General features: G+C 41.4%; 3 protein-coding genes across 4 annotated transcripts in view; all 3 read right to left on the bottom strand.

Annotated features, from left to right (window-relative positions):
* Positions 1-1,339: 1,339 nt before the first annotated feature.
* On the bottom strand, positions 1,340-7,958 carry anxa14 (annexin A14). The gene is made up of 13 exons (XM_071545912.1): positions 7,844-7,958; positions 7,413-7,452; positions 6,310-6,406; positions 5,978-6,066; positions 4,476-4,589; positions 4,106-4,196; positions 3,898-3,977; positions 3,555-3,593; positions 3,037-3,127; positions 2,721-2,816; positions 2,553-2,608; positions 2,043-2,150; positions 1,340-1,795 (listed from the first exon to the last, which is right to left on the bottom strand). The coding sequence occupies exons 2-13, from the start codon at positions 7,437-7,439 to the stop codon at positions 1,736-1,738; spliced, it is 948 nt and encodes a 315-aa protein (XP_071402013.1). The 5' UTR covers positions 7,440-7,452; positions 7,844-7,958; the 3' UTR covers positions 1,340-1,735.
* Positions 7,959-9,166: 1,208 nt separating this feature from the next.
* On the bottom strand, positions 9,167-57,442 carry crybg2 (crystallin beta-gamma domain containing 2). Its single transcript, XM_071545921.1, has 25 exons — positions 57,153-57,442; positions 49,278-49,383; positions 43,391-43,546; positions 42,921-43,166; positions 40,198-41,912; positions 30,705-31,863; positions 29,549-30,307; positions 22,776-22,823; positions 20,501-20,619; positions 18,306-18,549; positions 17,121-17,260; positions 16,772-16,898; positions 16,593-16,628; positions 16,303-16,442; positions 15,836-15,962; positions 14,889-15,043; positions 14,666-14,792; positions 14,540-14,572; positions 14,203-14,315; positions 13,600-13,729; positions 13,314-13,453; positions 12,794-12,917; positions 12,170-12,328; positions 11,536-11,695; positions 9,167-11,068 (listed from the first exon to the last, which is right to left on the bottom strand). Exons 1-25 carry the CDS (start codon positions 57,359-57,361, stop codon positions 10,980-10,982), a joined length of 6,561 nt encoding a protein of 2,186 aa, XP_071402022.1. The 5' UTR covers positions 57,362-57,442; the 3' UTR covers positions 9,167-10,979.
* Positions 57,443-64,193: 6,751 nt separating this feature from the next.
* prdm1b (PR domain containing 1b, with ZNF domain) overlaps positions 64,194-72,089 on the bottom strand; it is a 12,309-nt gene continuing 4,413 nt past the window's right edge. Inside the window, exons 2-6 of one of the 2 annotated variants that reach the window (XM_071545955.1) lie at positions 71,664-71,783; positions 69,734-69,974; positions 67,172-68,112; positions 66,743-66,871; positions 64,194-66,137 (exon numbers count right to left, since the gene is read on the bottom strand). In XM_071545955.1, coding sequence (XP_071402056.1) covers positions 65,559-66,137; positions 66,743-66,871; positions 67,172-68,112; positions 69,734-69,974; positions 71,664-71,783 — 2,010 coding nt within the window. In that variant the 3' untranslated portion in view covers positions 64,194-65,558. Of the gene's footprint in view, positions 66,138-66,742; positions 66,872-67,171; positions 68,113-69,733; positions 69,975-70,351; positions 70,466-71,663; positions 71,784-72,089 lie in introns of those variants that run through there. The other variant, XM_071545964.1, reaches the window with a different exon arrangement.

Raw genomic sequence — 72,089 nt, forward strand, 5'->3', positions numbered from 1 at the left:
TCAACCACTATTACAACCGTTGCCCCAACCAATGCTACAACTGTCGCACCAACCAATGCTACAACCGTCCCTTCAACCACTATTACAACCGTCGCCCCAACCAATGCTACAACTGTCGGCCCAACAAATGCTACAACCGTCGCCCCGACCAATGCTACCACCGCCCCTTCAACCACTATTACAACAATCACCCCAACCAATGTTACAACCGTCGCCCCAACCAATGCTACAACTGTTGCACCAACCAATGCTACAACCGTCCCTTCAACCACTATTACAACCGTTGCCCCAACCAATGCTACAACTGTCGCACCAACCAATGCTACAACCGTCCCTTCAACCACTATTACAACCGTTGCCCCAACCAATGCTACAACTGTCGCACCAACCAATGCTACAACCGTCCCTTCAACCACTATTACAACCGTCGCCCCAACCAATGCTACAACTGTCGCCCCAACAAATGCTACAACCGTCGCCCCGACCAATGCTACCACCGCCCCTTCAACCACTATTACAACAATCACCCCAACCAATGCTACAACCGTTGCCCCAACCAATGCTACAACCATTGCACCAACCAATGCTACAACCGTCCCTTCAACCACTATTACAACCGTTGCCCCAACCAATGCTACAACCGTCGGCCCAACAAATGCTACAACCGTTGCCCCAACCAATGCTACAACTGTTGCCCCAACCAATGCTACAACCGTCGGCCCAACAAATGCTACAACCGTTGCCCCAACCAATGCTACAACCGTCACCCCAACCAATGCTACAACCGTCGCACCAACCAATGCTACAACCATCCCTTCAACCACTATTACAACCGTCGCCCCAACAAATGCTACAACTGTCACCCCAACCAATGCTTCAACCATCCCTTCAACCACTATTACAACTGTCACTCCAACCAATGCTACAACCATCTCTACAACCCTCCCTCCAACTACAGCAACCACCATCACTCCATCCACCCCAAAACCCTCTACAACTCAACCTTCACCTGATCCTCCAACAACTGCAGCCCCAACAACGATGGTAACATCCACTCAATCCACCACTACGCCCAGTGGGAGCTCAGGAGTCAGAGCTTCTCTACTGAGTTGTGTGGGGCCATTGCTGCTGTACGTACTGTGCAGCTGAGCAATAAATGGACATGCAGGTGTACTCCAATGGTTAAAATGAATTCATGGAGTAAACGTGAAGGGACTGAATGGTGCAAATGTGCAGCATAATATGTATTGGCATGCATTTTTCTACATAGTAAAAACTAGGGCAGATGTTGACCTTTATTTATGGACATTGGCAGACTGTTCCCAAACTCACTAAATATATTGGTTACAAATCAGAAATATGTAGAAATATGTAATGTTTTGCATACAATGCCATGAGTCTAAACACTGACACTATTATGTCAAATTGCATCAGGCAAATGTCCTAAATGAATTAGTGCTGTAAATATGATTAAGACCATTAATATCCCTGTAAGTTTAAGTTTAAGGTTGAGTTTAGTTGTGTTTAAGTTATAGGATAGGATTATTGAAAACAAAGTTGTGCAGAGCATGCAGTAAACATTTTTAAACAAATGATTATGTGACTGCATAAAATGTGAATAGTGGTAATGGAACATGAAGTTTATTTATATAGACTTATTCCGGGAGCAATAAACTGTTGCATTAAAAAACAACAAAATGTAGCTATTCAAACTTTGTAGATTTTGCACAGTTATTTAATCTTCAGATCGACAGATAGCCAGCAGAGCTTGTAGATGATCTCCCTTGAACTGTTTCTGTTGGAAGAAGAAGAATTTTTAAAAGTGTGAAGAAGAGAAATAAAAACATGATTTGCTTTTAAAATCAACCTTGTTTCGAATTCAATGTTTCAAATGAGAAGCACAATAATGTCATGTCAATACACAGGTGACATTAGACAGGTTTTCTACATGCTCATGGGCTTGAGCAGCTTTGTGTACAGTATGTGTGTGTGTGTGTGTGTGTGTGTGTGTGTGTTTGTGAGTGTGTGTGTATCTGACCAACCTGTAGAGCAGTGTAGAGCGAGGTGCCTGTTTGTTTAAGGTAGGCGGCTCTGACACACAGCAGATCTTCCTCACAGTGAGACACCATAACTCCTCGCACTATTGGTATCTGAAACAGGGAAATGTTCTTTGTGTGTGTGGTTTGATAATTTGATAATCTTACAACCACTAAGAAGAAGGTAGATGTAATATAATGCAACAACAGTAAACAAACTACTTTTTCAACTACTTTTCTGAAGGCTGCTTCTATAAAACAAAGGGAATAACCCTGTCCCTCCACTAAGTGGTGTACAAGGCAAAGAAAGAAGCATGTCCAACAAATGAAGTGTCAGCAAATAATGGGTCATGTGAACTATTCCCACGGCAAATAAATAAAGGATGAATGAATGGATTAAAAAATGATTGAGTGATACTTCTAATGATCCATGCAACAACCCACTGATCCATCAATCTACAGAATGAGTTGATAAGTCAGCAGAAGAAAAAAAACCAACTAATGACAGCATCTTACCTTCATGGTCTCTAGTCTTTTGGCGAGGTAGAGATCAGGGCTTTGAATGCACTGTGCTGCGATTACACAGAGAGCAAGAGATGTCAGTGATTAATCATCCGGTACAGTACATACCACACACACACAGACATACACACACACACACACAGTTTCTACTACAATATTTACCTAAAACGCTCAAACCCTGTCTAATGTCTCCTGTGAATCGTTTCTCCAGAGTCTGATCAATCGTCTGTCCACTCTCCAGCTCCAGTGCCATCAACACTGTCAATAAAATACAAAATTGGAGCAATGAAACATATTCAGATCCAGAAGATTTTAGACTTTCTAATACATAAAGCACATAGAAACAAAGATATAAGACAGACACAGACACTCGTGCAGGTTTTTCAGTCAGGCAGCAAAAACAACAAAGAAGGTATACACACACATACACATGCACACACACACACACATACGCACATACACTCACTGTATGCCTCACCTCTGTTAAGATGGTCTGAGTCTCTTGAGGTCAGTATGTTGATCCATGGCTCAGTGTCAGCCTTTTTCCCATTCAGTGACGCAGACAGAGCCTGGTGGAATAAAAGCCATACAACACAGTCAGAAAGGGGTGAACAATCAAACAAACCTCGTAACTCTAACCTTTGTGATTTTCACGTTTTAACTTCAGTTGAAGGATCCCATGCTCTTCTATGTGTTGAGAAAATTCTAACACCTTGGTCTTATGAAACCCTTTCAAAACCCATTGGATAAACTCAAAAATGCATGGTTGTCAAGCTAAAAACAAGGCTGCTTTTCTTATTCTTCACATTTTGGGAATTGAGAAAAATGGATTGTTGCCTGTGTAATTCCTGCATAATTTCTACATTTTTAATTTCATTTTGGCTTATTCCCAGGTTTATCATACATTTTATATGTGTGGGGAACAAGGTAAAAAGAAAACTATAGCAAAAAAGGAAAGAAAAATTGAAAAAAAAATTGTATAATGGAAAATAATACCTCAATATCTCTTTGTACCACACCAGCAACATTTTCTTTCTGTTGGGAAAGAGGGATGGTAAACATTGATGGCCATTTCCATGTCATATCTAAATGTAACACTCCCACATAAAGCATAGCAGAAATGATCAATATTTCATACTGTTACAGATGTAGCTATGGCATAAGTCCCAGTTTATACATGCTTCCTACATTGCTGCTGCACTGTTGTTCCGTACCCAAGAGAAAAGGTTATATAAAGGGTGGAGGAACTTCCACTGTAGCTTACTGTCCATCTCTCACAATGTTAAAGACAATTGCATCAGTTTGGAGGTAAACGTGAAGGTAAAGGGGATAAAATTACATTTAACAAAGCCACAATAAGCTTAGCAAAGTCTCCACTGGTTTCTCCTTTCAGATCCTTCTCCAGGTCCTTCTTATACACTGAAAAACAGGACAAACAGGACAAATATGAATAGAGATAGTGTGGAAAGATTTGGATATCAGTGTACGGTTGTGTGGCCGTACATGATGAAAAACGATTTTGGGGAAGACTAAGTGCTGTGATTTACATTCACTGTAGGCAGCGTCGATTTCTTTGAGTTGCTTGCCAGATCTTGTGCACAGGATCTCCAGCAGCGTTTCCTCATCTGTGCCTATACCCTGCACACATGCATGTACACACACACACACACAACACACACACACACACACACACACACACACACACACACACACACACACACACACACACACACACACAGATACACACATACAGTTAAAGATGCTGTATATGATAACATTGTAATATACATCACCTTCAAACTATTGCAGGGTCATTACACACACACACAATATAATAATAGGGACACAGAACAATGCCTGGATCTCAACATGGATGCGCGCACACACACACACACACACACACACACACACACACACCTCCATGGCCTGTCGCAGGCGCTGAGCCTCATGCTGCAGTGGGGTCATCAGCAGCGCCAGCAGCAGAGTCTCCAGCTCTCCAGACAGAGCCTTCTTCACACCGGACACCAGGTCCTGCAGCACATTAAACAACATGCAGTCACAGTTTGACCACAGAGAAACTTAGACAAGAGCAGTGCTGTTTCATGCTGTGATGAAGGAGTTTACATGCACAGAGTAACCTGGCTATTGGCCATTCTCTGGTTTAGTGTTGCTGTTTAGAAGCACCTTCGATGCCCTGCAGTTAAGTATCTCTGTTACTGTGAAAAAAGAACAATCAACAGAATATTCCTGTCCACAAATTGAATGGTCTGCCAGCAAAAAAGTATGAAAAGGTGTGGCTGCCAGCAACCCCTCCCTGTTTGACTGAGGTTACTTGTAATACAGGGGTAATAACTGATAGTAATAATAATAGTAATAATAATATTAAATACTGCTCAACGCTATGTTTTATGTTGATATCAAAATATAAACATTGTGTGAGTTTAACTTTGTGCAGAAAACCAAAGGGGAAAGGAGTAAGATGTTGCCAAGAAATGGTAAATCGTCCCTTACAGTTTTAATAATAAAACTATAGTAAAAGTTTAATCCTCGCACTAACTCAACATGTGACTCACTGTTACATTATTAAACATTATACAGCTAAACCTCCTCTCTAAACAAAGGTGTGTTCAAACACTGACCGGGTTTTTAAACCAGTTTACATAATATTTGAACAGCAAACACTTGGAAGTTACAGATGAGCAAACAGCACACAAAGTCTGTGACATGTTATCATTACAAGCAACACAATCAACGCTACATTAAGTTTTACTGCATAGCATGGATCAGTTTAAGAATACAGGAATATTTATTACTTCTATTGTTGTGAGCGCTGTGACTTTGAACATTACACTCTTTATTCTTTTGGCTATTTATAATGCTGGTGATCTAGGAATTGAAGCTTATTCTATTGTTGCACATTGTTGTTCTGGATAGGAGTGTCAGCTTAATGCCTAAAGTGTAAATGGAAAATGTAACATATTCCTAAAATCTCCTGTGATAGCTAAAGCAGGGCCTTAAAGCCTGCCTCCGGTGACCTCATCAGCCTATTCAAATCTCTAAATTATTCTGAAAATATTCTCAAAAAGTAATATGTGGTTACCTCCACCAGTCACAATACTACTCAGGTTCATAAGGTCATATCAGGGGAAGGAGAGGGTGAATCAGAGGTGATGTAAGATATAACACATCTGCCTGTTTCAATCAGTAGGAATTACTTTTTTCTACCCAAAGGAGGCCAACGGAGGCAAGATATTGCTAGTATAATAACACTGTAAGCCAGATTTTCCCCTACCAATGAATACGCTGCCTTAAGGAGATGCTGAACTGTGAAAAAATTCCATTAGTCAGAGTTTTGACAAGAGTACAATTCTGGAGGGACAACACTGCTGTAAACATGCTGAGCTTGTTTGTTTCTTTACCTTCTCTGTTATTCCCTGGTAGGTCTCGGTGATGACCTGTCTCTGAGCGCTGTTCCGATTGGTCAGGATTCTCACCAGAGTCACTGCATCTGTGCCAGAGACATGAGGTTTGGATTACAGAGCTGGTTCCCTTATAATTACTGTAGCCATTGCACCCAGCGCAATGACATTACAGTACAATATAACGGGTTTAAAGATGTGGCGAGGAATGTTAAGAGGCAAGAGGAAAGAGAGAATGTGTGCAGCTGTATCCTGTAGACCTGCAATGCCAAATTAGTTTTACTGTATGCTCTACTAATACATTTTCCATTACAAAGTCTATGCTGAAGTACCTTTCTTCTCGAGTGCTGTCTGGATCTCCATAGCATCCCTCTCAGGGTGGAAGTTGGAGAAGGGTCGCATCGTTCCCAGTGTTCCCCAGGACATTTCCTATTGGTGTGGCAAGGGGGTGAGAGAGAGGGAGAGAAAGAGAGAGAGAGAGAGAGAGAGAGAGAGAGAGAGAGAGAGAGAGAGAGAGATACAGAGAGAGAGAGACAGAGAGAGAGAGATTGTTCCCACATATATTCCTTGCAAATGCTTTGGCAACACATATTGTCTTTGTCCTGCCAATAAAGCCTGTTTGAATTTCAATTTGAAATTGAGAGAGAGAGAGATAGAATTACTGAGAGGACTGAGCGTGAGAATCTACTTCAGATTTTTAACACAAACCACTAAATATTGATGCTGAAAATACATTATGAAGACTAGAGGCACTGCGTACATGCAAACTGTAAAGAAGGAAAAAAAAATGTAACTAGGTGGAAACTGGAGGAAACAGGAAAGGAATGGCATGTGTAACAAGAGAAGAAGTCAGATAATAATGGGGATGAGCACACATGCCATGACAGTGTCGGCAGAAGAGAAGCAAAGATATGACTGTTTTCATCATGCTTGAATTTAAAGAATGTCTATAGTCCTGACAGGGGGGAGGGTGAAGGTCGGGTTGGAGTATCAGTTATACTGTGTAGATGCTGAAAAGATAACTTGAGACATCTACATCAGTGATTCTGAACCTTTTAAAGGTCAAACCACACAGTGCAGCTCAAGTCTCAAAACATCACATGAAGCCTTGCAGGATTATACAAGAGAAGACAGATATGAGGGAGGAAATAAGCTTCATGTTGGGGGATGCTCGATCAATGCAAGATCATATTAATGCAAGATAATATTCTTTGTTTGGCAGCGATTTTCTTTACATTCAAATCTTTTTTTGGAGTTCACTCTTGCATTCCAGTGCGACTTGGTGCATCGCTTGTGAGTCACTTTTCTAGATAATAGAAAGAAGGTATGCCGATAAGCAGAGAACAAAGCTGGTCTGCTGAAACATGGTGTCTTGATAGTAAATTTCAGAATGCAGTGGGACAGAGGGACGAGAGGGAGAAGCATGTCTACTTACATACGATTTGAAGTAGTCAGGGTCCATGGCTTCTTTATTCCTGCAAGAAAGAATGTGAGCAAATAGACACAGATAGTCCACACACATGCAGAAACATGAATAACATTAACCCACATGCCCATCCACCCACCCACACCACCACACCCACCCACCCCCACCCATACTACACATTCTAGGAATGAACTACTTTAAATTCTTTGGTGTGACTAGGTCTCACTGAGAATGTTTCTTACTTTACTCAGAATAAATTCAGTTTTATTCAGTCAATGTGTCAACAAAACAGTTAACATTTGACTAAAGGTGTGTCTACAGTATAAGGGATTGTTTAACTCCCTCCCAGTTAACACACACACCTAACAGAATAACGCATTTCATCAGCTAAGAGCAATATTTTTTTCCAAAATACTTGCAAGAATGCCAATATTTCCTACCTGTATCAGAATGCTGTGGCAGCTGTAGAAAGGTGAGGAGGTAGTGTAGCTTCTGACAATCAGCCTCGCATCTCAGTCCCACCCGTACCATGCCACACCTGCTGCAGTACACCCTCTAGGCTGTCAATCACACATCTGACCAATCGGTGCTCAGTATCTTCATTATCTCCAGTTTCTGTCAGTACCATTGGCTTGCAGGATTATTGCAACGACCCACTTGCACAATATGTGGCATTCCAAGCAGAGGAGGAATCCAGACAGACAGGTTTGTTTACAGGTGACCCTTGCACTGAAATGACCATAAAATCTAACCTTTAGTTAAGCTCTAATAGGGCCAAAAAAAAACCCTCTGTGGAATGAGGAATTAATATTGTTTTAATTCTGTAAAATATAAATTTCCTCAAAGTATACATAGTATTGAGATTTTGAGTTCAGTTCATCTTTAACTACATCAAGATAAAGCAGATGTCTGATTAGCAAACTCACCAAGCAACATGCCACTCAGCCTGGGAAGTGAAGCAGGGGGCCCGACGTAGTTTCAGGATGATATACTGTTGTTCTTCCTGACACTGGTATGTTCAGGCATGCTCCTAAAGTTAAATCAAACAAGTTTTGTCTTTTTGGCTCTGAAACCTGAAAACTAAATAGATTCAAGAGAGAGGAATAATTTGACAAAGGGGCTTTTCAGCTCAAGCATTTGTGAACGCCCGTGATAAGATCAGATGTCCATTCAGCAGCTCTTATCCAATGTATCATTTTCAGTTTCAGACTCTGTCGCAGCGAAGTACAGCTCACATATTGTGGCACGCTGTGAAACATAAAGTACAGTAACACACCATTTGTTGACCAACCAATGTCTAACAAAAAAAAAAAGGCTTGTTACCTTATACCTGTGCATGACAAATCTTTTGGACAAGCGTATTCCTCTTTACTGTGTTAATTTGCCTGATCCACTGTGCTGTCTGCTGCCTACCTGCTGCGCACCTACAGGGAAATATGAGAACTGTGTCGTTATTATAAACAACATGGATCTGTGGCACGTTTTTCTGGTCTTTGGTAGTATAGCCTAAAGGAAGAGATGTTATGCTATGGAAAATAATACGTAGGATTCAGCATTATTCAGCTGTAAAATACAAAGGATTCAGGATAAGTGTTATTTTGTCAAACAAGGAATTAAGTTACCAACTATTGTCTAGAAAAGTATCATATTGCTATCGATCATTTTATAAGAACAGGCGTCACTTGTTTCAAACACTGCATATCTCGTTTTGAAATGAAAGGGTTTTTATTGGTGTGAATTATAAATAATGGGTTGTTATCCATTTTGCATATAGTATTCCCTCTTGTAACACTTGTCAGAGTAGCACTTTGATGTTTGATACATCTCAGAAAGACATCTATAGAAATCTATTTATAGAAATATAAAACAATTACCCTAATAGCACTGGATTCATGTGAATAGATGAATGAAGGTATAAATGAAAGAAAGCATGACTAAATCAAATAAAAAATGAAAGGATGAATAAAACGATCCTTTAGAGTAATGTAAAACCAACATTGACTCAAAAATATACTGTAGCACAGACATAAATGTTTTCAAAACACTTGAATGGTCTTTGTTATCACCTCCAAATGAAGAGCAGGGTTGGGATCAGGACTACATGAAAAATCAGGGAGAACGAGGGAGAAAAAAAACGAGGGAGAAAAAACGGAAAACAGGAATCCTCATTACACATGAATGAGAGCATCTCCAAAAACACAGAATTCCTGATTCCTGATCATGGAAAATCAGATTCCTGTATGAATGATTCCTTTGATTATTGTGAGTTTCATACATAATTTAATAGTATTTATCATACTTTTGCAACCAATTAACCAGTTGTTTTATTTTTATATTTTTTATTCAATATTTTATAACCACTCCCTTTTATATTACATTTCACATTATATTTTTCAGTATCAAATAATAATATATAGATGAAGCGAGTAACATACATTTTCATGTCACAATATGTTTGATATCTATGAAAATACCTCAAGAAACAGAAATACCTTTAAAGATAATAACCTGACAGAAACTGCACACAGTGTCACAAACAGTGAATTGCACTGTACAATGCAATGTGATATTCTGCATACAAGAACTGCAACATTTCCCATCAAACAAACATTTAGATAAAAAAAAAAAAAAAAAGACATTAAAAAAGCAAAGATTTTCATGCACAAAATACATTTGCTGCACACTACATTCCTTTGGCTTCATTCATCCACTGATCTGTCTTAAATATAATGGTAGCCACATAGTGTTCACACTAGCAAAACAAGTTAAGTCATCCAGAGAAGCAATTAAACCTCCAATTGTTCCATTGTAAACAAAGTTATGTAAGCAACCGCTACAAGTCCTTCTGCCGCCAGAGAATTTGCCTTAGCCTGGAATAAAACAAATAGGGAGAATCTATTTTGAATACCCAAATTGTTGACTAATGATGCCATCCAATGAAAGTCAAAAGTGCAAGACTTGGGATAAATCCTTGACTAACCACTCCCTCAATCACTGGATACAAGTGTATGGCTTTTGTACCGGTCAAATGGGTCGTACCAACTGGGCAAAGGAGGGGAAGAATGTCTGTAAACATCCAAAAGTACATCATCCAAAAATATACATGTAAAGTTGATTTGTGCTTTCCATTCACGTCAGAGGATCCCAGTCATTGCCATCGAGTCAAGGCACAGAGAGTTTATGGGTTTTTTTGCTAGTCCTTGCATGTAGAAAATCATTATTTATCATACAGAAAGTAGAATAATTTCTTGATAGAGAGTCCAATCCCACAACAGTCTGCTAAACTGCCTTGAAGATAATCCAAGTCTGGCCAAGAGGGATGTGTTCGCTTGGTGATGAGGGGAAAATGTGTAGGGCCAGTATCACATGTCTGTGTTCTTAATCATGCAATGTCCACACTAGTTATGGATCCTGGGGTTCGAAAGAAAAGGGCTTTTGGGTATAACATTAAATTGGATTGTAAGGCAATAGCAGTAGAGGTTCCCAGAATAATAAGGGAATATTTTGGGATTATTAAAGGAAGATTGATGTGCGGTTGAGGGAAAGTTGAGGGAAGCCTGGTGTGAGGTTGTGAGGTTACAGCAGCTCCAGCTCCCACTGTTGGCTGGGCCTCTCCTCATTCTCTGGCATGATCACCACATGGTCCTTGTCATACGTTTTGCCACCTGAAGACAAGGGAAATGATCTTGCTTTAAAAATTCTATCATTCTTGACCCATCCTGCACAGCATTTTAAGATAACATTGCTAAAGAGAATCAAGAATTCAAGGAACACCAGCAAAAGTTAAATCAAAGGACTTTATGATGAGTGACAAGAAAGGTTTTTAACAGATTGAAGGCTATGAGGGCTCTGTTATCCAAACAGCACTCAACATCCAACATGACCATTTTCAAATATTAGTACCTTATCTTATCAAGGATAAACAGTACTACCTGAAACAGTAGCTCAGTACTTCAGTACTGATTTCCTAAGCCCATACTTTGAATAGGGAATGTAAAAAAACGATTCTTTCAAGCCTACAGATTTTCTTAACACATGGAAATGGGAAATACACTATCAATAGATGCATGTAGCAATCATGCAGAAGAGGGGGGAAATTGCCCAGTTTTTCTACTTCAAGAAAAGCTCATACCTTTGACATCCAGGACCATGCCGGGGAAATTAAGGCTGACGATGGTGCCTCTCGTCTGGGCTGTCCAGGTCTGGATGGGCTGGCGGGTTTCTGACCACAAAACCACCTTGGCTGCTGGCTCTATGTTGCCCATCACCTGCAGGCTCATGGTTGGAGATATCTACAGCAGAAACATACAACATGACACAAGTTCAGTGATAGAGAAGGAAAAGATATTTGTGCAGAGATTTAAATGTCTACTCCACTGCAAAAAACATCCATCTTAACAAGTCATTTATTCTCATATTCAGCCTTTAAATCTTATTTTTTTAAAACAAGAGAAAAATTCTGCCAGTGGGGTGAGATAACTGCACTTGTTTCAGGAATTTTCTGATGAGTGTCAGTATAAACAAGTCAGGAAAAGGCAGAACACTGCACTACTATCAAGAAAATGACACTTGATTCTACAAAATTCTTGAAACAAGTTGATTTATATTGAAAACAAGTGAAATTATCTAATGTCACTGGCACATTGTTTCACTTGTTTTGAGAAAATTACGATTTTAGGACTCAATAATAGACTAAATGACTTGTTAAGATGGAGATTTTTTGCAGTGTGTCCAGTGAATATTTATGTTAAGTTCAATTAACTTACCTTGTTCTTGATGAGTCCATCCTGGTAGAACCAGATGTCACTGATGCCCTCCACCTGCGGCGTCACCACCACTCGCCCCGTCTTCATCTCCTCCACGCCGCCCTGGATGGACAGATAGTGGCCTCGCTCTTTGTTCTTGATGCGTATAAATCGTCGCTTCTGCAGGAGACAAAATGCCACATGTGAGCCCAAAAAAACAACATGGTGACAGGTGGGTACAGACTCACAGAACTAGGTGGGTCCTAAATTGAGCTGTCCGTCCTAGGAATAAACCGTGTGCGATCTGTTTTAGGGTGGCTTGTCACTTTAAAATATGACAGCATTACTTTGTTTCCACTGTTTTAAATTAACGATTTGTAACTTCAGTTCTTAATGATAAAATTTAAACAATTTGAATACTTTTTTCAATTTTTTTTTCTTTAATAATACTTAAATATTAGCCCAAAGTGACAAGGGAAAAATTACTCTTTGACACTTCAACTAAAGCCCTATACACAGCCTTTTACATTGTGTTGGGTGACAAATGTTGCTACTAATGATGAGTATTTTGCCATTACAAAATAAAATGTGCGCATAATGGATGTGCTGATGAAAGGGGAGATAAAAGAGGACTGGTTTACATACCTGTCTGACCGGGTACATTGAGCCAATAGTCTGTAGTGAGCTGAACTTGGGCCAGTTGGTGATTTCGATCGGTTCCAATAGGAACTGGCGCCCCCTGTAGTTACTATGTTCGCATATCACCCAACTGCAGAGGCGGAAGAGCAAAATTAGCAGGCGCTTTGATGCACACAACACACACAAACATACACACCCATCCAAAATAAACAGGTTATACAGAAAAAGTCAAGTGGATAAACCTGTAGCCTCAGTAGACACAGTCATCCCTTTCCCACTGACTCAATGAATAATAAAAAATACTAACAAGGTGAGAGGCTTTCCGTTCTCCTTTAGAACCCCCCAGAAAATAACAACTTATTTCTGTCAGTCACATGTGTGTCAATGTAAATACACTTGTCCAAAACGCAAACACACATAAATGGCCACACATAGTCTTCCCAAACACAGACACACATACACACAGACACATAGACACACAGACACACAGACACACAGACACACATACAGACACACACACACTTACCAGCCGCTGTTGACCCTGAGAGAGAGGATGTGGTTGTTGTAGCCCTCTTCAACCATGCTGACCACCTCCATATCTGTGGTGATTTCTCTGCCCTCGTGACACTCCAGACCAAACAGAGAGATGGAGGGAATCGAGAACATCTAGACAGAGGGTGAGAGAAGAGGGCGCAAGGTGAGAAAAGATGCAGAGAGAGATGGAGAGAGAGAGAGAGAGAGAGAGAGAGAGAGAGAGAGAGAGAGAGAGAGAGAGAGGGAAAACAGAACATTTTCTACAAGCGCTCTCTCACCATTGGCACAGCCTTGACAGAGCGGATGGTGCAGCTGGCGGGGCAGCCCATGCTGGTAAAATTGGGGTAGTCTCCTTCTGATAGGACATACAGGTTCCCAGTGTACTGTTTAGCCTCATAGAGCACCCAGCTGTAACACAGAGCAATGGAATATTACGATTTTTTGTATTAAATCACTATCAGCCAGCATCATTCAAAGACATTACCATTCAGTTTGCCTTTAATTTGAGTAATAGTGTGACTTTGGAATTAGGTTTAATTTAACACTGTTGTGAAAATTAGGTAATTTGCATATAGAAGATCTACAAAAAAGCCTTAAAGTTGCGGCTGGATTGTATATGTCAAAATGTTTATTTAAGTGGATAAAAAAATGAAAATTCAAGTTAGTTAGTGCTCCATAAAATGCTCCATATGTCAAAAATCCTCGGACCACATCATTATTATGTATAGTATGTTTTGTTGTCATTCTTTGTCTGTAAACCTCTCCTGCACACTCTCAACTCATTACCTTTCATTCACCCTTCCACATCACTCCCTCGCTCTCTACTCTACACACACGCTCTCCTGCTCCTTCGCAGTGCTGCGGTAAAAAAGGCTCCTCACCTTCCCCCCACCACTCGGCAGGACTTGGCCAGAAGTTTGTCAGACACCGCTTCCTGGTTCTCGTAGCAGACGTGACACTCCCCCTGGTAGTCTGGCTCCGAGTACAGCATTATCTGACGTGTAGAAAGAGATAGAGAGGAACGAGAGGAAAGCGAGAGATCAGATGAATACATTTATAATGGAAGAGTAGCCCTATATAGATGTAGAAGTCCTAGATTTTTCTGCAAGCACTGCATGCAAAACTACTACTGCTACTGCTACCACTGGGGAGGTGAAGTGTCAATATTGAGATGCATAAAAGAGCATACAAATTATAATGTCATGACAAAATATTCACCTCATTCCCGGACTTTGAGCTTTCAACTGGAGCCTAAAAACAAACACAAAACCATAATGTTAGAAGGTTATTACTCTGATAAAGTTAATATTTTGCTCCTGTCCTACTCTTCACAGCGGTCCTCACCAGTAGGACGGGCTGGATGGAGCAGATGTGCGTGTCTTCGGAGCCCCAGTCGGCACAGTTGTTATAGAAACCTTTCTCTAGGATGTACTGGTTACCAGAGAAATCCACATGGGAGTAGGCAATCCACCTGGAAGGAAAAGGAACAATTACCTGATCATTAAAATATCTATTAACCCTCCAATTAGTCACATAACACTGGTAGATATAGTGTCTATCAACTTACGCCCCACTGAGCACGTGGATGGAGCGGGTGGTGGTTTTGTACCCAAACAGCTCTACGTCAGGTATGGCCTCCGTCACCTCGAAGGTGTTCTCCTGCATCTCCTCCTGCTCCTCCTCTGGCTGCTCATACATCACCAGCAGAGGGTCGGTCAGGTCCTGCAGGGAGAAAGGTCAGGGGTCAGAAGTCAGATTCAAGGTTGTCTTACTGTTTTTCCATCAGCTTCCATTCACTGTGTGACAAAGCCAACTTTGCTCGTGTCCCAGTCAGTCTCAAGTCTTCAGGCACAAGTCACAATTCAAGTCCAAAGTCTAAATGTAGATTACCAAGTCAAGTTCAAGTCACGTCCATGTCATTAATGTCAAGTCTCAAGTCTAAATGTAGATTACAAAGTCAAGTCAGAATGAATCAAGTGTCCAGGATCAATTTAATATCAATTTAATATCTTAAATAAAACTAAATATCTAGGATTTTTCAATGCAATATGGTTTTAATAGGATAAAAACTTGGTAAGAACATCATGAGTTTTCTATAATCAGTTTCAACAATAAATTAAATAATTCCATACAAATTCAGAAAACAGAATTTAAATTCAAATTTCATAACTTTCAGTAGAAGCCATTTACGTTTGTCAAGACTTTAGAAATCTTTTAAATTCATCAAAGTACAAGTCAAAGTCAAGTCCCAAGTCACCAGAACCCAAGTCAAGTCTCAAGTCTTCTCTTCATGTATCAAGTCAAGCTGGACTCTCAAGCAATTAAAATTGTAACTCGAGTCTGACTGAAGTCCAACTCGTGTGACTCGTTAACAATATTCAGAGCATCAAGCTCATGTTCTAGCTTGTACGTGATGGGAGCTGCACTTTTACTTTTGTTTGGATGAAGGATTTTAATACATTTTAATTATTATTAACAATTAGGAGTTGCTGTGAAGTAGTAGTTGCCACTTACTGCCCGTATGACCCTGGCAGAGCGCAGCTCGGCGTCGCAGCCTCCCCACACCCTCCAGTCATGGTACTCTCCCTCCTCCAGCAGGTACTGGTGTCCTCGGAAACCCTCCTTCTCATAACCCACCCAGCTGAGGAGACAGAGAGACGAAAAGGTTTATAAAACAAACATATTGGTATTTTCCCCCAATTTCATACTTGGCAATTGCCTATTACTGACTTACTGACATTATTCGTGAATTTATGATGGGGTGTATGAAACATTCCTTAAAAACTTAATTAAACTCATGCAATGATATTAACCTGGCACTCCTCTTTTATGTATTCAAAAAAGATAATTCGATAGGGTCAAATGAAACTGCTTACACCCAGAGGAATGGCCTGTTATGCAATATAATTCTGCAGTAGTAATTTATTAGAGTGAGTATTGCCAGTGTTTGTAACCCTTGAACTTTGAAATGACACACTCACACTCCTCCCAGTACTTTGAGGGAGCCAACGCTGTACATGAAGGCTGTCTGCTGCCTGTCGGTTCTGGTCATGAAGTCCCTCATGTTAGCGTTGATGGTCCTCGATTTCCCGCTGAAGTATGGCTTGTCATAGATCACCATCTTGAAACACATGAGTGTAATTTACAATCAGTATGACTTAGTCTGTCAAAGCACTGCAGCTGGAGTATCAATTTGACAATCTTAATAACAGTGGTAACATTGTTTAGGAGCAATGATGTATTAGTAGTAGTAGTAGTAGGACTTTGTTACCTTTGGATCATTTGGACTTTCCACTCTTGGTTCACCCTATAATGAAAAAAACAAAACAAAATAAAACTAAATTGACTTACTGCAAACAACTCATTGGTTATACTTTCATACAGGATTATTCTGACATCAGGAGAGGGGCTTGTTAATAAGTATTTGTAACAGCAAAGAGGGACTCTTACTATTTTGAGCGGGTGCACTGATGCCACATAGGGCTGCTCCACTCCCCAGGCCGCGGGGTTGGTGTACCCCCCCACCTCCAGCACACGTGGTACGCCCTGGAAGAAGGGCTGAGCGTACACCAGCCATCTGAAGAGTAGGGAAGATAACAAACACAATGAGACAAATGGATCCACCTGAGATCCCACGATCAACAATCTGTTTCCAAAACACAAACACTATAAAAGGTCTAGAACCAATAAAAGTGACTAGTTTGATTTCTAAGAAATTTTAGCCCAATGGTACTATGTACTGTACAAAAAGTGTTTTTTTTACAATCTATTTTGATTTCTACTCTGATTTCTAACTCACAGTCCAGCGTTAATGATGATGGAGTTGGCTTTGATGGGGAAGCCGAAGATCCTGGCGTCATCAGACGTGTCTCTGAAGATGACCTTCTTCCCCTCAGCGTTCTCTTCTGGGAACAGGCTGATTTCTGGGACGCTGTAGTCCTGGGAGAGGAGAGAGAGCAGAGCATCCTTTAATATCGAGCAATGGAGAAGACAACAGGCTGCAACGCTGCAGTCTGGAGGGAGTTCAGAGGAAAACATCAAGTAGTAGCCTTTGTGGAAGTTTTACTGAACACAACAACACCCTCTTTATCTTTCACAACAGATGCAATCTTCCAGACTGACAATAAAGCTACAGTGGTGGCCACTGTAAAAGTCTCACCACACATTAATACTGTTGACTTCTGTCAGAGAAATGTTGTACTACATCATAATTTTTAGGACTTGAGAGACACTCCATCAGCAAGCTTGTAAAAACTACAATGGCTAAACCAATATCTAAATGGAGAAAAAAAAAACAGATTTGAAGGAGCCACTGAGGCAAAGAGCTACAGAAAGTAGTTAAGAAAGGCTGGAAAAAAAAATATTAGTATAGTATTTGGGAAATATACACAACAACCACTTATTAAATGCAAGTTGGGCAAACTCAATAAAGCATACCCTAAGTGCTTAAAATATTTTTTGCACTCATCAAGTTAAGTGTTCAGGCATGGTATATCTTGAAATACCTGCAGATCAACAGGTGTTCACTCGTGTTATTTTTTGACACTAGATGGTGCTACACAGTAACAGATCAGTGACACCACCAAGCTATACTATACTATATTCTATATGCTAAATACTGAATTTGTGAGAATTATTGAGGCTTTTTAATAGCATCTGATAAAGAGAGAGATATCAGACGCTATTAGAACCGGCATCTCTCTTGATAACAATGTTAAGGAAATGAAAAACACTTAAAGTTCTGTTGTATTTTGACATAATTTGACACAGATTTGAACTGCAGGTGTGGCAGACACTGAATGCTGATGCAAAGACTTTGGTAAGAAAACTGATTTACCTGCTGCTCCCATGTTATTACAGAGTACTCTCATGTCAGTTCGGCAGTGCAGACTTAATTAGTACCTGCTACCAACTGCTAGCGCCACTGTTTCATTTTCAAACAACTCCACCAAGAACAACAGTGCATGCTGGCTCCGTCTCTCACCCTGACGGCTCTGCGGATAGATCCAATGATGAACTTCCTGGCCGGCTTGGTCTCCTCTGTTTTCCCATCGCTTTTTTCACTGTTCTGCTCACTGTTCTGATTGGATGTACCGTTCTCCTTCTGTCCGTTCTGCAGCTGCTGCTCCTCCTCTTCCGGAGGGTTGAAGGGGCAGGTGAGCTCGATGTCTCCCTCGTCCAGGGCGACCTTCTCCCCTTTGAAGTTGGGCTTCTCATACAGCACCCATCTGGAGAGGGGAAGAGGGCAATGACATGGGAAAACAAAGTTAAAACCTCTGTATATACGCATACATCTCTCAATTCTTCTGTGCATGGATTTGTCTAGTTTTCAGAAAATATACTACCAGTCAAAAGTTTGGACACACCACATTTTTCTTTATTTTTACTATTTTAAACATTTTAGAATAATAGTAAATACATCAAAACTTTGAAATAACACAAATGAATGACATGGCATATACTGTTTCACAACTAGTAAAACAATGGAAACTTCAGAGACACAGTTATGTAAATATTTTATTCTGTATGGCATCGCCTCATCATTATTCTGTCAACACAGCGTTTGCAAACGGAGAACAAATAGGCCTATTATAACTCCCCTCACTGTTGCCCTTGTTCGATCTGTAATTTGACACAGTTGGTGGTGTGCTACTAAATCAAAGCTTCCCGCTTAATCATTATTCAGAGAATTCTACTGTATCACTGCTCCCATGGGAGAGGAGAGGAGAGGAGAGGAGAGGAGAGGAGAGGAGAGGAGAGGAGAGGAGAGGAGAGGAGAGGAGAGGAGAGGAGAGGAGAAGAGAAGAGAAGAGAAGAGAAGAGAGGAGAGGAGAGGAGAGGAGAATAAAGGATGACAGTGCAATGTTTTCAGCTTGATCGCCATGTAATTTAAAGTTTTTCCAATGGTGTTGGAAAGGATTTGATCAACCAAAGTGTCATAGCAGTTTTGAACCCATAGAGGAGCATCCTTCAGTTGGAGTTAAAACATGAAAATCACAAAAACTGGAGTTACAACATTTTTACATGACAACAGCGACACACTGAAGACTTTTAAACTGCTAATTACCATATACCAGGCCCGAATATATGGACTAATCTCCTTCAACTGTTTGAAGCCGGTTTGACACTACTATACAGTCGTTGTGCTGCATGGCCTTAGATAATCTCTTCATAAATGAACCTAGATCTTCGTTTAAGTCAGAGGCTAAAGGGACACAAATGCTACATACTTAAAACTCTTTAGCTGCGGCATTACCTGTAATGTGGGTAGTGGTGCAGTATGTGTCGAGTGAGTTCACTGTATAATTATGCTGATTATAAGAAGTCATGCAAGGATTAGCCTGGTCTCAGTACAGGTCAGGGCAGTACATGAATCAGGGTTGGGTTCACATTGCGTTGGCTATGGCGGCTGACAGATGGCACAGTGGCACAGGATAAAATATTCCATATCAGAGGGGAGGTGTGTGCGTGTGCGTGTGTGTGTGTTTGCGTTAACTATTGACAATATTTGCACAATATTTGCATGTTCACCGTACCTGAACATCACTTTGTTTTGATACTGCAGAACTAAAGAGATGCATCCAGAGAGAGTGATTCATTTTCAGAAGCGAGCATCTAATTACACGTCTCAGAGAATGTCATATGGTTGACATTTCAAGATAAACAAGGTGCGGGGGTGGTATCATACCTACTTCTGCCTCCTCAGCTTTAGTCTAATGCCAAATATGTGGCAGTGGCATGAGGAAAAGACAAACTGCATCTGTGGTGTTTGTCTACTGCTGGGAGCAGTGAAAGGCAAAGCGATCTTATCTGACAAACACATTATTCCAGAGAATGGTCTTCAAGTTTGAACCTGGCTGCTAATTGTGTGTGTGTGTGTGTGTGTGTGTATGCACACGCATCAATAGTTCTCTTGTATTTTTTGGCACAGTGGTAATTCCAGTTCTGGCTTCAGATCTGTTCTGATTGGTTCTAGAGCATGTTTCTATGTGAAAGCTTATTTGCATATGTTGCTATGATAAAACAACTCACTGTAGACACTGACTCCATACTTGTTTGTTTTTACTAAATGTACAAATTAAAATTTTATATATGTCTCTTTTGCTTTTAAATACATTTTACTTATTGTGAACAAACGTAGGTAAACATTGTGTGTGTGTGTGCAGTTTAACCACTCACCCTCCCCTGACCACTCTGATGGAGATGGTCTCCTGCAGCTGCCAGGGTGTGGCGTCGATGACATCACTGCGCACCTCGATCCTCTGGCCACACATCCCCGTCCGGTCGAAGATGTACATCTAGACAAGAGGTGGACAGACATGATAATGGATAGTAAAAGTCGGGAATTTGGTGTCTTGCTCAAGGACACTTCAGTAGGGGCGGATGCTTGCCAGCGCATGGATTTAAAGCCAAATTCTTCAGCTGAATCTGAAGAAAACTGACCTGAAACTCTGCAGGGGAAGACGAAGACATTTGAATTGTCAAGATATCAGTATGGGGATTAGAGTCGACCGTGGGAATGACAGGATGGCAGACAAGATACGGTTACATTAATGACAATAAAGGTTTACTGGAGGCAAGAATTGAACCTGTTCTGCAGAAAAAGTATTTCATAATTGGCAGCAAGAGGATTATGTACATATTGCTGGCAACCGATATCATTCCAGTGACATTGTTTCTCTTTAGGAGGGAAACTTGTTTCATCACCCCACAAATCTCAAATTTCATGCAAATCTCCCTGAGAAATCTGATACATGAAATACACAAAGTACAAAGTTACAGTATGTACAGCAGTAGGGTTGCAAGGCAGGCTTAGTTCCTAATTAGCACAAGCTAGTTCCTGAATAGCGCTAGTTATTTCTTTTTTTTTTGGGATCAATTATTTATTGTGTATATAAGGAAGGGGGAGCACCATCACGATTTCCCTTGTTTCCCTCCCACCAACCCACTCCACCCCCACCCTCTAGCCCCTAGAGGGAATGCCCCTAACATGATGGACCAAGGCAGTGAAGCGCTAGCTATTTCAAGACTTGGGTCATCATGTTAAAGTCAGCACAGGTCAATGTCCCTGAAGCGGAGAACGCACTCTTGTCTGTCTGACCTAAATGTCAACTCAACCTCTACGACAGTTCTTGTCAGTAACGGCTGAATTTGAGCACAATGTGTTCTACACAAAGCCAGTTTAAGTCTACAGCCGTGTTAAAACAGTCAGTTCAGGTGTGAGGCCCTGCAGCATGGAATAGTACTCGGAGAGAAGCTGAACCTAAATGTCAGCTCCACCTCTAGGAAGCAGGAAGACTACCGCAGAAGATTCACGTCCCTTTGGCTGCATGCAGGAACAGGCTTGACATTTAAAGTTAATAACCTGACCATCCTAGCACAGGCAAATACAACAGGTATGCAGTGTAACAGCGTCAATCATACGCTGAAATTCCTAACTAATCGTTTGGGAGTTTTTGCTTATTTGGTGAAGAAAAAATGGTTTGGCACAACATGACAGCAGCTCCTGCCAAAAGTGACTAGGTCACGATAGCAAGTATTTAAGGTAGACACCTGTTAACCACAGCAGTGACACAATGCAGTGAATGTCTTGCATTCATTTGGTTGGTGGGATGTCTTAAAACGCACAGCCGCTCCTGTATTCTGTGAACAGAGGTGTGGCAGAGCGATGCCGGATGAGACTCGAGGCCGTGGGGTCGGATGAACGTGCAAAATATGAAGCCGAACCAGAACGGCACAGAACAAAGGCAGACAGCTCTTTGACAGCAAGCAACCATCTTTACCATTTGCTCATATAAAACAGATCCTCAGTTCTGATTGGCTGACAGAGTTAATTTAAATGATAATGTGCCTACTGAAAATCACCACTCTAGAACTATATTGCTTGGCAGAAGAATAACATTTCATTATAATAATTATTTAGTCTTTACTGATAGAAAATAAAAGATTTATCGAACATTTGCTTTATTTACTAAAACTGTGTTGCTTGCATAGGCAAGAAATTCATTTTAAGCCTTTAGTATTACCATTTTTAGGTTATAGGCGCCAGAAGAATGTGTGAAAGTTCATCCAAATGAAAAAAACAGCTGATGTTAAGAAATCTCAATAAAAGTGTACAAATCCCATGTTCCCAATGTTCTCCTTTCCTCTCTCCAGCCAAGTGTTTTCTCCTTACTTTCTAAATGAGTGTGCTCTCTCTGTTGCCAATTGCCATCACTTGGGAATGTGCTTATCCATCTAGCTATTGTTACAGCAAATTCCACAGTAATACAGCCTCTTGCTGCGATTTTACTAGGTTCCTCCTCGCCTGGTTGAAGGCGAGATAATCAGTGAAATCAGCTGCTGTGGTGTTTGGTTGGAATGAAAACTTTCATCATCAATCACATGACTCTCAATAGCACATTGCTGAAGACCACTGTCCTAATGGAGAGTGTGTTTTGGTTTGGAGACTCACCTTTCCAGGTCGAGGGTTGAGTTTTCCATGTTCCTTCTCCTTAGTGAGCTATAGACAAAGAGAGGAAAATATGAAAAAATTAGCAAACTAACAATGTATTTGACAGTGTATTTTCTTGTTCTTTGAAAAGTCAAGACACGGAACAAAAAGTTGGATAGATTTTTTTTCTTTTTTATTCCTCTTCGTAATCCTGTCTGTTTCCTTATATTTTATCACTTAATTCTCATGTCTGGTTTCATTTGTCTTTTATGTCTTATTTTTTTTTATCCCAGTTTGTAACCCTGTCTGTCTCCTTATATTCTTATTTTACTTTATTTTTGTATTTTTTTATTTTCATTTTACTTCACGTCTGGTTTCATTTTTAATCACTTGTCTTCCGTTCTACTCAAGATTTATCTTAACGGTTTGGAACTTTGCACTTTGTAACAGTTGTTTTAAAAAGTGCTATATAAATAAAGTTTATTATTATTAATATAATTAGATGAAGGGATTAAATATTATCATTACCACAGTCCATGCAAAACATAAATCATAACCAATTCCTGCTTATCATGTAAAAAAGACCCCCACATGTCACATTTACATTTGGTGAGCGCCATTTACTTCTCACTGAGGAAAGTGTGATCGCAGACAAAGGAGGATCACAGACCAAAGCGATTGTAATAATGCCACAACATGGACATGGATCAAGTGGCTCAACAGTGACTTACAGAACAAAGGTGTTTAACCACGTTTCCACCTGCTGAATTTACACATGCCAGACAGTCCAAACATTGCTTATATTCATGCCAGCCTGCTCAACAGGTTCTGGGGAGGAGAGAGGGAGACAGAGGGCTTCCATTCTGACAGACAAACCACCTCATTGACAGGTGGGAAATTATTCTTCCCCTGCACGTGCTCAACCTGATGCATTTCAGTAATATCCCACACCTGCCTGATGACAACACCAACATGAGTTCTTTTTTTGTATTTCTTCTTTTGGGTGTTTCAGGAAGATCGCGTCTTTTGTGGTCTTGGTTTGAAAACTGTCCAATACAACTAAGTAACTAATGAATGAACTCACCGTTTTTGACATTCCTCTGCCTAACCTGTGTGTGTGGGAGTGTGTGTGTGTGTGTGTGTGTGTGGTATGTTGTTGGAATTTTAGAATGTTTACCTGTGTGGCTAGGAATGTGGAAGCAGGCTAGCACAATACGACCTGTATACTGATTTACCTGAGAGATCGGTGTGTGTGCTTCTGTGTGTGTGTGTGTGTGTGTGTGTGTGTGTGTGTGTGTGTGTGTGTGTTTGTGTGAGTCTCTTTTGTCTCAGGTATCAGTTGGCCTCTACTCTCCGGGAGCTTACTAGGAAACAGGCTATCTTCTGGATCACATTACGATACAAACCAAAAAAAGGACCAGCCACAGAATCTATTATTTCAGAAGTCCTCATCAGTATCTGTTCCATCCCCATTTAATTTGAAAAAGTTATTTTCTAAATTAGCCAATTGTGACTTACTGTACGTACAAAAATAATGTGCCTTGCCATTACAATCCAGCATTTACTACAATACTGTTTTTGAGAGACAATAACCAATCTTATCCACATTAAACCATTTTAGACATGATAGCAGCTTGACCTTTCTAAATTGCAACAGAACACCTTTTCACATGTTCAGTGAAAGCGAGCTGAGGGGTTGAATAGTCCTCCGGTGCCTTTTAGCCATTGACCTAGTAAATATAAAAGAGTCCTTCATCTTTGGCTCACAGGAATACCATGATGGTTCAAAAGCCTGGTTTCCACTACAGGGCCGAATAGAAATAGTCGGGCCTCGCCTGTTTAATACCTGTCAATTTCCTGCAATTCATTTTTCATTTTGCGTTTTGAGACATGAAGATTTAACATTTAGTAGGGATACAGGCCTCTATTGTCACATAAACAAGCAGTGGTTACAATTTTGAGTTGCTATGACAAAAGCTGGTTTACCAAAGCAAAGAGGATAAGGGTAGGGCCAAACTGATTTACTAAAACAATTTACTATAAACAATTTATTAAATTTCAAAGTCTATTCTTGTGCTGGTAATCTTGAGGATTGCTGCAGCAACATGAGATCCCACCACATAGCCAGAACCAAAAGTGAATGTAATATGCAAATTATGATTAATAAGCATTGTTGTGATCTTGCGCCTTCTCATTTTGATTTGGCTTGTCTTTACTTCATTTTGCAGCCATGGTGATACTGTTTACTGTCTACTAAACAACAATCTTATAGGACATACTAATGCATTTCATAATCAACGATGACCCAAAGTCAACATTCACATGCCTTTAACATTCCTTTAGCTTAACAAAGCAGCATGTATGTAGTTTCTTTTGGGCGGTAAAACCTGATTCGAACCGGTGAGAGACAGACGCTGTAACAATAGGAGTCTGGTATCATAACCTGTTTGATTGCGACACAAGAGTCTCGCTCATTTGTCCTCAGCACTCTGGTGAAACAACGACTGCTGAAATTACAAAGATGTTGGGGGAAAGATCTAATTAATGAACACCGTAAGTGAAGTCAAAGTTCAAAATAAGGAATGGAAAGCAAAAGAAGAAAGCAAAAAACAAAAACAAAAAACAAAACAAAAACAGAGAAACAGAGTGCAAATATAGTTGGTAGACCCACCTTTAAGCCTGAGATTATGAGGTGTAAATATTATAACCGGCTAGCAAAACATTAGTAAATAACTGCACAGTTGTCAGTTGTGATGTAATATTGTTCCCCAAAGTACAAGGACAGAAAATGAATGATGCACAAATATTGCAAGAGCACAGGTTTCACAAGATACGCCTCAGTGCTCCATGTTAATGATTTAATATTGAGATAAGTATTAAGCAAGATACATGCTGATTTAATCAATGTAGGCACAATCTATACTGTGAATTCATAACAACGTACCAAAACAGACAAAGGCTTTTCAGGTGAGTTCAGCACCTGTTGAGGAGGCTGAACTGACTGACTGTCTATTGTTCAGAAATGCCCCATTTACATTTCCCTCCTGAGACCCATTCACTTAATCCCACACTGGGAAATTCCAAACAACACAAAGACAAAAGGCACAAGACAACACACTTAAACCACATTACAGAGAAGCCAGCTCAAAGAAGGGCTTCACAGGGCTTTTGGTACGCTCATTCCAGAGCCTTGTTGGTACAAATGATCGTTTAAGACTTTCTGTTGACATTCTTGGTAGAGTGAACCTGCTACTGAAGCTGCTCCTGCACTGCACAAAAGAGTTGATGAAGAGGATGTGAGGTATTTTCCACAATGAGTGTTTAGGTATGTTTTAGGTAGTACTTATTCTAGCTATGTACTATTTGCCTGACTTCTCACTAATCACAGTTTCTTGCATCATGTGCTGTGCAGACTGATCTGTCCACCTCTATCCTTCACTGCAGAAGCCAAGAAGAGCTTGTTTTTTTGTTTTATTCACCCTCTCCACCTTTTACTTGCATTATTCTCTCTTGTACTGTACCATGGCCACCATTCCTTTTCCATCCTACAGCCTCCTAACTCTATCATTCCCTGCTTTATAATATGAATCGGTCTCTGCCTGTTTGTTCGTCTGTCCATCATCACCAAAATATCTCAGGCATCACTGATTGGAGTTTGATAGAAGTTGGGGAAATAACAGATCTCACCACTGCATTCTGTCATGTGCTACTATTACAGGTCAAAACAAGGTGACATAATTGTTAATGATTGGCCCAGAGGGAGACTGCATCATTCGTGGGGGATGTTTACTGTTGCCTTGTTTCCCTATAAAAACATAAAATGAACACACACACACACACACACACACACACAGACACTTCTCCCTTCCGCTCCCTTCCCTCCCAGCAGCAGCCTGGGCGCAACGGCTCCTCTCCCATAAAATGAGTTACTGCAGGCAGGGAACATGCAGTTTCAGCAAAACACATATTCAGAGTGTGCATGGACATGTGAGACATACGGGAGACGAACAGAACGGAGCAAATCAAAAGTCAGAGGAGAAGGGAAGAGCCAATCGCTTTCTCATCACCTCTTTACCCTTCCACCTCTGCGCTTCTCCCTGTCTACTCCTTTTCATCAGAATATCAAGCGCACAAGGGGAGAAACGCCAAGGTGAATACAAAAGACGAGGTGTGGCTCTGTCTCTGCAGGACTAAACAGATAGCTGGGATGGGTGGGGAGTCCAACGGAGACTTATAAAATAACAAAGCAGAGAGAAGGAGAAAGTGTTCTGCCAGGATTAATAGATTGAGAAGCTTAACTCCTGGCAGCTTCATTAGTGATTTAAATACATGGGGGAGACTGTAGCATGTCGCCACGTAACCCCCTTTATAGTTTGTGGAAAAGAAGATGTGCAGCAAAAAAAAAGAAAAGAAAAAAAGCTGTCCTAACCGGCTAACCGGGTGTTAAGAGTTCCCTGAAACTTGTATTGAAACAAATAGAATGTGTGTGTGTGTGTTATTCTTGCCATTCAATGTTCCAATTTCTCTCTCTCTCCATAGTTTCTCGTTTCTACAGATGCTGTCTTGTCCATTTCTCTCTTTTCTCACTTCTCAGTTGACAGAGGCAAAGCAGGATGAAGCTGTAAAATGCATCCTTGGTAACACCTATGTGATAATGGGCCACTTAGCAAACTGCCCATTGATAAGAGGCCGATTCACTGCCTGGGTGCTTTGGCACAGCACTGTAGTTTATACAGCTACAGTGTAAAGCCATTCTACAGCGTGGTTTACAACTATTTTATTTGATAATTGGCCTTTTCACTGTTCTGATACTTTTGCGTTAGCATATAGCTCAGAAATCTAGTATATAAAGGTCTTCTATACAACATACAATTCTATCACACTACTGTCAACATTACTATTATGACTTTTAGTACTTTTCACTTTATTTTCCAGGGGATTTGACATCCAGGTCAAAGGGGCTAGTGTCTAGGTGACTACCTGTGATCAGAGTTAAAGCAGGCAGCTGTTTCTGTAGAATACCAGCAGGTTGCTAGCTGACAGAAATGATCACAGTCATTTTCTAGACAGACAGGACCATTTTAAATTCCCCCAGTCTGAAAAAAGAAGAGCTTGGGCTACTGTAGTAATATTTCCATCCCTGATCATGGCAGCAGTAGCCGGATCTCCAGCGGGCCAAGCCCATGCTGAGGTCAGTAACAGTCTCAGAGTCAGTAATATGAGCCCCAGTCACGCTGTGTGCTGTGGCCTGAAAGGAGGAGCTGTCGGAGCCACTGGATATCTATCAGACTACCACACCACCGAAGGGAAACAGGAGGAGACTGTTGAGACTTGAACAAACAGCCTGTGTACACATTTTGTACCAAAACTACACACGACGGCAGCACACTAATAATTAGTTACACTGCCAGAATCCAGTTGACACTCCTTTTCTATTTGCATGGACAGAATAAAACCATCTGCTACGGTATGCTATGCAAAAAAACTAAAAAAAACTCGAATTAGCAGATGATATATGGTTGAGGACAGCATCATTACAGGCGGAATGTAGAGATCTGGCTTTGCTGCATGTCATGTCTCCTCCACCCATCTCCCCTCAGGGATGAGTCCTGGAGTTGCTGAGTCTCTAAACGACTGTTGGCAGAACTGCACTGACAAGCTATAAAGGCTGAGTTTGAAATCATTAAAAAAAATTCTCTGTGGTATTGTCATTGAGGCGTGAAAGTGGAAGAGTTGAGGGAGTTTTGTTGTAAAGTGACAGTGTGATCCAGACCCTGCAGGTGTACATGTGTGTGTGTGTGTGTGTGTGTGTGTGTGTGTGCGTGTGTGTGTGAGACAGAGGGTGTGTTCCCCATGCGTGCACGTGTGAGTAGATGTTCTGCTGCTTGCCAATGAAAATCATTTTGAGGCATGTCCTAATCAGTCAGGCCCATCACATGCACACATGAATGCGTTCATTTAAAAACAAGTACATACGTGTGTGAGCAAAACGCTGAAAGCACACCCGTTTGCCATGTAATTCTGTGTTATTGGGTGTCATTTTTGTAATTTGTGCTGACAGTACTGTAAGGTCATTTGAATTAAAAGGCCACCCAAATGTCATATGTTATGCTAAGTTGCACCGACACCAACCAAAGCCACACAAAGAGTTTTTCTGTGTCTAAAGTGAAGCACATATGAAGTCATCTTTCTCTCCTACTGTAAGCTGAGCTGTCATTTGTCTTGTTTACAACAGTGGTGAGAATGGGTGTGAGAGCGAGGGGTAAGAGCTGCTAAAATAATAAGAAAACATGGACACTGTATACAGCTTATGCAACATATATGTGGAGGAATCTATTGTATGTTGTCAACCTGGACCCAGCTACCATTTCAAGCTTCACACGCCCTCCCACTGAATGCAAACTTTTGTGGATCCTGTACAGAAACACCTAGAAAATCCAGAAACTGTTCTCATATTCCATAATCTCATGTCCAGTGCTAAGAATACTACTACTTTATTTTAAGGTATTCTGCATTATCCCACTCACCTTTGCCTTGGGCCCCAGAAAAATGCATTAATCATACACTGTGTGGATTTGTCTTTCCTTATCTGAGGCCTGTTCCTAGATTAGTTACTTCTAAAACCTCATCACAAAAAGGTAGAACCTTACAGCTTCATGTATAAATCAGTAAATCCCCTGATTTCAAACAACGCCCTACTATCATGCAACTTAATCTGATAAGGTCATTTATTGCCTGGAGTGCTTTAAGCTATTGCTACACACTAATGAAATACTGACTACTGTAATACTTACGTAAGCATCAGGGAAGGCTCTGTATTTGGGCACTACAGCCTTCTCAGGCTCAGGTTCTTGGATCTGGAGGTGCGACCCTCCATGGACACTGTTGAAGAGTGGAGACTGCGGGACGCCCAGGCTGCCCTCGCTACTGAAGCTCCTCTGCAGAACATGAGTGCCCACTGCCCCAGTGCCTGCACCCATCCCCATCCCCATCCCCTGTGTCTGGCCAAACATAGACAAGTCTGCGGTGAAGATGGGCCTGTGGAGCTCTAGGGGGGCGGTGGGGCTGAGGAGGTGGGTGGGACTGTTGCTGGAGGGGGGCGAGTTGATGCTTAGCTGTAAAGGCCTGCTCATACGAGCATTAGGATCTTCAGCCCCAGTCAAGGAGCCTGAAGTGGAGGATGAGGAGTTTAATAGGAAGGAGAAGCGCTCGTAGCGGGACGCCGTCGGGTCTGTTCCAGTGTTTGGTCCCACGCTTATGCGGTCGTATGAAGGGCCCATCTCTGGCAGCGAGGCAGTGCGGAAGAGTGAGCGCTGTGCCAGGGGGTTTGCCTTGCCATTTTCCAGGGTCTGATCTATGGATGCTGGCCTGTAGCTGGAAAAGAGGACACTGTTGTCCAGACGAGAGCCAGTAGAAGACTGAAGTAGTCCGTTTCCATTAGACAATGGGGATTTTAAGTCTTCAGGAGAAGAGTCAAAGGGTTTTCTTATTACAATACTACTGGAAGCAGTTGCCCTCAGAGGCATGTTCAGGCCTCTGTCCCCAGCTTGCTCCTGCAGGTGCAAGGAAACATGCAGTAAGTATAGACATACTTAAAATAACAATGAAACTTACACAATAATGCTTCCTTTGTTTTCTAGGTCCTGAGCCTATATATAGAACGGTTTTCTGTTCCATGCATTAGGATACATAAAAACATTTTGCTGTTGTCTTGTGAAAACCTTCTAACCTTCAATTTTTCACTTCATCTGAAAGAATACATGGTCTTCTATGGGTGAGAACATTCTCTGACCTCTTGGGCTTATGAAACCCTTTCAAAACCCATTGGATAAATTCAAAAATACATTGCCATCAAACTAAAAACAAGGCCGCTTTTCTTAGTTTCTGAAAAGTTACCATTTTATAGATGACTTAGAATGGCTACTGAATCTGAGTCTAAATGTTCTGTACCTGCTGGCTCAGCAGTGAACGCGTTTCTTTGGGGGCACACCACTTGAGCCCCAGGTCAGCAGGCAGAGTGTAGAGTCCGTTGGGAGCCTCAGCCGGGGCTCCTGGCGCTGGTGGAGACTTTGTCAGACTGGTGAGGGAGGTGGGGAGGTTGGAGATGGTTGGGCTGGAAGCATCCTCAACAATTGGCGGCAGGGCAGAGATAAGGCCTTGGGGAGGCCCACGCAAGCTCCTCAATCTCTGGGTGGGTCCCATGCTCTTCAGGGTATCCACCAGGCTCTCCATGTCACATTGGTGGGGGGAGCCTGTGTCTGGGGAGATGGGGGAGGAGGAGGGGATTGTGGGGTCGGCGACCAGCTCCACGCGTGTGGCCTTGAACACTCCAGAAAAAGAGGAGGAATCGTCTTCTTTGCGGCTGCCGTCGTTGTCGTCGCGGCTGGTTTGATGTGCCGAGAAGCCAGACACTGGGAGCTGCTGTGAGTCCCAGCCTGACTTTATCTTCTCTGGCTCTGCCTCTCTCTGCCTCTGTCCCGCTCTCTCACCTGCAGGTGCAGCAAGCTCCTCCCGCTCCCCGACGCTCCTCCTCCACTCATCTTCTCTTCTCACTGGCTCGCTCTCATGGCTCAGATAAACTCCGGTCCTGTCACTCAGCCTGTTTCCAAGAGAACTGTGTGTCTCTAGAGAGGGGGAGGAGGAAGGGGAGGCGGTGAGGTGTCGTGTGTACACTGTAGCCTCAGGGAGAGCAGAGGAGGTCAAGGGGGAGGTGCCGGAGTCGGTGTTCAACACTTTGGAATTCAGAGAGTCAGAAAGAGAGGACTGCTCTGTTAGGTCTGGTTTATACTGAGAAACCGCCTCGAATCGGTTTCTCCATGTATATTCGGGTGTGGCAGAGCCTTGATCTGTTCCATTGTACTCAGCTGCAGTAGTGCTTGGTCTTCTGAAGTCCACTGTATCTTGACTGAGATCAGTGGTATCAGTCTCAGTGACCAGAGACACTTTATGGAAACGTTGTTTGGATTCATCACTGCCCTCGTGAGAGGGAGAGGAGGGTTTTATGGAGAGGGTGGTGCTTAGGGTGCTGTAGCGTGAATTCATCTTTGCTTGAATCTCTGAAGCAAAGACTTCTAGAGCTGGTCTGGGGACACCTGAAGCCTTCAGGGACCTTGAGAGATATAGAGAAAAAGAGGGATACATAAATATGACAAAAACAGACAAGAGAGAAATACAGGGAGAGACAGAGAGAGACACATAAAATGTAATGATGGTAATTGACCCATAGAGTGCAGGAAGTGCATTTAAAGCAGTTGTGCCAGGGTGTGGTGATCATGTAAAGCTAACAATGCAAATTATACAGAGCAACTTTGAGTATCTTGCCTTGTGTGCAATGTCAAAGAATGTTTACAGAGGCCTCATACTAATTCTAATTCACTGGCTGTGTCTCTGATGATTTGGTGACAGTGTTTAAAAAACATTTACTGGCTAAACATTTGATGACAATATGGTGATGATGTTAGGAAGGTTTTACCATATAAGAATTATAAAGTTCTTGTAGAAAGTGGATAGAGTGAGAATAACACATTAAAGAATTCAACTGAAGGAAATGAACACCGCTGGGAGGAATAAGTGAACATAATTGCTGTCAGCTGACAACTCAAGGTTACTCTAAGTCAACACGTCTCCATTTGTAATGACTGTACAAAGCCCAACTCTTTACTGTACGGTGCATTTGTTTGTGCAAGTCTCACTCAACACACACTTGCCCAGCGGAGCTACCCATACTTACAATGTAAGCACACATAGCACAGCGGCATCAGATAAGAGCATCCACAAAGGCAACTGCTATATGCGTGTGTGAGTGTGTGTGTCTGTGTTTTTACAGTGTCTTGATCTTAAGCAACTTTACCACAAGCAAGCTAGTCATAGTGTTAGCCCTGCTTACAAAGTCTTCTTCACTTTGTACCCAAATGTGCACTGAATTGAATGTCTAAGAAAGCGTGCATAAGACAGGTAGTCATTTTAAATCTATTCTCCATCCGTGAGTCATTCAACCTTTAACAGTTAATTGGGATCATGCCTTGTGCATGATTGAGGAGAGGTTTCGGGTAGGTAGGGGTAAAATTAGGAGCTCTACCTACCAATCTGGCGAAGAGCCCTGACTTGTTCTCATGAAATGTGTGGGTGACTTCCAGTAGATGGTGAAAAGGTTGAGAAATTGAACAAAGAAAGTATATTATGACTCACTGAGATTCGACCCCTGGGACTGTTTGTCATAGCAGGTGTTATCACTTTGTCACCCATTACAGTTTCATAGAGGATGACATGCATAAACTTAATGCCAGGGTGGATTCTTCAAAAGGTCACAACTGCATAATTACTTATAATTAGTGAACTACTTGACTAGCATCCCTACTGCTGCTATTAAATAGCAACAATACCTGAGATGGCACTGTCTGCCATGATTAGACAGTGACAGTGATGCAATAGGTACAAGGCGTATCCTCAGTGGGTATTATAGCCTTCACACAATAGATCCCAACAGGTGTACTGACCTCAAAGTTTTCTTCAAAGTAGTGGAAATTAATGACAATAGAAAACAGCAGAAAATAGCAAAGCTTACAAACAGCTTCCACCTTACCACAAGAGTTGGCATATAGCAAACAATAAAGCACAGCTAGCCGAGCTTCATGGGAATTTATCAACACAGTTGGAACGTGAACTTTGATCTAATTTGACTGGAATAAGATCATAATGAAATGGTGACTTGCAGTTTTTGTTTTGTTCTTCCTGCACTGCACTGACAATTCTGAATCTGTGTTCAGAAGACCTTTGGGATAATTCAGTGAAATTGAATTTAAAGTAACCCTATTTTGTTTTGACACACATGGACCCCAAACCCCGTTACAATATAATACAGTAGATTTCCAAGAACATTCAAGACAAACAGTGATGAAGAAAATAACCAAAAAATCCTCTAATTTTAACCTGGTTTAATAGAGATTCTGATTCACTTGTTTTTCAGAGATACTGATCGTCATGTACAGTAAATTTAGCCGTGCTGTCATGCTGAGAGCTACCAAAATGAGCAATTACCAAGTGCAATTTCCCTACTGACTTACATAGTCAAATTGGACAGGAAAAACTCACTGAATTTGCACCCTACAGTATGCATGTTTGCACTGACTGTAGTGATGGGAGGGTGGTGAGTGTCATCTGTAAGTGATCCCCATATTCCACACTGTGCTTGAATATTGTGGAGTAGCACTCCCTCTGCAACCTAAAATCCCTCCAAGATGTATTGAATTTGGTCTCAGCTTTGTTAACAAGAAAGACAGAATTTAAAAATGTCTGAACGGAAGCTACTGTTCAAAGACATTAAATACAATCTTAACATGATGTCTGAGTAACATGCAAGTAACATAATGCTCAACAATGTTCAATAATGTTCCATTTTTGCTGTATGGCAATTAAATGAAGAAATTAAGGCAAAATTAAACAAGGAAAATACTTTTACAGTTACAGAAAAGGTAGACAAACATCACCAATGCATTCTGAAATAAAACATTTTGACATAAGTTTGTAACACAACAAAATGTTTAAAATGTCAAAGAGGTGAATACTTTTCTGAGCGACTGTATAAGGCGATGCAAAGCGTCTTAGCGTGCATGAGTGCACACGTTTTGATTATCAGCGGCCCTGAACACACTCATTGGTTTCCATGCCACCCTCCACACACCGACCACACAGATCCTTAACTCGGGGATTGTGTGGTTGGTTGTGTACATCCAGGCAAATGGTAATGAACTGAAACATTGTTTACGGTGAGATTAACATGGTGGGTAATTTTCCCCTGCATTTCAGAAACATAAGGCTGGATCTACACAGCAGATGGGCTCATCTGAACCACAAACCACATCTGAGTTCTGTTACTCTTTAATTCTGAGGTGAACTATCACTTTAAATAGCATTCCTTCCACAAAACAACCAATGTTTATCTAGCCAAAACACTGCCACTCCTCTCAGCTGAACTCTCATACAAAACTATAAGTCACACTAAAGTCAGAGATCTCCATTTCTTCTTTTTGTTTTTGTTTAACCATTTTCTCCTAAGCTGGGTAAGTACATCCTCCAGGTACATAGCTGCTCTCACCATAGCACCACACCTGCACTGGAGGGCACTCGCAAACTTTGGCACACATCCTATGCCTCCTCTTAGACTTGGCTGTAACATGCAAATTATAATGTCAAAGCTATCACACACATACACATGTGTATGTGTGTGATAGCTGGGGGAAGGTATAGAGCAGGGGAATGCAAGTGCACACTCGCATACAGACATAAAGCTAGCATGAATGTACATGAACATTCTATGAAGACATGTGCGCACACATACACACACAAACACACACACACACACACACACACACACACACACACACACATTAAGATCCAGCCACACACCTAGAGAACATGTGCGAGCCTTGACAAGGAGGCTAAAGACAGTAGAAATTTGAGCATTGGGGTGAGAAGCAATTTTGGGAGTGCAAGTGTTGCACAAGAAAACCAAATTTCCCACACAATTATGTTTCTCCACGGTATAATTTCTGGCTCATTGTGGCACAGGAGTATGCAGCTTTGAAGAACAAACACCTACCCGATGAAGGTTATATGTATTTATTTCAATAATTGTTTTAATTGGAAGTAGAAAAGACAATGTATGGGGGTAGGAAGAAACTCTTTTCAGTTTCAACCTGAAACTGTTTTATGGGTATTGTAGACACCAGATGATGTTCTTTCTTTCTGTGTACTGATTAACATAGAAAAATACTATGCTGTTGATTTCGTTTTCCCTAAACAAATCCCCCCTGCTGTTTGGGTTAGGCTGCCTGCACTATTAGAAATGTGTTGTAATGTCTACACCACAGTCGACCTAGCCTAACATGCAACACAATTCTTTCACACTTTCCCTCTCATTTACACTTCCCTCCTCAAAGCATCCAGATCAGAGGAAGATAACCATGCACATAGCTACAGCTGGATGCCTGGGATATTTAGCAGTGTTACTCTCTCTAACAACCTGTCACAGCCATCCAGAGCAACAATGCTGCAAATAAAACACACAGCAGTGTCAACATCACTCACTCAGACTGTGAAGAATATGTTTGGGGTGTGAGGCTTTATTAATGTTGATTTTGAAGTGCTGCCAATTTGAATTTTGTGCCAATAGCTAAACACAGGCCATCAGAGTGCTTGCATGGTACAGCTAACTCACAAGCGTCTGCAAGCATTAAAAAGTGATTGATTCATACTATTTTACAGTCTGATGGCAGTGGAGAAAGCCAAATGTGTGTTGACATGGCTTATGTAATTACAGGCTAAAAAAAAAAAAAAAAGATCTTTAGATTTGGTTGACTGACGATCTAAAAATACATGGTTTAGATGGGAATCTATGAGTGGGAAATGAGTGTGTGTACACTGCTTAGCTCTCCTCTATGCATATCCGCAGGGAATGAAGAAGAGATTATTGAGCATAGATGCCATCTGTCCAGTTGACAAACACCAGAGAGTCCTTATGCTTCATTGCCCAATGACCAAAAATTATTCAACTTTAATTCTACCCAACATCAATCACAGTATTATAGATAACAGCAGCCAAGAAAACATCACAGCTATTATGCTGTTATGCTGATTACACATTACAGACAGGTTCACTGTGTCCTGTGTTCAATCCATCTAATTATGGTGACTGTCACGCTAGCTGCCGGTCATTCTCAAAACATGAAGCAATAAGCATGTTTGTGATTTACAGATGCAGGGTATTTGCAGTATGTGCTTTGTCCCCTCCTTGCATTTTTCATGAAGTTCCCTATTGGGTCATGAAATCAAGTATTTCAGCTTCATTATGCCAGTTTGCACAAAAAGCCTAACGCCAACTCTTTTACTCACAATCTGGTTATGGCTTTAGATGGAATGCATATACAGTATATTATTAAACTAAACTGGTTACTGGTGCCCCCGAATGGTGATCACATGTCATTGCTTTATTCAGAGAGCAAGAAAAAAACAGGGATTAGAAGCTGATGGTTGGCCTCATCAGTAAAAATATACACTATATGATGAGAAAATGCACAGCTTCTCGTTAGTAGTGTAACACTCAGTGTTAAGAAGATGCATTCTGAAAACACCTGTATTCAGTTGCTACTCTCAGGTCAAGAGCACTTAGGACATGACATTTAAAAATGACTGGACTGGAATGAGAGGAATGACATTTGTCACTCCACTCGTGTTGTAAGTCAGCTGTCAGAAAACAGACAGTGTTAGTCACAGGGTGGAGAGAAAACAAAGGACAAAGCTCAGTGATGGTGTAGTGGCTAAAACCGCCACCCGGCCTCTGGACTCACATGTGCCTCTGCTGGCTTTGGATCCAAGTACTGAATACTAAGGGAAGTGGACTGCCCACTCTCATTCAAAGAGGACAGCTAGCAAGCTAAGAGGCTTGATGTGTACCAGTTGGATTTAGAGGTTGTGTTTCAGACTTTTGGGAGTTCATGAGGAAAACCTAAAGCGAGCCTTGTTGTCATTCCTTAGTCATGTAACTCATTGTAGCTCAAGTTTTACAATGAAAAAAAAAAAGGGCTCTAATCACAGCCTAATGTACACTTTTAAACGTGGATTATAAACACACTCCGAATCCTGGTTTCTACAGCTATGGATTGGGACCGACAAAGGCAGGAGGCCATAGTGCTGGTGGGTCCTCACAAGACTAGTAATATGCTTTCCTGTGGTTGACTTTCAGAATACAGCAGTAAATTTCTCATGTGGATCCCTGCTCTAAACGTTTACTATTCCTCGTGACTCCACCACACAGGAACCCTGCAGGACAGGTGGGGCTGGCTAACTGCCTTGTTCATCTCTCAGTGAGCATCAGCATGCCTGTCCATCAGGACCTCTGTTCTTCTGAAGGGAGGAGGCCGAGGCTTGTTTGGTGGCAGGTTACGAAATAACATCCATTGCGACTAAAGCTGAAATATTTTGAATGAGGAGCGTTACGCAAGCACATGCATCGTGTTAGTAAACATACTCTAATGATTAAAGATTCCCCATGTTTTCAGCTTCATTGCTGATGCAGTGCCAGTTTGTCTGTTCATTCATCATTCTGAAATTACATAACCATTATATTTCAATTCACCATTACCTTACACTTTTAACCTCTATGTAGTAGAAAATGGTTCTTTAGGCATGTAACATAGTAGAACCCTGTTCGGTACTATAAAGAACCCTTTAATAATGCATGAAAGGTTCCAAATCAGCAGCATGAAATTACGTTTTTTGAAAACTACATTGGGTTCTTTAGTCTGATTTGCCTGTTTGTTGATGTTGTTCAGACGGTTCTTTGAGTCACTATTGTTCTATATAGAACTACTGCCCAAACCACTGAAGAACCCTCCTTTTTATGTGTGTAGGTGTGCTTTGTTAAATATCCTCTGAGTGTCAAATCTGAGACCAAATCTGAGGTGCAAGCCAGCTTCTTGCACTCACAAGAGTGTCTTTGCTGCCATCTTGTGGTTGTAGCAATGTATCAAAAAAGTGACTATAACACAGAACCTGCAGCAGCCAGACACAATGAGGTGGAGAAAGACATTGCATTTAGGTAAATTACAATTATCAGTAAAAAATGACTTGGTCTATGGTTGCAGATAAGACATTCATCAAATAAACAACATGCCATACTGACCCTACCGTATAAAACTGACACCAATAATCTAAAATGAAAGTGAGTTGAACACCAAATGCATCATTATTGTTACATAACCTGTTACATAGCAAATTGTATATTGTAGTTACAGTATATAGCAAGTGGATATATGATTATATATTATATAGCCAGCAGATTCCCTTATGATGTGATGGAGCAAGGTAGTGCGTAACTCAGATACAAAGTCAAAAACATTTTAAAAATGTTGTGCAGATACACAAATGTCAGATTCTACTGAATTCAGATACAAAAGCTGCTGCAGTAAAACTGGATGCGTTACAAGTGCCATACATTCTCAGGAAGGTCTTATCTTTTCCTAGGAAAAACTATTCTATTATTCTGTTAGGCTCTATCACTTTAATCATCTCAACTCTATCAACAAAAAGGAAGCCAAGCTCTTTGCGACTTGTGACACACAAAACAAGCCTGTGTGAAAATGCTTTCACACACATGCACACACACGCACACACGCACACACACCTCAGCCCATGCTGCTGTTCCACAGAGAACACTTTCTCCTCAGAGGTATGTTGTCAAATGGTTGAGGCGTGGTTACAACCAGCAACTCATCCATAGTATGCAAAACATTTATCCTGCCAACCAAACCTTAAGCCACAGAAACGCTTTGGAGCAACTTTTCTCCAAACCAATTAAAGTGCTTGATGAAAGACCAACTTCAGATACATGAAACATAAATGTGTCACAATAAAGGAGCATTTGAACCAATGCTACATGTGTTTGTGACATGATTTGATCAGTGCATGCATATAGGGTAAACTAGTGTCCTCAGCAGGCTTTGTGGTTGATGAGTAGAACTTGATTAAATGATTAATAACATAATAAATAAGTTTTCTAACATTTCTTAGGGATCTTTTAGTGACGCTACTAATCTCCAGTCAATTAGGGATTTAAATGCAGTATCTACAGTACGATTACAAACCATTATGGCATCCCTGTAGTACACAAATGATAGTTCAGACTTATGATGACTTGTGACTTATAATGCAGAATGGGCTTGACGTGATCAACATTTACTGCTCGTGTTCTTCATGCTATATCTCCATACTGTATGTGGATTAAGAGCAGTGATCCGTGGACTGCACATTCAACTGTTCAACCTAAGCTGGGTCGCCAGGCTGAGGGATTTCTGATGGTGAAAGCCCAAAACACTCATTGAACCTGGGTTACATCAATCAATATGTGTCCAAGTGCATCAGAAAGTGTTGATGTGAACCTTTATAGTTGAGCATACACAGTACTGTTGGTAAACAAGCCGGCTCATCCTGTGCTGACCTTGATATCACTGTAAGAAAATGTTTAGTCTTCACACAGTCACACAGCCTTATCAGATAAGGCCAGGTGGGGTGAGACGGTCTGTTGTCTTGTGTGTTCTGCTATCATACATGCAAATCGCTTTACATTACCAGGATAACAATGCCAGTCTATGAGGCTAACTTACCCCTTAGGCTACATATTGTTCAAGCCAGCACAGCAACAGCTACAGAGGCTGTACAACTGACAGCCTTCCAAACTCAGCAAAATCTGACCTTTTACACTTTCTCCTATTGCTGCCTATGCATGTAGTTAAACAGTAGACTGCCACCATACAGTACATCACACCCTATAACATCCATGAGACTAATTTTATGTTGAGCTTTAAAATCCAGTTCCACAAACCATTTGCAGCCCTGGGATTTTCACAACCAATTTTCTTTTTCTATGAGATAAAACTTTGTCACTTACCCCTGAGGCGGGTTAGGATGTGCTGCTGGCGGATGGTGGTCTCTCTCGGAGTGTGTATCTGCAGCTTGTGTGTCAGGATGGTGTGTGTCAGGACGGTGTGTGTCAGGACGGTGTGTGTCAGGACGGTGTGTGTCTGCGGCTGTGACTGACAGCTCGACTGCCACCTGTTCTGGCACCGCGCTGGCTCTGCCTGCGCTCTGAGTAACAGTATCCGCCCACTCACTCCTCTGTGCAGCCCTATTGTGCTCAATCTCTCTGGCATCTGATCGCAGCTCAGCGCTGTGTGTCAAAGTGCCTGTGACAACCTCGACTCCACCAGTAGTCTCTGTGATTGCGTTGTGCCTCCCCTCACTGTCTGCATCTGTGAAGCTTGACTTGGCGCTTTTTGTAGAGCTACTGTTAGTTTGTATGCTGTCCTTGCTCTCTGCACCCGTCTTCTCTACTTCTGCAGTCAGTACAACTTGCTCTTCTGCTTCTCTGAAAGTGTCTATTTTCTCTCTGTCTTCAGTGAGAGTGTGTGTGATCGTGTCTTCCTTCTCTGCGTTACAGGAGGTATTATGTATATTTTCAGTACTCCTGGTGTCTTTGTGTGTATCTATCTGCTGGCCTGGGAGCTGTGTCTGTCTGCTGCGGTGGTCTTCTGTCTGATTGTGTATGGCAGTGGTCCAGTTTCCCTCTGGCCCCTCCCCCTGCCCATGCGGCTTACTGGAGGGCAGAGCAGACTCACATTCCAGCAGCGCGTTCACCTGCTGAACCGGTGTGGCCAGTAACTCCTCCTTTCTCTCCTCCTCCCCCTCTTCTTTCATCTGTGGCCATGCCTTTGTTGATTCTTTCTCCTCCTGTCTCCTTCCATCACTGTCTTCTAGAAACACAGCACTTCCATTTTCCCACCCTTGAACCGCTGCCCCCTGGTCACTTGATTTTTGCTCCGTTTCAATTTGGCCGTCGAGACGTTCTGGTTTGTCTTCGTAGAACGTTTTGCCTCCCTCGTTCTTCACCTCCGCCTCAACAATCAACTTCAAATCTCCCTTTTCTCTGTTGTTTCTCTCACTTTCTGCCGTCTTCTCCTGCTGTGGAATCTCTGCATGCACCTCTTTCGTCTCAGCCACCATAGAAGAAGATAGGGAAGTTTCTACTCTCTCTTCCACCGTGTACATCTCTTCATCTCCACTCTCCTCCACGTTGTCCTCTTCAGCACTGAAGTAGACATCCATGGCACTGCTGTCATCTGATCCTACACTAATATATACTGGGCTATGAGGCACATCATACCCATCAATCTGTCCAGAAGGAACAGAAAAAGTCTCCTCCTTCAATGTTTCGAATTTACCGAATATCTCTTGACCCTTCTCTGCAGTCATTGTTTCAGGCACAGGAGAGGGACAGTCAGGATTTGCACTCGTCACGGTGGTGTTTGTAACTGTGACAAAGACCAGTCTCCGTTTGGAGTCAGTGATCTGAGTTTCTGTCCCTGGAGACCTTACACAGTCAGAACTGGGAGGAGCAGTGTTTTGAACCTCTGGGACTGAAGTGACGGCTTCTCGAACGGGGTCAAAACTGTCAGATGTCATCCCTGAATGGGGAAGGGTCATCTCTGAATGAGAGGTCTTATGGAAGTCATCAATGTCTTGCCCAACTGGTTCAGAGTGTAAATTGAGGGAGGAGGGTGGATTCGCGTGGTGCAAGGCTGAGTCTGTTTGAGCTCTGTAGGAAAGCTGCTCAGGGTCAGAAGTGGTAGGAATTTGGTGAGTGGTAATGCTTGCAGGGAGGAGAGATTCATAGAGAGCATTGAATGCATCTTTCTTAGACCCAGTAACAGTGCTGGAGCCCTCAGTAGTAGAGGTTATCTCTCTCTTAGGCATGTTGGCATCTATCCTAGTATAACCAGATTTAGCGTCATCCAATCTGGCTGCGGTAGCGTCAGACTCAAATGTATTTGACAGACTGGGCTCAGTAATATCAGTTTCTGTGTGACACTCATTGAGATTTTCAACTGTGACAAGATATGAGCTGGTGTCAACATGAACCCTCTCAGTAAGGCCAGGGCTTGAGATGGAAGACAGAACCTCAGACGCAAAACTCTGAGGGAAAAGTGACTCATACAAAGATCCATACACAGCTGATTTACAGGCAGAAGGAATGTCGTCTTCACCAGTGGTAACCGAGGTGACAGCTGTGGTAACGCCGGTGGCAGTTTCAGGAACAGACGTTTCAATGCGAGAAATTGAGACTTTGTTATGAAGAGTAGCAGAATCTGTGTTGAAAGCTGAGTTGTGAGCGTCAGGTGAAGGCTCAGTAATAACGGCGTCTATTTTGGGGTCAACAGCTACTACTGTACTACTGTCAACTATCTCAGGGGCATCAGGTTGTGATACGGTAACATTGGTGGTTTCAGAAAGAGAGATGTCAGCTTTTATATTAGACTGCTGGAGGACATCATCATCAGACCGACCGCTTACAGAGACGGACTCAGGTACTACTGCTTTGCAGTCTGAGGCACCAAGAAGTGTCAGTGGCTGACTACCAGGAAAGCTGGGTGCAGCCTCAGCATCAACAGCAACAGCAGAAATGGGCTCTGCATGAGTTCCAGGGGCAGAGGAATTGTAATGGCGTTGGGATGGCTTATCATGAACAGCAATATTCTCTCTCTCCTCTGAAGAAACCGGTGTCATCGGCTCATCCCACTGCAGCTCGGGAATGGTAGCAATTGGTGCTCTTCTTACCTCCTTGCCAACATCAAAAGGATCGGAGCCGTCCATCACAGGTTCCTGGGATTCTGGTTGGTTGTTGAGAGTGACAGATGACTGTGATTGGTTGGTGAAAAAGATATCTGATTGTGACTGGTTTGTGGCTGCAGGGGGAGGAGATGGGATGTCAAACGTATCGCTGGTGTCTAGCTCCGGTTGAGACATACAAATCACTTTCTTCTTAGCCTGATCCAACTCCGATTGACTGAGGTCCAGAGGCTCCTAAGCAATGATAATTCACAATGAAATAAATAATGAATATTTTACTTTTCTAGCACTTTTCTAGGAGTAATAGTTGCTTTTCAGATACAGATAAACCAGAAAGTATAAGTGATGAGACAGACACAGACATACTGTCATATATCAAATTAAAATAAGAAAGGTTGAGGGAGGATTGTATAAATCCCATCAACACAAAACAAACTGCACTTTGTGAAGAGAGCTACCTCCTCTCGCTCCTTAATGCCAGGGCCATGAAGGCCCATGGTGCTCTTGGAGAAGCTCTCTTCAGCCTTCTTCTTCTTCTTTCTAAGACCAAAGGTGAAGGTACCAAACTTTTTGGGTTTACGGAGATCCAACTCTGAGTAGCTGAAGTCTTTGACCTGAGAGGGAGAAACGAGGGGATGGAGAAACGAGGGGATGGAGAGATAGGGGGGGAGAGAGAGAGAGAGAGAGAGAGAGAGAGAGAGAGAGAGAGAGAGAGAGAGAGAGAGAGGTTAACTCTATTAAATGCAAGACTTTTCAGAATTTCAAGGCATTTATTAATTTTTAACAAGATGATAAAACATCATTACAAGGTCCGAGTAAAAGCCTCGAATGCCAGAACTACTAAAAATTTGATGCCAGCACTTGGTGTAACATTGATTCATAACTGTGAGGGAATAAGTCTCATGGCTCACTGTATATAATATAGATTCACCCCAATTCATAATGCAAAATAGCCCACAAACCCCACAATTTTACAAACAACGCGTGATAACCCAAAAACTCACAACCATCGTTTTAAGCCCAAGGAAACGGTTCATTGGAAGCTTTTAATACTTCTACTTAACTTTTAGTGGTAAGAATAAGAATTTAGAATATGCACAATGACGGAGACAAACCACCACTGTTGATGAATTCTTTTTGCACTTGTAGACATGAAACAAGTTGACACCCTGCCTTCATTCCAAGGAGCACAAACAACTCCACCCTGAAAAATGTTCATGAAATACTAGTAGAACACGATCTACTTTACTTCAGGAGCTACTGGCACTAACAGTGTGGTTTGGAAGGCTTGATAAAAGTTTGGTGATGATTTCACCCTCAAAACTTCATGGTACTCACCAAGACGTTTTGAGGGTGAAATCACTTAGTTACCATACTTATCTACTTACCATACTGGTAAGTAAAGTGTGACTGACTGTTACATAGTCTGATACTATTTACAATGATGTAGCCTATACCATAAATACATATTTAAAAGATTATATCAGTTTAAGAAGGTGGGTAAACTGATTTTAAACGGGTTCATCCTCACATTATCCCTATCCCTACATTATCCATTATCCCTAATGTTACTGCCTGCTTAGCCAGGGCAGTTTATTACTAAACTAGAGCCATAACCTTCCTAAGAAACAATTAAGTCTTATTACATAAAAAAAAGTTAGTTGTAACTGAATAGGATTGAGATAAGGTGATATATCTGGGGGAGGAAAGTCACAGGGGTTTCCTGCCCAGTTATTTTTAACCAAATGAAAGCATGCTCTTGATGGCAGACATTAAAAAAGAGATAGCTGTGATGCTATTCCGGTGCGTGTGTGTGTGTATGTTTTGTTGAGCTTTGATGACAATGGAGAATGGAACATAAGGCTGTCTGTCATTGCTATCTGCCAGTTTTTCATCATGGGTGTGTCAGTAGGAATTCCTCCTTCAGTGATAGTTTGGAAGGTATGAAAAGCAAAGACAACAATGAAAGTGGAATTTGAGTTGGGTCTACAGTGGCTGGATAGGGTAACTCTGTTGTGTAAGTCACAGGAGCAGCATCAGCACAATAATCCGGAGATGTTTTCGGTACACATTCTGTAAACCTGTGTACACACATATGCACACACACAATCACTAACATAAACAACAAAGGGACAGAGATTAACACACTCGTAATGAATCGCTGATCATGTAATGAATCGCTGCAGGTAGCCGGGGGCCGGGTAAGCACTGGGTTATAATGATTAGTGGAGACAGATTGAGGTCCATGTCCTCATAATTATTTCACTATTTGACTTTGATAAGGCTTCTCCAGAAACTCAGACATGCATACAATGTAAATAAAGACTACACCCAATATTATTGTCTATCAATTTTATGAGAGCTGATTCTGAACACATACATACAGTATACACACACATACAGATTATTCATGCAAACACACTGGCTCTGTCATCCTAACACATTGCACCTCTCCATCCCATGTTTCTCTGAACAGAATTGCAGTTTAAGAAGCAAAACATACAGGAGGATTCTCATTGTTTTCCCATGTCAGCTATCTTAGAGGTGACAGCTACAAAGCTGTCAGACCAGAACTGAACCACCATCACCAAGACATTGCTACATAGTAATGCACTGGCACCCTCTGCTGGAGACATACTGTATCTCGCTTGTCTCACCTACCTATTCACCTAGCTGTTACATTTAGTGCATTCATACCTGAGAAACAAGATGCACAGAATACAGTATACATTCTGAAATCAAACTTAGGGCAAATTTATGGGAAAAACAAGGCTATAACACATTGAGAAACATTTTTTCATAATTTACAAGTAAGAATCAGGAGTCCTCTATTGTCTGGTTAGCAGCATAATCTTCAACAATCACCACTGAGACGACAGAATTTTGCCAGAACTTGTGTACAGAGGTGCTGTGTTGTCTGTTATTTTCTGTGGTAGCGACCAGTAGAACAGGAAAACTGCCAAGTTTGTCAAATAGCTGCAGTCTGCAACATTTGTATGTCTCTTAGTAAGTGTGACTTAATGAGTGGTTATTGAGTTTGTTTGTGGTTGAATAAATGTAATTATCTGCACAGAGCACGCTATCAATATATGTGAGAGTGTGCTTGCATGTGCAAAGATGGGTTATGGTTATGCAAGCAGGCCCCCGAGGGAGAAGAGGAGGATCTACAGACCAAAAGTGGAATGCAGCTACCGTTGCACAGAAGATGACAAAATTCACCTAAGGGAGGGCCATTGGACTCTTTCACATTCAAAAATTAGCCCCCAACAATATGCCTGTTCAGACAAGCCTATGATATCTGTAGAGAGCTGGGAACCTAAAGACCTGTCCTGCCTTCAGACAGCAACAGAGAGAGCGTGAGAGACAGAGATGATATCTACTAATATACCTACTACTATAACAAGACCTGAGGTTGCCATAAGATAAAAGTGTAACAGATTCAGGGAAAATAAAATAAAGCTGTGGCATTACACAACAGTAGTTCACTAATCTCAAGCCCTTGGGAAATTAAGCCAATTTTAGCATTTGGGCAAATTAAATCTATAAAAATACCCTGCCAAAGCCTTTTCGAAATTCAAACACTGTCAGTTTATGCATTATGGATGTCCTTCCATAACATTCATTACAATACTATTGTTAATGTCCACTAAGTAACCACATTGATACAGGTGGTGTCCAAAGTTAACTTGTGGCTCACCTGCCAGGGGATGGTAAACTAAAACAAGACTAGGCAAGCCTGGTTTAACCAGACAGCGAATGCAGCCTGTGGGGAACATTGTCTGTCAGGAAATGAAACATCTGGCCCATGACTTTCTGCCCATAAATGCCACTGGACCCTCTTTCTTTTCATCTAGGTTCCAGAAGATACTTCCTCTCTGTTGAAGGACAATGAGAGGTGGGGAAACATTTTCAGGCTCTTGGGCAACGCCCTGTGCCCTAAAACAGCTGCTGTGGCAGAAAATGTAACATGGAAAATGTATTCGAGTCATCCATACTTTAATACATGTATTACATCTGTGCATACAAGCAAGGACACACCAAACGGTAAACTAAATGAAATGATGATAGCTTACCTCTCATCTGCAGTTAGCTATTTCCAAATAAACAAACAACAACAGCTCAAGGGTGAATGTAGATTAGTTATATCGACGGCCTACACAAAGGGACTTGAACAATGATCTTTCAACAATGGGGAGTCAGTTAGGGACACAGAGTCATGCATGTGCATTTCAGCAATGGGGAGTCAGTCATTTAGGGACATACCTGGCAAAAATATATATATTTTTTTACCAGCCAAAAGAATTAAAATGCATTTTTCACAGAAATGTCACCATACCTGTGTATAGTCAGATATTGTGAGACAGGAGCATATTTAATTTAAAACTTGCTCAATCATGTGCCACATGGGTATAACGTGCTGCAACTAACATTCGGCTAGGCATCGGAGAAACAGGAGAAAAAGTTTGAAGTTTAGATGTTATCACTTTGTCTAGAGCCAGAGTAAAAGACAGACAATCAGACGCCTGTCTGATGCAAAGCCGTTGTTTTTCTTTGCTTTGAGTGGCTTATGGTCAGAAAGTGCATACCTTGGTCAGTATGGACAAAGTTCGAGAACTATATACACTATAGACTATATACAATCGAGGCATCACCTCAAAAAGTTACTGGCTATTGTATTGGGTGACCCTTAATGATTTATACCAAAGATACATTTTCCTGGCCCTTGGTGAATGTTAACTTCAGGAAATGCTTTATTGCAGGCAAGACTTAAGCACCTTGGTCAGAGGCAGTGCAACAATAAATTCTGAAAGAGACATTCTTCATTTACTGACAGTAATTATCCAAGCTGGTGCAGGGATCTGAACTGGTGAGATAAATGGTAAAAAACACAGGGGACATTTCAGGGTAAAGCTAACAGGGGTTGACCATTTCTGACTGGTGGGTGTGAACCAACAGTTGAGTGAAGTAGCGTTCTTGCTACTGCTTGTGGAAAGCATCAAGATACTGCAACTGCCTGGGGTCTCATCTGGCGTGACAGAAATTCTCCCCAAACTTCATTTCAGTTTGTTGAGACAGTGTGGCAGTGCAAGGAGAAAAGTCTGGCAAAAGCCATTTGTCATAGTGAACCACAAAAGGAAAGAGGGGAAGAGCCTCCTCATAATGTAATGATTGTATTTCTAGAATTGATAACAATATCACAATAATCCATTTTAGCATTGTGCAGACCATGTGATTCAACATTTGATCCCAACCAAAAAGGTAAAACAATGTGCTGAACATACCCAAGGTACTTCAGGGTGAAATTCTTTGACAAACGTTTTCATAATTGGGTTGCTAATGAAAATTATTTGTCTATCCAGCTCCGCTGAAAGGGACTCGCTATGTTGGTGTGTGCATAATCCCTGTCTGCTGCACATTCTCACACTCTGAACCTTGCTAGAAGACTCTAATTGATAAGAGTTAACATTTTTGAGTATTACTGTTTTATGCCTATTTCCACAAATTAGCAAATATTTGATTTGAAAATACAGAGCAATGTCTATATGATTCAAATTTGAATTGAGTGTAGCCACCATACAAACTCTGTCAATTTAATATGGCCTATAAACTACATACCTGGTAGTACATGACTTCAGGCCTTTAAGGCATCTTTAGGAGCCACTTTTCAATTCAGCATACATCCAATCCACCAAGCAGTTCTTATTTCAATAAAATCTCAGGTTTTATAAGTGGCTCTCACTGTTTACTACTGTCCTCCACAGTGTATTTTGGTGGAAGAAGATTGTGGGCATAAAAGTTGAATGTTGAGTGTATATGTGACAGGGAAACACTTTTTCATGCTCACATTTGCACAAGTTATTTTTTTTTTTTTACATTGAAAAGGTAACCCTTATACTGTTATATAAACATATGATTGTTCATTGTCTATGTTCCAGCAAACTGGAGTATGCTGTTGCTTGACGAAGCGCTCAGTTTGTGTGCACCAGCACGCTCTACAGTCACACGCCCTCTTTGACGTAATCCAGGTGAAATGGCATGAAAATAGGGAGTCCCTTTACTGAAGCTTGCTGTTGTACTGAGGAGTTGTTGTGAAGAATGGTTCATTCCTCATGTAGGACAAAAAAGAGCAGCGGAAGATGCTCTGGTCAGTGTGTATTTGGGATCAAACCTGGCCCACTCCCTGTTGTCATTTGTATCTCTCCTTCCTAACTTGTCAAGTCTTTCAAACTTGACTGCACTGTCTGAAATACTTGGCTGAAACATGGTGGACTGACTAGATTTTATCAATACCCTGTGAACAGACACAGGTCAATGACAAACAACTTTCAGACGGCCATTACTGACCTTTGACCTGGGTGTCGTGGCGTAGAGAGACGACCTCTTGCCGTCCGGGCTGCTGGCATCAGGCCAGGCGTCTCCATCCTCAGCCTTCCTGTCAGGCTCTGCAGCACTGAGGGACACACAATCACAAATGTGGAACTAGTGGTATTTCTAATCACTGAATCAACCTGAAAATAAATCAATAATAACAAAATGTTTTAAATATTTCCCAGTGCCACAATTTAACTAATCCAAGCTTTATAGTTCTGTTTGGTCTTGGTCAAATACCTTAAAGTGTACCCGATAATATAAATGTGAACAGAGACGGCCCGTCTTCCACAGGTACAAATTGGGAGTTGCACTGGAGAGTGAAATCGATATCAGTAGGGGTGCTAACAATGCTGGCTGGTTTGGGTGACCTATCTGGAAAGAATGAGACGCCTGGGGCTAATGCTTTGCAAATGCTGATTTCCAAGGTTTTCAGCATGAGGCCGTGCTTGAGGATAACAATCCATCTATGTATCTCATCCTGTTTGCACAGTATAATCAATGCCTTTAAGAAAACACAAAAGAGAATGTTACTTGGCAAAATAGAGCAATGAATCAATGCTTGGGGAATGTAGTATAGAACAGGCTGAACAGAGAGTGACTGTGTTTTTAAGAATTTAACTTGGTTCAAGTGCCACTTCTGAACAGAACAAAGGGTAAGGTGTGCAATCGGGACTTCCGATGTCTATGAAATAACCTTGGTTAAAAACTTGCTCGTGAGATAGGTTACAGTATGTTGAGTGTTATTTGAAACAAGAAAATGATAGCTACAAGCCTAAAAAACATTATTCATTCTCTCATTCATTTGCTCACTTTGTTCAAGAATCTTAAATGTCTGGCCTAAATAGCATTTTATTATCTCTGTTCAGTCTCATTAATCATCATAATTGTTTCCTACTCATATCCTGGGACTTCAGCTTCTGCATCAGGTTCAACAGAAGGTAAAAAGTCAACAGAGAGGCTCCATTATTAATCTGCTGTCATCACTACAGAGCAGCTGTAAATGAGTGGTACAAAGGACTCTTTATACACACAGGCTGTTTTCCTTTGCATAACTGGATGAAACAGGAAGTTAAATGACAAGCAAAAATGAGTAGGACTCAGAATGTATAATTTTGTCATAATTTACAGACATAAGCATTCATGCATATTCAAGTGTGCATACAGTAAACATGAACACTATTGCATGGGCTGCTGTAGGTGCGGATAGCTTGACCTTTTTCAGTGTGCGTGTAGGCGTCACACCTTGCTCACCGTGAATCTTTGGCACCATTTCGTGTTTGTGGTGTTAAGCCTAATGTAACTTCAAGAGACAGGAGTTGACACTGTTATGAAATCTGACAGGTTCAGATGGACACTTGCATACACACACAGGCACAGGCACACACACACACACACCTGTTTGCATATGTACCCATGGTACTTTATGTCAAATAGAATAAACACTAGTAAATCAGCTTACCAAATGGCATATGTTATGTAATTTTCACATCGTCTTTCATCATCTTTCACACTTTTAGCTGCATCATGGACAATAGCTGATGAGTTGAGTAATTAATCATTGCAGCGTGAGACAAACAGACAAGGCTGTTTATTGGAAAGTGAGGAAGTCCAGAGGCATGTGGATGAGTCACATCCTCGTCCCTAGGTGATATGTGTTTACATGTAAACTGACAAAGATGCAAACAAATTGGCAAAGCCTTTGTGTGGACTTACAACACCTCACAGAGAAAAGCTTCTTATGTCCTTGAGTCCTGTTGAACTTTCGTTAACTCAGAGAGAATAAAGTGTGTATTGTACTTTTCCTGGCTGAGATAGAGAAGAAAAAGGTGAAAATATGTGTGTTTGTTTGGATTAGAAATAGACAGACAGAAAGAAAGAGAGAAAGAGAGAGAGGAACAGAGGAAAGTGATGCGTGCGGCAGTGAAACTTGTTAGTGTTCTTTCCAAGGCTACAAATTTGCATCCGCATTTACAAATTGGCAGACACTTGCTACAGCCAAACCACACAATTTCTGTACGCAAATGTTCCAAAATAAGCAACATCTTAGGCTTTGAACATATTCATCAGAACCTCTATTTGAGATGCATAAAAGATAACCAATGACTAGCATGCCAAATATGTTACATCCACAAACCACAATGTAAATCAATATGATAAATTCACAAACATATGAGGAGAGCGACAAGTGGCAAGGGAGAGTGAGTGGTATTCTTAATAAATGCATACCAAGTTTCTTTATTTTTACTATTTTCCACATTTTAGAATAATAGTAAAGACATCAAAACTATGAAATAACACAGATTGAATTATGCAGTGACCAAAAAAGTGCCTTGATGGAAAGGCAAAGGCTTTGTGAAGAAATTCATACATAGGCATCGACTTCACTATTTATATTTGTCTAAGAAACAGATTTCAAGCTTTTAAGCATAAGCCTTTAGATGAAAATGGCTTTACGATAATGACAAACATAGAACGTTCAATCAGGTGTGCCCAAACTTTTGACTGGTAGTGTAGGTCACTTTCCTCCACTGTTGTGTGAACGTGAAGGATATCACAGCTCAGCCACATGGTTACACGTAATGGGACTGAAAAGCAATTAAATCACAAGTTTTCAGTATTCTTTTTTACAACATGCAGTAAAACATTATTGTTATCCAACCAAAGCCTTTTTACTGCTTAATTCCCACAGAGAAATACGACCACATCATCCCTACGACAGCCTGTTTCTCACATAAGTGCATCAAAGTTAATGTTTCACCATTTTCACTCTTCAGAGCACAAACCTATGACTTTATGTGTGGTCAGCCACCGAATGACATCAGGACTCAAAGTTATCATCACTCGCTTACTTCCGTTTTCAGCATAGTCAAAGAATCTTATTTCTATGTATGACATCTATGTATACAAACACAATAAAACAGATCGAGGTAATAACGTTTCATTCTGTGTTGACAATTATAGTTTTCAAGGAGTAATTGTGCCTGTTTGGCAGCTATGACACATATCCCCGAGGCAGCTATGATGCAGACTAACTGCTCCTGAACTCTGAACCCTCACACAGATGGGCATGCCAAAACGCAAAAATGTTTTCCCAAAGTCAAATACTGTTTTAAGTCAGACAATGAAAAGTACCATTATGCAAGCTGGAGAAATGGTTAAATCAAACATGCATGCAAATAAATAACTAAACACTGTTTGCAGAGATGGAAGTTGCGCTTCTATTGAATAAGAAACTGTAATCTCTTATCTCTTCCTGACACTTTATGTCACTAGGTGAGTATTCTTTAGTTTGTCGTGTTATTTGGGATCAATAGTCTGACTTAACCATGAACAATAGAATGAATTGACCACATGCAGAAAAACTCGATAGTACTATCAACATTGTATGAAATCAAACCATCATCGATTTTACTGACAAAGGAATCTTTAACTTGACTGTATCCAGCTCTTTGAATAACTATAATTACGTATGACCCCATGGCCTCTGTTTAAAATTTGTAGGTGAATCACAGGTAACTTAGTGCATTCCAGCACTAATGCACTAAGAGCCAGACAATGATGAATTAGATAATGAAGAGAAGCAAAATGCCAATTCAGTTTCAGACAAGTGGTTAATACAATACACAGCTGAGATCTGAAGGGATATACTCGATACAACAGAAATTACACAGCCTGTACATCAGCACCTGTAGTCCTGCAGTCTTGTAAGACAGGCATGCAGTCCTGTGCTGCATGTATCTAATATCTGGCTACCATCGGGATGTTGAGATTATTATAGTCCACTCTCACATGTATCATCTAACATACACATATATCTGACAAAAACACAAAGGGTATACAGTATACTTTCAGGAAGGGAAGCATATTTGTTTCCATTTATTTCAACCCTCATTTGGTGGCAATATAGGTCACATATATAATGCATTCCGCTTGAATATAATTCAGTGATAACAGGTTCCACAGGGCAGTGTCATCTGATGAAGCTGATTGTTCTTCATAATGCCAGATATTCAGATACAGTATGAGCTGCAACTCTGACTAAGATGTTGCCGACCTGTACAACTGTGGCTGTCTCCCTAAGGACAATAACGGTGTGTGTGTGTGTGTCTGTGTGTATGTGTGTGTGTGTCTATGTACAGTAATTGATTGATAGTTTCATAGCAATGCAATAGGCATGTAGAGGGACAGGTTTGTCTACTGGACCTGTGTTAATTCACAACTACAGCAGAGAGAGTAACTATTGTCTAGTTCAAAAAAAGTAACTTTGTTTCCTAGCTTTTCCTCTATTATTTTATGCAGCTGTGGTCAGTATTTTTTGTTTAGATCCCAGTTATCATTATAGGTTTCAGTTAAAGGCAAACATTTTTCTTTGGATACTCTAGGCAACTTCACATGTTGGCGGCTCCAAATGGCAGAGAGAGGCAACTGTTTGAAATTTTTAATTTCAGTACCAAGGAATTATGGAACGTGACGTCAGTGAACTCCACGCAGCACGCTCACGTTTGCCAACCCAGTCGGTCTTTGGACACTTTACACCAGGGATGGGCAACCATGTGCCATAGAGGGCCAAGAGCCTTAAGGTTTCCATTCCCACCCAACATTATACCAGCTGATTTCACTGATAACCAGAGAGGTTCTTTCTAATCTCCTTGAAGTTATCTGCTTCCCAATACAGCTTTGAATCAGTGATTTACTCAAAGGAATGGAATGAAATCCATGAACAGTACCAAACTGTAGCTTAAATTCCCCAAGGAAAAAAACAAGAGCAAATGTGCACTGCAGGGGAGAATAATCAAAGAGTCTTGTGTCCTGACAGACCTAATCCTTCAAGGCTGGACACTACACTACAGTTATAGTGGAGTTGTGTTATTCCCTTCATAGCACCACTCTGCCTGTCATGATACTGTCACTAAAGTTAAATATGGCTGCTGGGTGTATGAGTCGAAAAACACGCAACAGTCTGCAACTCCATCGCTGTGTTTTGTCAGGGACTAGAACTAGATGGAGATGGGGCTTGCTGGCATATTCTTTAATTTAATATTTTCTACAATGATACACTGACATTAAGGCCAATGTACTGGACATAACCTACAACAGTATAAACTATGGAGTCAAAACAAACAAGCTAACGTCGGGACTCTGAAACCTGCAAGACCCTGACTGATAAAATCCTGGACACGGATTAAAACTAAATCCTTGACTAATAACAAAAACAGATTTAGTCTAGGACTGGATTTAGCTCTGATCTAGGACACTGATCTACCATGTCAAGGGTAAGAAATGTCCATACACTACAAATCACTATAAATATCACAACTAATATTCTAATTAACATTTTCTAGTCATAACATAATCAACAATCAGTGGATGAAGGGCTATGGAGAGGAATGACACCTCCCACACACATACTATAGATTATACTCTTGTCCTCAAAATGTATAGAGAACTGAAAGGTTTTTTTTTTTTAGTTATTGTTTATGATAGTGGAATGAGTATATGCTTTCTAATGCATTCCCCTGGTTAATCTCTTCTAGCATCCTTTTTTTTTTAAAGGTTAGAGGAAAAACACTGCAGATAACAACAATTTACAAATAGTATACACTATCCTCTCTGCTCATTTTGGGCAGCTTGCCCATCATCTACAATAAACCCACAGCAGATGACTTTGTATAATAAAAATGTGAGTCGTCCACATCCTGTCAAAGTTTTACCCTAGTATAACCCCTGTGTGCACAGAAGGCAGTACTGCAGGTAAATACTACTGCTCTGTTTATCTAGACATAAAGGAGTGTCAGTCGCCCATCGTTTCTTTACTGAGCCAACGGCAGCTGTCACACAGTGTGTTCTGCAACCACAGGAACCACATGATTTGATTGTCCTGCCATGTGACTAGTGGCTCTCTCACTGCCTCACCTTTATTACTTAGTAAACAACACTGAACAACTACATATGAACGTTAACAAAAGGGGTTAATGTTCAGCAGTGTTAAATATTCCAAACTGAACTTATATCACAGTCCCTAAACAAATAATGTATGCGTCTGTTGCATGTGTGACACTGCTCACAGACCAATGGGAATGCCACTGACTGGATATACTGCACTCTACAAGATGTCCCTGTATACGCTCCAGGGTGAGGCTGCACTTATCTAGGCATCAACTTAACCAGCCCTTTCCTTACCTCGACTATTACTGGAGGGGATGCAAAGCTCACCTCATAGGTAGAATGCATTTTCATAGAGCTGTTGAATAACTCTATTGTTTGATGCCATGAAAATGTAGTGATGGCAATCGCTGTATTTAATGCTTGCATGTGTTACAGATCACCAAAGATCAAAATGGTGTCCCATTTTTTCCATGGGACCATTCAAGGTAGTGAAAGTAAACCATGGCATGGTGGTTAAAGGCTTTATGACTGCTTGCAATAGGGCAATAGGATATGGTCACTAGTACTATCCAATAATCATGGGACTAAAGCACTAAAGCAGCATGAGCTCTAGGTCCATCAAAACTTTGGTTTCCTAAACTGCAAAATCTGAAAAAATATCATATCACAATTCTATTTAAATGGCATAATCACAGTTTTTAATGTTTTCATGTTAATGAACTTGAGGCCAGGTGGAGTAGCTAACTGTTGTTGCTGGGCCCTGTGTATGAAGCATGGATTTTCAATCAAGCATTTGTTTTGGATTAGCCTCGCAATGTTATTGTTTTGCCAGTAAAGTGTCACATTTGTTTATCACAGCATGTCCCAAAGGACTGTACAGAGAATGAGCCTAGCTAGATCTAACTGATCAACAATCAACCATAGAACATAGGACAGACATCAGACACACAAAAATAGATTATAGCAAGACATAACAGCCTATTCTACATAGCCTAACCTACCTGGCACCACCAGCCTGAGACCCTCAATGCATACAAGGAAAAACTCCTTGTTAAAAAAAACCTTGTTAGAAAAAAAATGGAAGAAACCTTGGGCGGGCCAGGTCACAGAGGGAACCCACACCAGGACGGCTGAGCGTGCAGCAAACATGTGCTCAACTTAGAACTATTTTAAACTATACTGGACCATGCCACAGTGCAGCAGGTCTCCAGCGCAGAAGCCTGGAGGAATCTGCAGGGCTTTCGCAGAGAAATGAAGATTTGTTTAATTTCACCATCATTTAATTTGCAGTTTAGCACAACTACATAATGACTGAAAGAATGGGTGTCCTTTCCATGGATTCCACACTCCACCTTTCAACATCTCTTGTCTAGACTAATATCACCTCTAGGCTATAGCATCAACTGGATCATCTTCAAGGTAATGGATTTGACAGGGTGCTGGAAATAAAAGTATATGGAAGCTATCATACTCCAATTATCATCATCATTATTGCTATATACACATTGTTGCATACTGTATTCTGTATGGGACCTGTCAGATGAACAGTGAGTAGTTAGTAGACTTGAGTGACAAATGCATTGATGTCCAATGTAATACAAGCTGCTTTGTATGAGTCAGGCTCAACTGAGAAAGCATCAACCCAATAAAAGATCACACAATATCATAAAACAGTTTTGTCAATTATTGATATTGACTGTCATTTCTGTTTTCAGAATGCTTAAACAGTCTACATTTGAAATTAACCAACATTCATATTTCCCAGCCTCTTTCCGAACAACTTTTAGGAGCAATAACCGGTGACAGCTGAGCCAGTAAATCATGTGCAACAACGATGCAGCTTCTAGGCAACATTAAGCTGCTCTGCCTTGAGGTTGCTCTTCCATGCAGACACAGTGACACATGCATGGACATGAACACAGGCTCCAAACTTCTCAACGTCAAAACAGCACGCATGCATACCTGAGCTGCAGCCTCTGATCCTCATGAGCTGGCTTCTCGGCCACAGAGCCACTCTTCGACTTTATCTTGAATTTGAAGAGTTTAAACTTCTTCTTCTCCCCCCCTTCACCCCTTCTGTCTTCATCCTTCTCCGCCGATTCCTTCAGGTTGGCTTCGCTCTTGGAGAACAAACTTTTCAGAGTCTTTTTGGGTGAACTCTTTTTCGCCATCTCTCACTGTGATGATGATTTTCACTCACAAAAGATCGAGGGCGGATCGAGGTCGAGCGTTTCTTTTGGCCGAGTCACGCCGGTTTTTCCTCCGATTATCCTCTCATTAAAACCTCATGAAAGAGACGTCGCGGAGAGGAGAAACCGCTCGGATGAGACTTGTTGACAGGTGGGTGACAGTTGCTGCCGCCGCTTCATTTTGTGTGCAGCACGCAGCGCTCAGGTGTGGCGAGCAGGCGACACGCCCCTCAGCCTCCACTAGTCATATCTGTAATAATAACAAATACTAGATAGGAAAAGAATTCAACTGTCTTTAACGTCCTGATAGATTGTATCTCAAATTTCTGGAAGCATCAGCCCAAATCATAACTGTATCCAAGACTGATAACGTTGGCGTTCCCAAACTTCAAGGAGAAGAGAGGCGTCAGACACTCCTTTCATTTGGGAGAATTTTGTCCTAAGTTCATCTGAGAGGATGTTTGTTGTTAGAATATACACAACTGTCCATACTGTAGGTGGGGAGGCAGCAGAGAGTGGAGAGTGAAACCTACAGGATGAACAAAAGACTTATTCTATCTTCTTTTAGGGAGGGAAATAAAAGTGAAATTAAAGTAGGCTATATCCTCGTGTTGCTGGGAAGCCCCATGGGAACACTTTCAAGGACCCAATTTGGGAACCACTGAGAGAACAGATAATTAATTAAAATTATCCATAACCCAGCAATATTATTATTTGTTTATATGTATTTATAATTTCATTGGAATGATTGCCTAGAGCAACTGACAGATTAGATAGCTGATAAACCTTTATAATAGGGCTTAATTGTCCTTGTCTGTTCTGTATGTACACCTGGAAGGAGTAGGCTACATCTCAGTGAGTCAATGGCGACATCTAGTGGTCTCCCTTCTGTTTGCCACCTTGTCACTGACACCAGATTATGGACACACGGGGGCGCAAAAGCACTGGGGGTTGAAAGTTGGACGCTTACTGGACAAAATTGGTGCATTTACATACAGGATGCTCATTCTGCAACACGATGGCGCTACCAGCTCGTTCAGTCCCATAAAAGACAAAAAGTGACAACAGGTAAAACGCAGAGACTGTGTTGTTCCTCATCCTGCCACAGTGTGTATCCTGGGATAAGGAAATGAAGGAACTGGTTACAATGAATTAACACAGTATACAGTGATAACACTTTTCCCTCTCAATGAATTTTAGAAATGATTGAACACTTTTACCTTGGTCATACCTTACATTTAGAATATTTAAATGGTTCATTTCCAAATCACTGTGTATAATATACACTTATAATAATAATAATACACTTTATTTATATAGCACTTTTTAAAACAGCTGTTACAAAGTGTTTCCCAAAACAATTAAGATAAATAAATACAAAGAGAATACAAAACAAGATGGAACAGTAAAACAAATAGAAAATATTCACATTTTCCATTTTTATTAGAAAAAAAGGGTTCATCAGTATCTTCAAAATATGCAGTATATATTGTAATCATTTTGATAACCAAGGACTAAAATTGCCTGTTGTTTAAATTGTTAATTGTTTTAACAGTACCATAAATGTGTTTTGATTTTGGGAGGTCACTCATGTAAGAGTAGGTGTCACTTTTTTCAGGTGGCATTTTGGATAAGATATATAAGATATTTTGGAATAAAAGTCTTGATTGGTGTATGAATATATTTAAACTTTGGACCTTTTAGGCTGTATCTATCAAAGTACTGAACTGATCAGTATGCTACTGTTTACCAGTGTGACCTCACTAAATGGGGTGAAGTGAACTATAAACCAGTTTTTCTATCTTTATACTTTATACCTTTAGACCCGTTTAACTGATTGCTACAACATCACACCCTGATGTTATTACTCTCTGGCCCACACCCAGGTCAGGCGTATGGTGAGTAAAGGATGACTACTGCAGCAGAAAGGCAAACAATGAGATCAAGCTGAGATAAATGATCTAGGGGTGAACAGTAGAAATGAAAATACGCTGACACGAGATCACTTCTGAGACCAAAGTCCCTAAATGTATTGTGTTCTCCCCGAATTGCCAGGGAAAGCAATATTTTTTATCTCAAAGGAAATATTGTCTCTCATCATCGTAGGAGTCTTTCCTTTAAACTAAAACTGAAACTAAATCATAGTTCTGTTGTAGTACAGCAGATCATAATGTGAAACATGTTGGGGGTATGTGATTGTTATTCAGCACAAACCTCTTCCAGGTAAGTCTGTTTCTTTGAACACATCCAGCCAGGCATGTTTACAATGCAGTAAAAAAAATAAATAAACATGAGTGGGTGGCCAAGCCTGGAACCAGGGGAAAAGGCTGCAAATAATAAACATCCTGCTTGCTGTGTCACTTGTAGGTTTGAAAGAGTTTCTTTTTGCAAATATTTTAGTCGAGTGTTTTTCCCAGTCACTGTGTACATCAGGAAAAGGTGAGGAGCCCGTCATGCTCTTCATTGGAAAGTAGGCCTACCCGGTTTTGACGTCAGCGATTTATTTACAGTAATGTTGTCAAAGTGTCAGGCCTGAAATACATGAGCAGAGAGTTGCTGATAAGTGGCTGATAGATAATAGATGATACACAGTTTAGACGACTGTCCCCAATACACACCTTTTCCAAAATATATGGAAGAGAATATAAGCTTGAAAAGATAAAGTTGCCACAATGCCTGGAAGGGTGGATCTGATTCGAGTTCAAAAGTGACACACACACACATGAACACACACCAGATCACTTTGTTACAGTTACTTCTAAGAGCAGGCATGATCATAAAATGCATGACAACATCAAGACTGTGACTGTGTCTTCATAATGCTTGTGAATTTCCTGTGAATTTCTTGAGAAATGCTATTAATGCACTCAATATACCAAAAAAAACTGTTAGCATTACAGCAATGAAATGAAGCTCTTTAGAGTGTAAAACCTCCACAATTCAGTCTCCAATTCATTAAAAATAGGCAGATCCAGGTTTTGCCTTTTGATCACATCACTGAGTAGAGCCTTTATTCTCTGGTCTCTCACTTTGGAGCAGAGTTGTTCAGTTTCAATAATACTGACTGAAATGTCTAAGATCGAGGAAATTGTGGATTTTGTGTAAAGGTGGATTTCCCCTTTAAGATCCAGAGGAGGCTTGTGATGACGTCATACATGTTCAAACATCATCAGAAAGGAAATGACTCCAGACTGCAGCTTGGAAATTGTCGATGCTATGAACAAGCAAATAGAAGCTGATTTCTGATTGAACAAGCTGATTGCTTCGAGCTATGCTGTTTCTCCTCCTTACACCTCTGATTGTTGTCCTGTTTTTACGCTGGTCTCCCTTGCAAGACATGATCTCAGTCAGATCAACCTGGATAAATAAATGTTAAAAGAATGTCAAATGAAAGATCATTAATAACAGTATCCCTTTTCTCTGGCGAAACTGTAAACCTTTAGCATCTTTTCTGTTTCCACGTGGGAGTCCAGCTATTAGATACTTAAGAAGTAATTTGATAAGACTTAGATATGTAGAGGGTTATGAAATGAGACAAACTGTAAACCAGTTCCCTGGAAGATTTCAGTTGTACCATAAAGTATTTTATTTCATTTTACCGTCCTTGTGGAGAGCAGGTTAGATGGATGATGTGTCACCAAGCAAATGAAGCATTCATAAACTCACATCAAACGGCTTCATTTTACCAGTGAACTGAGTAAAAAATGAAGTTGTTGACATACTTGACTAGATCCATGCAATTCTAATGAAGTGTGTTGCAACCTAACATCAGTTCATGCTTATTTTCTCTTTCACCCTTGCCTGTCACCCACCCAGCATGGCCAGTAAAGGGTTTCCGGTCGTGATTCTTAAGGGCTGCATGATTGGAGGGGGGAACTAGGGTAACTGGTTTTCAAAGAATGAGCCATGTGTCAAGAGAAATCAACAGGAAGCAAATGTAAACAGCATGTCTGGCTGCGTGAGCCCTTTCCTTTCAACCACCCAACCAACAAACCTGATACTGTAAAACTTCCTTGATCCTGCCAGCCACAATGAGTCCGCCATCTCAGTGGTGATTTGGGGATTTTGTCAAATACATGTGACACTGTTTCTCGTTCAATTTAGTTTGGTTCGTTTCAGTTCTGCTGTGTTCAATTTCTGTTCAGGTCCCTTCTGGTCTTGTCTGTTGTGTCTGTTGTGTTCTTCCATGCCAAACCAAGACAAAAGGCCCATTCACACCTGGAGTGATAACCATAAAGATAACTGTAAACTATAACTATACTTTTTTTTTTTTTGCTGCAGCATTCACACCACAGTGATATCTGGGATAAGTTCCACAGCAAAGGAAACATCACTGGAGTGAGCTGCCGAATGCTCCGCCCCCTTCTTCCTTAAATTTGATTGGTTGAAAATGTTTTATCGTTGTCTCTGCATCCAAAAAATATATAGTTATAGTTATGGTTTTGGTTGTTTTTATCATTATCATTGTAGTGGGAACAGAGACATTCTATTTACTGAGAATGATTTAAATCTTTTTACAGTTATAGTTATCTTTATATGTATTACTCTAGATGTGAATGAGCCTTAAACACAAAAGATGAATCGTTTCTGACTTTCCATAATTGACATATCAGCTACTTTGCTAATTCGGGTCAGTTATATCTATTCATCTATTCCATCTAGTTATATCTATTCATCTATTCCATCCATATCTATTCATCTATTACATCTGTTCTGTTCTGTGTTGTTCTGTTCTGTTCTACAGCCAGGTACTTTGTGGTTTCTTTACTGGTAGACACCTGCTTCTTTTGTAAAACTGCATAGTAGGATAACCATATCTCCACATGTTTCACTTGTGAGCGAATGTAGCTGACAGCCAGTCAGAAGAAGGGATTTCCTGTCACTACTGACAGACAAGCACACAGAAAGAGCTGAGGTGTTTTTGTTCTGGTCAGCAGTGTGTAGGTGTCTGCTGCGGGGTTCTCCCCCACAGCAGAGATCACAAGAGGAAATACTATAGAATGAGGAGTCATACACATGTAGAAAAAGACAGCGGTTTAGAGAGCGATAGAGAGAGAGAGAGAGAGAGAGAGAGAGAGAGAGAGAGAGAGAGAGAGAGACAGAGAGAGAGACAGAGACAGAGACAGAGACAGAGAGAGAGAGAGACAGACAGAGACAGAGAGGGTGACAGTTACAGTAAATCTAACAGACCATGCTTACAGTAACTTTGCTATAGTTCTTGTTGATTCAAAGTGTGGGTGAGGGTGAATGTCAGGGGGAGGACGATCATCTTGTGAGAATCAAGATTGGCACACCAGGTATGTCCGGTGTGCCCGTAACTCCATTATACTACAGCATAAAGAAAATCAGAGTCATTGTTGCCATTGTTGAATCACAGATTCATTTTTTCAGTAATACAAATGTTTCTCAGAGGCAGAGATACTAACAAGAAACGAGAAATAATCTCACCTGTTGAGTTAAACCTCAATAAGCGGAACCGAAGAACCAGTTTCTCTGACAAAGTAAGGTTAGACTGAACCCCAGTGAAAATGGCAAGGAGACAGGGAGGTGGCAGCAAATATTATTATGTCTAGTGCTCTTCCTATTAACAAAAAAAATGAAATCTAGCCATAATAATTTATTTATGTCAGCTAGTTGACCTTGCTGACCTTCCAAGCTCAAACCAGCCACATTAAACTATAAGCTAGTTAGCTAGCTGCTGACCTTCCAAGATCATGAATGCCATGAATGAATGAAAAAATAAGTCATTGTAATTTATATTTTTTTTATTTATATCTTAACTAGGGTTCCTTCTTTACCATTCAAGTTTTCCCACTTAGCTAACTGCAGTTCTTTGGCTCTGCCCATTGAGGCCTCCAAACTCGACATGTCCCCACTGCTTATCGATTACTGTTAATTTTGGTTTCCATATTCCTCTCCTTCCCTTATAAACTCTGCACAGCAACTTCTGACAATAACAACAACAGACTCCAAAACAGCAAGATTGGTTGTCATGATCAGTTATTTTGACATGTAAAAATAGCGTGATGGCAAGTAGTATTGTTTTTTTTTTCCACTGGTGACCAGTTTCATTTCCTATATTTTCTAGGAAAGAGAGCATTAGAAGAAGAGCACTTATGAGGGGGCTGTAGCGTGGGACTTTCTAGGGTTCTGTTACCAGCAAGAGAGGGGGAGAGCTAGCGGGATATTGCAAGGGTGTATCTGCGCTTGTGTTCCCGTCTATTATACAAAGACTCAATAACATGACATCATCTTTTTTAGCTTTTGTGTTCACAGACAGAAGAAGAGGATTTTGTGAGGATGTTCAGTAACACCTGCACGAATGTGTTTGTGTCTACAGTTAGATTTACAGTTAGATCCTCAGATTACGCAAAGTTCTTTTCAACAGTTGAAGAACCATATGGTGTATTATACCTACTGCAGTGTTTGTTCCACTGTCAGAACAAATGAGTCCTGTACCAAGTGCATGTTCATGGACTGAAAAATAGGAATTCAGGACACCAAACGTAGAGAAACAATATCTTTAATATGCTACATCATGTAAATATAAAAGTATCATCAAAATAGTCTCTCACATATAAATTATCAACATCTCATAGCCTGTTTTCAAAAATAAACTACATAGACAAACATACTGTACAAATAAAAAAAACTACAAATATGATAAAAGAAATACATTATTGACTCAGTAGTAAAATGCTCAAGAACAGTTCCAGCATTCTGGTTTTGGGTAACACCAAAACGTGGAGCTAGTTACATTTTTTCCAGTGCTAAGTGACAAGAAAATAATAATTTAGAAAAAAATGTGTGCTCACTTTCTTTGTCTCACGCTGAATATGAAGTACAGATGTGCCTAACATCCGTCTAAAGACAGCCACCTGAGTGTACAGCAGTACATGTACAATGTGCAGCAGTATTTGAAGCAGGTATAAAGTGTATTTACCCTGACTGGCTGTGGCTGATATGGCAGAATTAAGATTTGGATGAAGCTTGTGGTTGTAAAACTGAACAGTAAAGCTTTGTATGTAAGAAGTAGCACTGAAACATTTGAATCCAGCAAACAGCTACATTGTAATAAACGTACTCTCTCAAGTTTAAACAGAAATGCAACGCAAATAAGAGAGCATAATAAGCCATTTATTTGCGGATCTCATGTACATTGTACTGGAGTCTCAATGTGATAATATGATCACACTGAATCTACAGTATTTCTTTGTTTTGATACCTTGATACCTGCCTATGATAACTCAAAAAGGTCCTGAGAGGTTGCTGGGCACAAAGTCTGGGTCACTTTCCTCACTTGTTACATTATATTGTGTTGTAAAATAAATGATCCAAAAAGCAGTGCTACATGTAAACTGGTCCTGTCTATGTTCTTTGATTCTTGGTGTTATTTTGGCAAATGCTTATATACACACAGTTTCAAGATACCTGATCTTTCCCTTTTTATCACAAATAAATAACAAAGTTGCAAAAAGAATTGAAGTGTCAGATTGTCAGGAAGGTGGTTGGTGCTTTCACTGTGCACTGTCTCTGATGTACACTTTCATTCCCACTTTCACACATGCACACACAAGCTCAAACACGCTCTCACTCAAAGTAAAACAACACGCACTAGACAACCGTTGTTGCAAGGGACAAGTGAAGACTCATCTGCAAGTTAATACCATGTAATTGTTCATTTTGTGGTTTTCCGAACAGATCAAGTCTCCTTGGAAATGTCAACGTTTGCAAGAAAAACACTAACAGAAAAACATATTATTCAACTAAATAAATATAGATGACTCAAGGTCTCCGAAAAAGTAATAAGTTAAAGCACAAAAAAGCAAACACTTTTCTACCTGAGTGAAAACAGTTGTAAGTACTTCACAGCTTAAAAAAAACAGCCTCTCTCTCCTTTCTTTCTATAAAATTGAGCAGAGCTATGGGTGGAAGTACAATCTAGCCCAGTCTTTGGAATGCTCTTCTTTTGGTGCTGCGCTCATTGGATTGTGACTGTTTTTCCTCCCGTTTTGTCCCATTTGGACAAAAGAGGGAGTTTTATTTGGCGACATCTCTTTTTTTCATTGTTGGTCTGCACAACTGCTGTATGCAAACTTCTATAATGAATTAAATGTCCTTCTGTCCATCTGTCCTTTATATCTCTCCCTCTCCTTTCAGGTGTCCTTTCACTTCCTCCTCACTGTCCCTCCGTCTTCACCATTGGCCGTTTGTAGAGATGAACCACACTAGCCCTCTCCTGATAGGCCAGCTGTGGGCTGTGGTGTGACGCGGGTGCAGCTGATTGGGCCACAGGCATCGCCGGGGCGTTTATGGCCGCTGTCAGAGCCTTGAGCAGTAGGTTGGCCTCCTTCTGGTCCTCCTTCCCCTCGCAGCCCTCCAAGCTACGAGCCACCCAGCGCTCCACAGCCGCCTCCACCTGCGCCGGGGAGGCCGCCTCTGTGAGCGCGTCGGCTTCCTGGCTGGCATCAAAGCGCTCCACCATCTCTTTGACGTGCACGTTGGCGTGAGCGCTGGAGTTGGCCGGGCAGCAGCTGCGCTGGTGGGTGCGCAGGGAGAAGCGGTGGAGGAAGGCCTGAGCGCAGAGCTGGCAGCGGTAGGGGCGCTCGCGGGAGCTGTGGAGGCGGCGGTGCAGTTTGAGGTGGATGTACTGGGTGAACTTGGTGCTGCACAGCTTGCACTGGTAAGGCTTCTCTCCGGAGTGCAGGCGCAGGTGGGTCTTCAGGTTGCTGGTGCTGCTGAAGCGCTTGTGACACACCTGGAAAGAATGGGATGAAAGGTTAGGGTAATCGAGCCAAAGCCCTTAAGAAAAGAGTGGACTGGAAGGATTGTTATGGGGAATATAACTGGAACAATCTGGCAGAACATTGTCATGTCATCTTGATGTCAATATAATAACATTGTATCGCCGTTGACCAGGTTCTTCCAGTCCTCTGTGGTAATTTTGTTGCTGTCAGATAAACAGGAGGGACTAGGTTTCTTTCTTTTCACGTCAACAGGGCTTGATCTACAACCAGTTCTTAGTCATTTGGTAGATCACAACCAAAGAATAGAAAGTCACCAAGGAAGAAAGGACTCACACCCACATAGTTGCAGTGGCAAACAAAAGCACCGAGATTCCTATTACATCACAAGCTGGGTAGTGGCTCAGTGAAAGTCCAACAGACACACTGCGTTACCAGAAAGGTATGTGTGCGAGAGAGCATTCATGTGTATTGTGTATACAGTGTAGTCATGTGTATCTCTCTTTCTCTTTACGTGGTGAGCAGTGAGGAGAATGGAAGAAGCTTGTAAAGAGAAAAGAAAACACACACACACACACACACACATACACACATACACAGATTACTATTTTCAGCTCACCTGGCACTCATGCGGTTTCTCCCCTGTGTGGACCAGGTGGTGTTTCTGGAGGTGAGCCAGCTGAGTGAAGCTCTTTTTACACAGGTTACACTGGAAAGGCCTCTCGCCGCTGTGCACTCGCAGGTGGACCTACAATTGCACAAAACAAGCAAAGAAATAAGATGAGCGCTGGTGTCAATGTAGAATCCAGGAGTAAATAGAATCCAGGAGTGAATACTACTGGATGAACTATTATAACCTAAAAATAACCCTGTACAATCAATTGAATTTGAACAGAGAGAGAGAATTTGAATTCCAAAAGGTCTTTATTATTACCATTTAAAACCATACACTATTCCGAAAGAAAGACCTTCTAAAACCTCCTTATAAATAAAGACAAAACAAAAAACACAACAATTACAATTACAGAAGAAGAAGCTAACAGCTCACCTTGAGGTTAGACAGCTGTCCGAAGGTCTTGAGGCAGACGTTACATTCATACTTGATCTTCCCGTTCTGCTTCTTCAGTGGGTAGGGCAGGGATTTGTAGCCGGGGCCGTTGCGCGGCGCCGAGCTGCTTTTGGTCATAGCCAGGCTGAGGTTCATGGCCTCCTCGCAGCCGGACGGGGACTGCTGAGGGGTCTGATGCTGGCCGCTGGGTTTAGGGAGAGGGGAAAGCTCCGGGGTGGCCGGGGCGCCTTGTGGCGGCGACATGTTTGGCGTTCGTTCCTTCAGCCCTCCCTGGGGGGACGGAGGGTAGGGAAGGGACACTGGCAGCAGACCGGGCTGGCCGATGGGGGGGTACGGGAGTCCGTCGGTGCCCAGGTAGCTGCTGTACCGGAGGGGCGCTCTAGAGGGCAGCATCCCGGGGAAGGGAGGGGAGTACTGGGGGGGGAGGAGGAGGCGAGGATAGTGAGGGCCGTAGGGAGGAAGGAGCTGGTAGGGGGGCTGGAGGGGTCTGGAGTGGGGGTACAGGGGGTAAGAAGACACCAGGCCCTCTCTGTGGCCGTAGAGACCGTGGAGGTGAAGCGGGAGGTTGCGGTGGGGAGAAGGGAGAGCTGGGTGGTGGTCAGGGAGGTAGGGGTGATTCGAGCCCAGGCCGGCCTCTCTGTGTCCGGGTTGAGGGGAAGGTACGACGCCCCGGTCCTCTGCGTCCCTGTCCTCCTCCTCCTCCTCCTCCTTCTCAACCTTTTTGCTGAAGTCCATGATCTGGTCGTCAGGCGTGTCGGGCGGCGTGTCTCTCTCCAGCATCTCCACGTCGATCTTCTCCTCTGCTTCTTCATCCTTCTCTTCTTTCATCTCTTCCCTTGTTTTTTCCCGGAGCCAGGCCTGCTGAGGTAGGTGCTGTTTGGTGTATTCTGGCTCACGGTCTCCATCGGCACTCATGTGTTCTATGAGGAAGAAAATGAAAAGTTGAGTATTGAGTTTTGGTATTGAGTTTTTTTGTATCCCAAGTTTTTTTTAGTTCAATAATGTAGAATTTATTTTCATTGCATAAACCTTATTTTTGTGGTGAAGTTGATTATCATTTCTCTGTTTAAGTCCTACATTTAATAGATTAAAAATGTCTTGACAGAGACAAATCCTCCCACAGAAGGCACTCCCTCTTATGGTAAATGATAGTAGTTTCAGTTTTTAGATGACACTTCAATCAAGTAGAGGTTTCTGTTTGTCATTGCCGAGATAGTAGTGATTTGGCGTGGGAGAGTGTGCGGGTTCTAAAGTGTGTGTGTGTGGGCGTACATGTGTCATGTATGAGCGGCTGTGCAGCAAGAGTCTGAGTTTCATTTGTGAAATGGTTTTCTGGGTGGGTGTCTTACCGTATAGGTTTGCGAGAAAACATGAAACATCTCCTTTTTTCCAACATGACATGACCTATTTTTTTTCCTTTTTTTTTTGTAACAGTTTTTCGCCTGGTTTGTCTAATCAGCTTAGTCACCATTATGTCACCTGCCGCAACCGTTTATTATGGGAGCTACTCAATTAAGGTGATAAAACAATGTAATGATATTGACATGGCATTAGTCACCAGGTTGAATGGCCACGTATCTGGTGTATCCAGTTGGTATGAATCATCAGACTTTGTGGCAACAGAGACCTGCTCAGGATGATGAGGAGATGACTTGCTTTTCTACTAATAGATGAAAAGTAATGACTCACAACCAACCACGACCAACCATTGTTTCCCTTAGATTTCTCTTCTCTCCTTGAAATTCCCTGCGATTTCCCATGTTTTGTGAAATGGCGAGATTATGTTGTGTCTGTGTGTGTGTGTGTGTGTGTGTGTGTGTGTGTGTGCGTGTGTGTGCATGTGTTCCCATGTTTGTGTGCTTACATATGCGTCTGTGCGTAGACGAAAATGTGTGGCACACCACAAAACAAGTGAAACAGTGTATTGTCTGTCATTGTAAGGAAATGGGTATATTTCATAGGCAGGCTGCATTTTATCAATTATAGTAAACCAGAAAGGAAAAAAAGAATTAAGATCTTGCTGATAAAGCAGATACAAGATTCTTCCCTTCTGTCATCTCATCACGCAGACTGTGTGCTTTGTGCTCAGTCACTGCAACAGATCTAAGTCTGTCATTTTATCAGATCTAGTAAGAAAAATAACACAGATTCCTGTGCTTTGTCATGCCTCTTCCCCACAAAACAGCTGAGGAACAACAAACAGCTCTGTCTGTCATTCGCTCCTTCTCACTCACTCTTCAGTGAGATTAATACAGCGTAAAAGGGGGATCAAACACAACAAATATGTTGGTTGGTATGAGTTGTTTTGTAATTTGCTAAGTCCTACACATAACCTACTGATTCATTCACAAAACATAGTCATATAATACCCTCCCTCACATCATATACAGCCAGTGAGCCTCATTTATGCATCTATTTATTGTGTCCTGCCGAGGTGAAACCAGTCATGTCAGAAGAGTAGGTCTCACTTTTTCTCCAGTGGTGGCTATCTAATTTTTGAACAAAACACTAGACAGTAGGACAGTAGAAAAAGGTTCTCACTCTGTTTGCTGTCGTCCTGCTGGCTGCAGAGCCTCTGGGCAAACTCCTGGCTGTACCAGACTAGAAGCTCCTGTTTGGGCTCCACTGGCCGGATGGTGTAGAAGTAGACGTCCCGGCCGTTCTGGCAGGCCACCAGGTTCTGTTCGGCCAGCGAGCGTGCCGGGTTGACGTAACGCATCCAGTTGCTCCTGTGGACGTCATAGCCGTCGATGAAGTGGTGCAGCTGGCCGCCGCTGTAGATCTGTAGAAGGAGAGGAGAGAGGACACCATTAAAATATATTCTCACAAGTGTAAACACAGAAACTGTACTTGGATAAGACACACAGACAATTGCCAACACGCCGGAATTGTGTGCAGTATAATGAATAATTACTATGTTTTAATATGTACTGACCACAGCATTTTTTCAGTTTCACAATCAACATTACTGAACATAATGTAAGGCTTTTGCAGTATATGCTATAATCTTTATCAGACAATTTTTTAATCTGAAACAACTATTTCATAGACATGATGCTGACTGATATAGTCCGCATAAAATCATCACAAAAAGATGTAGAGAAATATACAACAAATCAAGATAAACAGACAAGATAGAAAGTCTAAATTATAATTCACCTCTGCCATGTACAGTTAGATTTTCTATATCCTCTTCAGTTATTAGTTAAATTCGGCTTCTTTGGTCTGCGCACTGCAAGTCCGAGCTGTGTGTCCTGTGTGATATGCTCTTGTGTGCTTGTGCGTGAGCTACTGTCCTGTCACTACCTTTATCAGCAGTGGAGGCGTGGCCCACACACACCACACACTCTCTCTCTCTCTCTCTCTCTCTCTCACTCTCTCTCTCTCCCTTTCCCTCTCGCCCTTTCTCTCATTTTCTCTTTCTCTCTCTCTCCTCCCAGTATTTAACATGTATTTCTGTTTTGCCGCTTAGTTCATAAAATAAACTCTGGGATCAACCTCTGGGATCAACTGTGGCCATTTCCTTTATGAATTTTTATGTGCTATGTTGTGAACGTAAACACAAGGCAAAAGGGAAATGTTACTACCGGCTGCTATTGACAAACGGAGGTGGCAGACAGCCAAACACACACACACACACACACACACACAAACACACAAACAAAGCACACAGTGACACCCATACACATGCCTTGAGCAGCACGTCCACCCTCTCCCCACACCTGTCTCATGAGAGAGTAATAATATAATTTACTCCCAGGGTGCGTCAGACTTTCACTATTGCACTGGAACAGGAACACCCCTCTCACAGGTTTACAGGAAATAGAGCCGGAAGGAAAATACGTCTGATTGTAGCAAAAAAGTCCTTATGGGAATTGACTCAGCAGAAAAAAAACTCCTGGGTGACACAAGCCACGACCGGGAGAGAGAGAAGAAGAAAAGCGGGAGGACGAGACTAATGGGGAGAAAGACAAGGATGTGTGTGTGTGTGTGTGTTTGTGTCTGTGTGCGTAGAAGAGAAGAATAGTCCCTTCCTCTGGGTATGTGACACATAAATAGGACCTGAGTGACGGTAAGGCTGCCGCAATGACTCTGTGAGAGCGACTCCATTGTTGCGTGCCAGAAGCATTCACAACTTCCTCTAAAAGTTTGACCAAAACCCCTGAACGCCACTACAATCTGTGTGAAAGCATTTTTTTGTTTCCTTACTGACGTATGGACGCAGACCTGATGTGAAACTCTCTGAGCCATGTCTTTTGCTTCTATTTCTAAGAATAATGGAGGAAGACGAATGCAGGTCATTTTGTCCCCTCCCAACTCTTTTAAAACTATTCCCATGGTTGTTTCTTATGCAAGGATCTGAGAGTTTCCCCTCTTGAAGCCACAGTATCGCTCTATGACCTGGATTACCATAATGCTGCGATGCTTAAATGTGAATATGCATGTGTGTGTGTGTGTGTGTTCCCCTCACCCTCCAGAAGTATTTCCTGTTGGCTTGTTTGGGGACATTGTCTTTGGTGTAGATGTCTCCCTGCAGGGGGCCAAAGCGAGTCCCCTGGGGAATGTACTCTTTGCTGAACACACCTGTCACCTGGAAGACAGAGCAAATACATGCATTGATATCCTGTTACCATCATGGCAATCGATAACAATTATAAAGAAAAAATGGTCCATCTCAAATAGAATATCACAAAGTTGCTGCACATTCATCACTTTGATAGAAAAGACAAAAAAGGTCTTCATTTTTACACGATTAACACCAAAAGATGGCTGAATAAATTAATTATCTACAATGAGGCTATGTGACTTATTGCTATTTTAGCTGTGTTAAGCTGTGGCCATAACCTCAACAATCCCAGAGTGCACTCTTCTTCGAGTTCTCCCATCACAAATGCAT

Source organism: Centroberyx affinis, unplaced genomic scaffold (assembly GCF_046629955.1).
Source record: "Centroberyx affinis isolate AG114_WGS23_722 - 3 ecotype Tasmania unplaced genomic scaffold, CSIRO-AGI_Caff_v1 ptg000261l_1, whole genome shotgun sequence".
In the NCBI taxonomy this organism is placed as follows: domain Eukaryota; kingdom Metazoa; phylum Chordata; class Actinopteri; order Beryciformes; family Berycidae; genus Centroberyx; species Centroberyx affinis.

Bases quoted from the DNA above. Each gene is read 5' to 3' on its own strand.
- crybg2 (XM_071545921.1), bottom strand. From the start codon at position 57,361: ATGGCGAAAAAGAGTTCACCCAAAAAGACTCTGAAAAGTTTGTTCTCC. The intron at 43,547-49,277 runs GTCAGTAATGGC...TCTCCCTCTCAG, and splicing joins CCACGACACCCAGGTCAAAG to GTCAAAGACTTCAGCTACTC. The intron at 15,044-15,835 runs GTAAGTGGCAAC...TTCTCCCTGCAG, and splicing joins CTGCCAGGGTCATACGGGCA to GACCTGACCGACCCTCTGCT.
- anxa14 (XM_071545912.1), bottom strand. From the start codon at position 7,439: ATGGACCCTGACTACTTCAAATCGTAT. The intron at 4,197-4,475 runs GTGTGTGTGTGT...GCATGTGTGCAG, and splicing joins GCCTGCGACAGGCCATGGAG to GGTATAGGCACAGATGAGGA. The intron at 3,128-3,554 runs GTATTATTTTCC...TTATTCCACCAG, and splicing joins TGGTACAAAGAGATATTGAG to GCTCTGTCTGCGTCACTGAA.